The sequence below is a fragment of the Elephas maximus genome, chromosome 10 (assembly GCF_024166365.1).
Source record: "Elephas maximus indicus isolate mEleMax1 chromosome 10, mEleMax1 primary haplotype, whole genome shotgun sequence".
In the NCBI taxonomy this organism is placed as follows: domain Eukaryota; kingdom Metazoa; phylum Chordata; class Mammalia; order Proboscidea; family Elephantidae; genus Elephas; species Elephas maximus.
The window spans coordinates 86,250,234-86,311,181 of record NC_064828.1 but is presented as its reverse complement, the minus strand read 5'-3'; the positions used below and the strand labels follow the sequence as shown (position 1 = coordinate 86,311,181).

At 41.9% G+C, this 60,948-nt stretch overlaps 2 protein-coding genes across 2 annotated transcripts; one reads left to right on the top strand and one right to left on the bottom strand.

The window, feature by feature from the left end:
* Positions 1–6,127: 6,127 nt before the first annotated feature.
* On the top strand, positions 6,128–45,232 carry HEATR4 (HEAT repeat containing 4). The gene is given in 17 exon segments (XM_049899420.1): positions 6,128–7,070; positions 11,258–11,448; positions 12,569–12,709; positions 15,814–16,017; positions 17,366–17,509; positions 22,513–22,692; positions 24,100–24,260; positions 24,907–25,011; positions 27,267–27,385; positions 28,101–28,281; positions 29,093–29,162; positions 29,974–30,163; positions 30,772–30,850; positions 31,387–31,546; positions 33,247–33,305; positions 44,964–45,134; positions 45,137–45,232. Coding segments are annotated over 17 exon segments (3,111 nt in total). The 5' UTR covers positions 6,128–6,186; the 3' UTR covers positions 45,209–45,232.
* Positions 33,424–35,425, bottom strand: RIOX1 (ribosomal oxygenase 1). Its single transcript, XM_049899415.1, has one exon. The coding sequence runs from the start codon at positions 35,381–35,383 to the stop codon at positions 33,425–33,427; it is 1,959 nt and encodes a 652-aa protein (XP_049755372.1). The 5' UTR covers positions 35,384–35,425; the 3' UTR covers position 33,424.
* Positions 45,233–60,948: the final 15,716 nt, after the last annotated feature.

Sequence of the window (60,948 nt, the reverse complement as noted above, 5' to 3'; positions counted from 1 at the left end):
CCTCCAATAGATGGAAAACCTGTTGAGTGATTTATCACATTTACTAACTTAAAAAGTCATACTGGTGAAGAAATTGCAGCTCAAATACTTCGCTATTTATGTGAAGTTTGAAAAACTGACTTCTCTAAGCGCAGAGGCCAGTCCTATGACAATGCTGCCAATATGTCAGGGCATTATAAAGGCATGCAACAGGAAATTTTAGAATGTAATGAATCTGCCATTTTCATGCTATGTTCTGGACATTCACTTAATCTTGTAGGAAGTAGCACAGTAAACAGCTGTCTGGAAACAGGTGGTTTTTTTCCTACTGTTCAGTTACTCTATACATTTTTTGCCACCTCTGCTCATCAATGGGCAGTTCTTAAAACAACGATCGAGTGTTAAAATGTCTTTCTAATACACGTTGGGAAGTGCATATGGTAGTAACCAGTGCAATTTTGGAATCATACACTGAGATTCTAGATGCCTTAGAAAATATTGCTGAAGACAAGCCACAAAAAGGAGATACCAAAAGAGAAGCTGAAAAGATCATCAACAAAATACAAACACTAGAGTATGTATGTTGGTTATGTAGAATAATATATTGCAGCATTTTCATCTGACAAGCTCTCCAAGATTCAGAAGTAAATTTAAAGACATGCACAGATCTCTACTAGTAATTAACAGGGTATTTATAAAACTTGAGAAGATTTTGAAAACACAATAAAACAAATACTGCCAAATGCTGATTATCTAGCAGTTCCCAGTCACAGAAGCATTAGAAAGGAACAAGTAAATGGGAGAAGTGCTCCAGAAATATCATTGAGTGTCAGAGATCAATTTCTCATAATCACATACTAAGCCATCATTGATACACTTAAATCTTGCATGAAAAGAAGGGAGAAAGTGTATGGAGTTCTTTCATACAGAGTGTGAATATTTTAAACAGTGTGAATATACCTGATGAAGAATGCATGAAGGCATCCAAGAAATTAGTGCATGCTTATCCCCATGACTTAAATACATACCTTTACAGAGAAGTTCAACAATTTCATTCTTACATGAGAACTCAGTTTACAGACTCAGGAAAGATGAATTTTACTTATGTAGGCACATATGATTTGGTATGATTCCGTAATAGAAGATAAAATACAATGCGTATTTCCTGATGTTGAAATTGCTTTAAGCATATTCCTAATTTTAATGATCACAAACTGCACAACAGAACACTCGTTTTTGCCCCTCAAGAGAAAAAAACCCTCAGCATATAACAATGATTCAAGATTTGATTCATTATCCTTATTATGTATGGAAGTAGGTATTGTTCAGCTGCTTAATTGTGATAAAATCATTGAAGAATTTTTAAGAGCAAGGAATAAAAAGAAATACTTTTAATTATATGTTAGAGATGAAAGATCAACCTAAAAATATAGTAATTTGTTGTAATCTTTGTTTTCTGATCATTAAGTTTTCTTTTATGACATCTTTTCATCTGTTCATTTATAATTATAGCATTTATTATGAAACAAGCATCAAAACTGAAGTATGAGCTGCTTGAAGCAAAATTGGTGAAAGTAAACTTTTCATTTTGGGAGATCAACAGTATTTTGCATTGATTGTTGAAACAACTAAGTTCACTAACCCATCTTCTTTGTTGTAGAATATGTGGAATATTCTTTTAGTAGAAAATGTGGTATATAGTAAAAGTCTTAGTACCCTACATCCACTAAAAATTTTATAATCCAGTTCCTCTCATTCCACTAAAATGGCATACACCACTTTTGCGTTCAATCGCTCATATTTAAAAAGAAGTTACATCATGGATAGCTAAGACACACACACACACACACATATATAACTCACATATCCTATTCAAATGTGTGCGTAAATGGAGGAGGGGGCACAGCAGATTATCAGTGTTTAGGGTCCCTCACATGACTTAATCTGGTCCTGCTGAAAGACATACAACCATTAAAAATGATATAGCAAAAGAATATATGATGAGGAAATTTTATGAAATTGGAAAAAGCAGGTTATGGAACAGTATATATGTTTTTTTTAAGGATATTAATGCATTAAAAAAAAAAAAAAAAGACTAGTCAAAAACTATCCCAAACTGTTGTTTGTTAGGTTTTGGGATATTATGGGTAATTTTAATTTTCTTCTTTGTCCAGAATTTCTATCAGAAAATCTACATGGTTTTAGTATTTAAAATTTTTAAAAAGTCTCATTATTTTCGGGGCCCTGGTGGTGCAGTGGTTAAGAGCTATGGCTGCAAACCAAAAGGATGGCAGTTCGAATCCACCAACTGTTCCTTGGAAACCCGATGGGGCAGTTCTACTCTGTCCTATTTGGTATGAGTTGGAATCGACCTGATGGCAACAGATTTGATTTTTTGCGTTCATTGTTTTCACCCCAGAGAACATACCCTCCTATCCTTTTGTCCAAGGGTCAGACACAGCTTGAACTCAGGCACTAAAATCAGTGCTAAGGTCAGTCTGCAAGGCCAGCCTTGCCTGGAAATGAGATAATGACCCCGTGAATAGCATGACCCAAAGTCAACTAGACAGAGCTCTGGCCCAGAAATATTCCCTGCTGTCAGGACAAATCAGCTCTTTTCACAAGGAATTCCTGAAGACCCATATTTCTGTAGGCCTGAACTTTAACTATTAGAGATCCAGGACCTGAAGGGTCGGTCCCCTGGTAGAAACAGCGTTGTGGGCTAATAATGTAGCCAGGCTTTGGGGAGCAGGGGTATTGAACTATATGGAGGAAGGAGATTAAGTAGGGTCTGAGGAAATGAAAGGGGACTGGAAAAGGTCTCAAAGACAGACTCCTCCTGCTTTATCATTTGTCCTATCAGCCTAGTAACCTGAAGCATGCCAGAGCTGGGTGTTCATGTATTCCCTGCTTTGCCTCTTTCTCAGCAGGATTTATGAACCCATGTGGGTGAAAAAATGAGCTGTATAGGCCTTACTGGAGATTTATTTTTCAAAAAATGACCTAGAAATCCATTAAACCACCGATCAGCAATTACGATGCAATTTCCCAAATCTCAGTTTACAAAGAAGAAAATTTAATAAATAGCAGAAGATACCCCTGATTAAACCTACAGGTTCTGTGAGTAGTCTCGTGGAATTCTAAAGAGTTGGTTGCTTGGTCACCAATACAAACAGCTTTGGAACCTAAAAAACCAAGGAAGGTTTAAGATGCAGAACCTTGCTTCCCTTTGAGGACTATGTTGTGGAAGGCCATTTTGAGGGTCATTTCAAAACACTGCTGCTTTACCAGCATCTGAAAGGAATTTATTAGTGTCAGCTGAATAAGAGGTTGTCTGAGGTAGTTGGAAAGATTTGAGATAAGGCATCAAAAGGATCATTATTGCTTTCAGGTACGAACCAGTACTGTGACCTTAGTCACATCTCTTCTCTTTGGTCTGGGGTTTTATAATCTGTAAGACAAAGGAGTTGGGACAGGTGATCTTTCTGGCCATACTCTTGAGAGTAATCTCAGGAGACAACTGTATTATCTGTGATTGCATGGCAAAGAATGGAAAATAGAAAATAGAGGGAATAAATGAGGGGAACTTTCTGAGGTGAAAAAGGAGGTGGAGCTAACCAAGCTCCCTTCACACACACCCCTGATACCCTTTGGAGCTGTAGTTTCTCTAAATCTAGTGTATATAAAAACCCCAGGGAGCTTGTTAAATATGCAGATTTCTAGGCCTCACTTGTAGCCTATTGGGTCAACATTATGGGAGTGGGACACAGGAATCTGCATTTTTTATAAGCTCCTCAGGTGATCTTGTAGGAGGTCCCTGAACCAAACTCTAGCAAGCACTGCCCCAGAAGCTGACTGCACCCTCTTGGGCCCCACTTCAAAACTTCAGGATCAGAATATGTAGGTGGGGGTGAGAGTGTATTATTTTTTAAAAACTCTCAGAAGATACCGATGCTAAGGTTTATTGCCTTTAGCCTTTTTCTCCACGGCAGTTTCTTTTGCTTTAATAACAGAAGTGAAAAAGCAAGATATTAGTCCTTTTCAGCCCACCTCAGCCACTTCTGCAGATTAAAAGTAACAGACTAGTGAGTGGGCATGGGGGATGGGAAGGTGAATAGAAGAGTGGAACTAAATTTTAAAGTGGCTCCAACAGTTCTGGCTGAATGAAACTCACTCATGATGATTACAGTTTATTATAGCAAAAAGGATACAAATAAACGCATAGGACGAGGTGTGGGGGTTCCCAACATGGAGCTTCCATGTCCCCAAAATGGGATGTGTTACCCTCCTGCGTGCAGTGAGCTCCTTTACCTGCCAGGAAGCCCCAAAATGTTTTTTGAGAGCAGTATACTCCTGACAGTTCATTTTCAACCAGTGTAGGCAGTGTTCCAGGAAAAAATCACTTGTGACCATCCTCCTACCCTTGCCCTAATTTTTCTAGTCCAACTTTTTAAATACCTAGTGCCCTGGTAGCCTTCATGGTTAAGAATAGATGGAGGAACTAAATTTAGTCTTACGTGCAAAAAATCCTGGAAGGATATCATATTAATCATGTGTGACTTAATTTGAGTGAGGTTTTCAATTCTGACCTGGAAACACCTAGATGGAAGTTGGGCCTTAGCAGGTAGAAACACACCAGAGGTTGGGTTTCATACATGGAAGACAGAGGAATAAACCAAACCCTAAGGAAAGAAGGCAGAAACCCTGGTGGCACAGTGGTTAAGAGCTGTGGCTGCAACTAAAACGTCGGCAGTTTGAATCCATCAGCTGCTCCTTGGAAACCCTATGGGGCGGTTCTGTAGGGTTGCTATGAGTCATAATTGACTTGATGGCAACGGGTTTCATCTTTTTGGAAGGAAAGAAGGTACTATGCTGAGCCTCGAGGGGGAAAGAGAAATGAGGTCTCGCTTTCATCCTTGTGTGTAAGGAGGCCTACCTGCCCCTATGAGTGGTGAGAGAGCAGAGCTTGAGCCAAGGCCCGTGTGGCACAGAGGTTAAGTGCTCCCAAGTTGGACTCTGGTAGCCTGGGTTTGAAGCCTGACTCCTCTACTTACGGGCTATGTGATCTGAGTAACAATTTACCTACCTCTCTGAGCCTCAGCTTCTTCCCACAGGAAATGAAAATCATATCTTCCCTATGTAATGCCTTTAGCATAGTATCTGGCACATAGCAAGTAGTCCATAATTGTCAATTATCACGATGAGGCCAAGGGAGTTCTTCAGAAGGAAAAAAAAAGAAAAGAAAAGAAAAAAAAATAACAAAGCAAAACACTAAATCTAAGCATTTGTTCTCTACAGTGTTTTCCATGCTAGCTAAACCTGGAAACAGCCTGCCCAAGAGTTAAGGAAGAGCCAAGGGGGCTCTTGCCAAAATATTCTGCAGCTGTTAAGCATTTTAACAAGGAAGACTATGTAGCAATGTGGGTGATTTTGAAGGGCAGAAGGGGGTAGAAGTAGTCCTTGTGCAGTCTACTTAGAGAGCCAAATATTAACTATGTGAGGTGTCCTGAAATTAAAAGTTAAAAATAAATTGTATGGAATAGGAATGATTTATAAATTCTGGCCATGCTATTCTAGATTGGCCAAGACTTCTCGGAGCAGGTAGGAATTGAGCTGGGCATGGAAATACGGATAGGATTTGTGTTGGGTATGGAAGAAAGGCTATTTCATGTGGGGGGTACAGGAAGAACTGCCAGTATGTGAAGGGGGAATACTCAGAGAAGAGCTGGGAGACTCATTTGGCTCAAGCAGAGGTTACATGTCAGGACAAGGTCATAAACTGGGGTCATAATCATGGAGAACCCTGAATGCCAGGCTTAACTGCCTGAACTTTATGCTATAAGCCTTTTGAACAGAGAGAAAACAACATTTGAGGAAAAACTACAAATGTGGGATACCATTGAAAACTAGTCATCTCTCATAAGGAGAAAAGTTTCTGAGCTTTGTGGACAAATGTGGGAATTGGAAGCAAAGGTCTGATACAAGGTACAAGGAATATTTAGAATGTTGCACCATCTCTTTCTTTTGTCCTTCTAATGCACATGGCTCCCCTCTCCATCTGCCAAGTTTCCTCTTCCCTCATTGATATGCGCTACCAATTTCTGCTCCCCTAGAGTTCCTGTCATGCCCTTAACAGGTGCCTGATCACACCTCCAGGCCCTGCCTCTGGGCCAGCGGAGCGGAAGGAAGCATTTGCTCGGAAGCAACATGAGCAAATCCCCAAAGGAAAAGACCTTTCTCTCCCACCGTTTCCACCAGCCACTCCCACCACGGCTGAGATGGGGCATGATTTTCTGCTACGTGAAACCCAGAAACAATGACGAGTGTGCCTCAGTCTCCAGTGTGCCTCCAGCCTTCCACTTCAGTCCACAGCACTGTCTGCACCTCAAGAACCAGTATTTGAAAAATGCTGCTGCAAACCTTACCTTCTCTCAGGAGGTGGTGAAGCAGCGAGGGCTGCCTTGCATCCCTTATAACCAGTACAGCTTTGACCACCTCTACGATGTAGACAACATCATCCAGTCTCCCAAGATCAGGAAGGCTCGACCTGAGAAACCTGTCAGCTTCAAGTTCTTGGATTCCTCAGATCCCTCAGCGGAGGTCACCTTCCAGGTTGTGAAGACAGAAAGCTCTGCCAATCTTAAAAAGAAGCTGAAAAAATCAAAGTCAGCAAGCACACTGCTGGAAAAACCTCACCCCCGCATCTTTCGTCACTGCAGGGAATCGTCTCTGGTGGGTCTGCCACCTTCTCCAGATGTGGACCTTGGAGAGAGGGAAGCCTGGCTCCCGCCTCTCGAGAAGGAGGCCAGAGCCTGGGAGGCTCTTGTGCTGGAAAAGCTGAACAAGCGCACAGCGCGGTGGATCATGAACAAGCGTCCTCTAAGGCCTGGGGTATCCCCCAACAAGTGGCAGAGCTTCCTGCATCAGCAGTATGACTGGAGTCACATCCGGGATGAGCTCACCTCCGCCAGTGACCTGGAGCTCCTAGATAAGCTGGAGGCAGAAGAAGTAGCGGAGTTTGAAGACAAAAGTATCATTTTGCCTCAGCAAGAGAAAGAGAAGCCAGAGCTGCTGCTTCCTGTTTACTACAGGTAGACTGGCTCGGGCCTCAGCCCTGCCTTTGAGCTTCCCTGGCTCCCCTTCAAGGACTCCTGGGTGGGCCTGCATTCCTCATTTCATAATGCACTCTCCATCAATCCCACCTGTTCTCCACTGCCACCCTGCTGTCTGAGGAATCGCCTTAAAGTAAGGTTTCTCAACCTTGGCACTACTGACTTTTGGGTTGAATCTTTGTTGTGGGGCTGCCCTACACACATTGTAGGATATTTAGTAGCATCCCAGGCCTCTATCCACTAGATGCCAGTAGTACCCTTCAGCCCGTTATATGTTGCTGAGTTGGTTCTAACTCATTGCAACCCTATGTACAACAGAACAAAACACTGCCCAGTCTTGCACCATTCCCACAATCATTGATACGTTTGAGCCCTTTGTTGCAGCCACTGTGTCAATCCATCTCATTGAGGGTCTTACTCTTTTTTGCTCTTTACCTCTACTTTACCAGCATGATGTTCCTCCCCAGGGACTGGTCCCTCCTGATAACATGTCCAAAGTACACGAGACAGTCTCGACATGCTTGCTTCTACGAAGAATTCTTGTTGTACTTCTTTCAAGACAGATTTGTTCATTCTTCTGGCAGTCCATTGTATATTCAATATTCTTTCCAACACCATAATTCAAAGGCTTCAATTATTCTTCGGTCTTCCTTATTCATTGTCGGGCTTTCACATGCATAGGAGGTGATTGAAAATATCACAGCTTGGGTCAGGTACACTTTAGTCCTCAATGTAACATCTTTGCTTTTTAACACTTGAAAGAGGTCTTTTGCAGCAGATTTGCCCGATGCAATACATTGTTTGATTTCCTGACTGCTGCTTCCATGGACATTGATTGTGGACCCAAGTAAAATGAAAACCTTGACAACTTCACTACTTTCTCCATTTATCAGGATGCTACTTATTGGGCCCGTTGTGGGGATTTTTGTTCTCTTTATGTTGAGGTGTAATCCATACTGAAGGCTGTAGTCTTTGATCTTCATTGGTAAGTGTGTGCTGCAAGTCCTCTTGTGTCATCTGCATTTCACAGGTTGTTAATGAGTCTTTCTCCAATCCAGATGCCTTGTTCTTCTTCATATAGTCCAGTTTCTGGGTTTATTTGCTCAGCATACAAATTGAATAAGTATGGTGAAAGGATACAACCCTGATGCATACCGTTCCTAATTTTAAACCGTGCAGTATTCAGTATTCCCTCACTTTGTTCAAACAACTGCCTCTTTATCTATGTACAGGTTCCACATGAGCACAATTAAGTGTTCTGGAATTCCCATTCTTTGCAATGTTATCCATAATTTGTTATGATGCACACAGTCGAATGCCTTTACATAGTCAATAAAACACAGGTAAACATCTTTCTGGTATTCTCTGCTTTCAGCCAAAATCCATCTGACATCAGCAATGATACCCTTTTTCCATGTCTTCTAATCAGGCTTGAATTTCTGGCAGTTCCCTGTCGATATACTGCTACACCCATTTTCGAATTATATTCAGCATAATTTTACTTGCATGTGATATTAATAATATTGTTCAATAATTTCCCCATTCCGTCAGATCAGCTTTCTTTGGAATGGGCACAAATATGGATCTCTTCCAGTCAGTTGGCCAGGTAGCCAACTGACCAGGTATGCTGAATTTCTTGGCATAGATGAGTGAATGCTTCCAGCGTTGCATCTGTTCGTTTAAACGTTTCAATTGGCATTCCATCAATTCCTGGAGCCTTGTTTTTTGCCAATGCCTTCAGTGCAGCTTGGACTTGCCCTTCAGTATCATTAGTTCTTGATCATATGCTACCTCCTGAAATGGCTGCATGTCAACCAATTCTTTTTGTTACTGTGACTCTGTGTATTCCCTCCATCTTCTTTTGATGCTTCCTGTATCGTTTAATAGTTTCTCGTAGAATCCTTCAATATTGCAATTTGAGGCTTGGATTTTTTCTTCAGCTCTTTCAGCTTCAGACATGCCAAGCATGTTCTTCCCTTTTGGTTTTCTGACTCCAGGTCTTCACACATTTCATTATAATACTTTATTTTGTCTTCTCGAGCTGCCCTTTCAAATCTTTTGTTCAGCTCTTTTACTTCATCATTTCTTCTTTTCACTTTAGCTACTCTACATTCAAGAGGAAGTTTCAGAGTCTCTTCTGATATCCATTTTGGTCTTTTTCTTGTTTTTTAATGACCTTTTGCCTTCTTCATTTACGACATCCTTGATGTCAGTCCACAACTTGTCTGGTCTTTGGTCATTAGTGTTCAGTGAGTCAAATCTATCTTGCAATGGTCTCTAGATTCAGGTGGGATAAGTTACTCCAGGTCATACCTTGGCTTTGATGGACTTCTAATTTTCTTCAGCTTCAACTTAAATTTGCATATGAGCAATTGATGGCCTGTTCTGCAGTCGGCCCCTGGTCTTGTTCTGACTGATGATATTGAGCTTCTCCATCATCTCTTTCCACAGATGCAGTCAATTTGATTCTTGTGTATTCTATCTAGCAAGGTCCATGTGTATAGTTGCTGTTTATGCTGTTGAAAAAAGGTACTTGCAATGAAGAATTTGTAGGTCTTGCAAAATTCTATCATGAGATCTTCAGCATCATTTCATCACCAAGGCCATATCTTCCAGCTACCCATCCTTTGTTTCCAACTTTCGTATTCCAATCACCAGTAATTATCAGTGCATCTTGATTGCATGTTTGGTCAATTTCAGACTGCAGAATTTAGTAAAAATCTTCAGTTTTTTCATCTTTGGCTTTAGTGGTTGGTGTGTAAATTTTAATAATAGTCGTATTAACTGGTCTTCTTTGTAGGCTTATGAATATTATCCTATCACTGACAGCATTGTATTTCAGGATAAATCTTGAATTTTTTTTTTTTTTTTTTACAACAAATGCAATGCTATTCCTCTTCACTTTGTCATTCCCAGCATAGTAGACCATATCATTGTCCAATTCAAAATGGCCAACGTCAGTTCATTTCAGCTCACTAATGCTTATGATGATCAATATTCGAGTGTTCCATTACATTTCTGACAATTTCCAATTTTCCTTGATTCATCCTTCATACATTCCATGTTCCAGTTATTAATGGATGTACGCTGTTTCTTCTTATTTTGAGTTGTGCCACATCAGCAAATGAAAATCCCAAAAACTTTACTCCATCCACATCACTAAAGTGGACTCTACGTCGAGGAGGCAGCTCTTCCCCAGTCATATTTTGAGTGCCTTCCAACCTGAGGGATGCCTCCAGACATTGACAAATGACCTATGGGGGAACAAAAATCGCCCCTAGTTGAGAGCCACTGCCTTAAAGGATCCATTCTCAGTCTTCTCTAGCCAACATAGCTATTCTGCTGATACAGTCACTGCCAGGGACTCCCAGAAATGCATCCATGTTGAGAGTGAGGAAGCAGAGAGACCTAGTGGCTCTGGGATTTGTTAGGTCCTGCCTCACTTTGAATTAGAAACCAGTGTGTCATTGACTCGAAAACCAACCACCAGCAGAGCAGAGAACAAAACAACCTGATAGAATAGGATTGCTTGGCATTTCTCAGAGATCGCTACTTTTTCATTAGAAGCTAGAGCAAAGACCAGAGCTATCATAATGTCCCTGATTCCCAAAAGAAAATTAAAAATAGGTAGAAATCCATTTATTTATTCATTTATTGGACAGTTAAAAATTGTGTTCCTACTGCTTGCCAGGTACTCTGTAAAGTGCTGGCAATACAATGTAAATGTGAAAGACATGGACCTATCCTTTAAGGAGCCTGTCTACTGGTGTGGGCAGACATTAAATAATCATACAAATAATAGATGAAGTGAGATAACATAGGAGTTGGGGTCCCTTCCCCAACTGCATGCAATCCTAAGGGTACCAATGCTAAAAAGGTTTATGCTGAGAGCGTGGCCACTCTATCATGCTGTCTAGTGGCTGCAGAATGAGTGGCTCCATCAGTGGAGAAGGAAGGTGACTGTAGGTGGTCCCTTCTGGCAACTCCATATTCAACTGACACTTTGGGGGCAAGACCAATATCTAAGTATAGGTATTCTTTGGATGTTCATGTGTATATGAGCTGAACTTAAAGAGGGGAAGGAGTGAGCTGCAGATCTCATGGCAACGAGGAGCAGTCCATCTTCTACCCTTCCTCCCTTCTCCCCTTCTCTTACTCCTACCAAGATTGCCTGATTACTTGCCACAAGTGCAGACAGCTGAAATAGTGCCTGGCAACAATAAGACTGCTGAGGCTGTCAGTAGAAAGAGGACCAACTACCAGTCCCAAAACCAGAGCTACTTCCGCCAAGTGAATCCCCGAGCTGGAAAGTTTGCTTACTCCACGGACAACACCTTTGAACAGGAGATTTACTTTGGTAATAGAGTGGGCCCTGTGGTGGGGGTGAGGTGGACACGGAGCAGGGCGGTGGGAGGTAGTTGGGGGATAGACACAGTTGTGGGTTTATGGCTTGTCTCTGGATGCAACCTTGGGTGTGGATGAGGCCCAGGATGACCCAGGTTTTCAGGGTAACATCCCCTGGTTACTAGCACAGGAGTTGGGGAAAAGAGGGCAGTAGTATCTCGTGAAGAAGGAACTATTCTCCCTCTTCTCCTTTCTCTATCCTTCTATTTTACTAAGAAGGCTGGAATTGTAAAGTAGGCAAGATTTGATTTTGGAAATAACTGGCCTCTTCTCTATGTACTCTACTTCTTCTCTGTCCACACTTCTCTATTCTGTCACCTTGAGCTATCCCTCACTGAGGTGATATGTTGTGAAGAAATCATGGGCTTTACTGTCGGGTAGATCTAGGTTTGAATTCCGGCTTAGCCACTTCCCAGTAACCTTCAACAAATAATTCCTTGAAGCCTTACGTACTTGGCAAGTAGCATGTAAAACGATGTTAACACAAATGCACTTGGAGTAATGTGTAAACAAGAAAGCATCTAAAATGCTTCTTGCCCAATGCCTGGCACACAGAAGGGGCTCGATAAATGTCTACTACCTTCCCCTCCCATCTTGCTATCCTTTAGAGTCTAGGTTTCCAGGACATCTTATGTAGGTCTGCATGTTTCTTCTTTCCTGATCTCATCTTGCTCTTAAACTGCTGTCAGCAGAAAGTCTTTTAAAAGTGTTTTAACAGAATTATTCAGACCAAGGTATTAATGACTGATTTAGAGATTAATTAGGTACTCTTCCTTTAGTATCTATTTTTTCACAGTGGACAATCCTATAAGTTAAATAGGTTCTGCCTTACTGATAGAAAACATCAGCATCCTTGGTTCTCAGGTATCTCTGAGCATTCTCTATGAGGCCACCAGCTGTGACATTCCTAAGCAACAATCACCTAGCAAGGATGTGTCCACAACATGGTAGTCATGGGTCCCTGGGACTCACATAGGGCAAAAAGGAATTGTGTCTGATCATGGTGACTAGAAACCCAGAAAGAGGGGCAGGAGGGAGGCGCTGGGGGACTCATTATTTTTGTCTGTTCACAGACAATGTCCAGATCATCCAGAAGGCTGGAGCAAAGGGAGACCAAATTTTCCTGGAAAACCTCAATCAGTACAACAAGCAGCTGCGTAAGGTCTTCCCTGAAACTCCAGAAAAGTGGAGCTCCCAGTCAATTCCTGAAGCATGTAAGCAGGAAGCTGGTAATGGGGGGGTAATGATGGAAGTGTGGCTATTTAAGGCCCCTAGGTCATGGGCTAGGGCACCACCAGCTTCTAGGGGAGTCTCTTTCTACTAATTAAAAGTCATCTCATAAAATTATAAAACACAACTGCAACTAGGAAGAGCTTCAATGGAGTACCTGTTCAGCTGAAATCAAATCTAACTTAGGTGTAACCAAGTGGTTTAGGGCTAATAATTACCAATGAGGAAGGTTCCACATCAAATTCTTCTAGAGCAAGTATGTAAAACCCCTGACCCAGCCCCACACATTCTGTCCTTTTCCCTTGGGCTGCCTCTACCTTCTTACTCCACACTAAGCCCATACCTGCCTCAGGTCCTAAGGCTTTCCTCTGTTGTAAGTCTCTATTTCACAAGTACATCATTTATCATACTCTAAGACAGATGCAGAGGTGACCAAGAATGTGCTTATCAAACAAAATGTATCCATCCTCCAAGAGACTATGTCTCTGTTTTCTACAACTCTTCTCTTTGTAGTGCCATTATTCAGATGGGCTCCCTAGTATGTAGAAACTAACAGTAGTAGTGACACATTTTTTTCTTCACCAGCCCCCAACCTCTGTCTCTAGTGCTGCCTGGTTAGGCAACAGCCACTAGGGTAGAAGGGGTGCTAATGATGGCAGCTATGGGCAACTTCCCCCAAACTCACACACTCTCCACCTTTGTTGAGGACCACCACTATGATGCAGTGGAGAAAACACCCAGACAGGCCTCAGGTCAGGTCTTGGCAAGTCACCTTCTGGGGCTTCAGCTATTTCATTAAAATGGAGACACTAATCATTTCTACAGCAAGGCAATTTTGTGATACTTGTATGAGGTGACGTTGTGAATATGTTTTTTAAACCATTATGTACAGTAAAAACTCTAGGCATTATCATTAGTATACTACCTTCCTCCACAAACCAATTCCATTCTTCATGTTTTTGCCTCTGAGAATAGGCAAATCCATAGAGAAAGAAAGTAAACTGGTGGTTGCCAAGGGCTGGGGAAAGGGGCAAATGGGTACATGGTTTCTTTTTGGGGTGATGAAAATGTTCTAAAATTAGATGATGATGATAGTTGCATAACTCTGTGAATATACTAAAAACCAGGACACTGCACACTTTAAAAGGATGAATTTTAGAGTATGTGAATTATACCTCAATAAAGCTCTTATTTTAAAAAAGTCCTCAGAGGGTCCTGCTGCTTTCCCAGAAGTTTTCATCCCCTACCTCACTTGCTTCATAGGCATTTTTTTCCCCACAGGTACTGGACACCTCCCCTCAGATATAGAACATTTAATAAATGATGCTATACGAGTTGTCACATCAAACTTTTTAAAACAGCATTTGAGATTGAGCTGGGGGAAGTCAGTATAGTAATATACACACACCTTCTGATAACCATTTTATTAATCATCTCAGGAAACGGAGTTAGGTATGAAACGACCTGGAAAAAGTAGGAAAATTCCTGGGGTTAGATGTGGTAGATTTTTTTTCCCCTCCATTTTGTTAAATTGAAAAACTTGAATGATTTCTTTAAAATTATGAAAATCATCAAGACAAGAGTATGCCCAGAAGTTCACTATAGTTCCTACATACCAAACACAGGTTGTATGCTATGAGTTATAAACACAAGGACCCCATTTGTTTCTGCCTTCAAATTGTACTGTGCCTTTTGTCCCAGAGAAAATGAAAAGGTTCTTTGTGTACTGCCTTTGGCTGACTTTTGATGTGAAAGTTAACTAGAGGATGTGTTTCTACCTGCATACTAGTAGAGCTCAAAGGACTAGAAGTAAAGTAGATAGTGGTAATAATACTTGTTTATTCCCATAGAGGTTAAGTACCAGACATTCAAGACGGTCTTGCCACAATCTATTTTTACTCCTTCAGAAGGGGGATAGAGAGGGAGTGGGGTTAATTCAGCTGTGTCTCTGTTCCCTGGGATGGGTTTCAAGCAGGCTGAGAGAAGAGAAGTGAGGGAATGTGATGTGACAAATTGTCTACTTGCAGGGTGGGAGCATATGTCTGGAGCTGGGTCCACAGTCCAGGCTGCATCCATCCTGTACTGCAAAGGAAGGAAGCCTCAACACTCTGCTGAGTGCCCCAGCATGACCAAGCTGGGCGAGGGGCATTTGGAGGAGATGGCTATATGACATCTGAGATGAACTACCCTGGAGTCTCACAGGACTCTGTACATTAGAAGTAGCCTATGTATTGCCCTCTTTGCTCAAAGAAAAAAAAAGATTCACAGCAAATCTGAAGGTGTTAGAATTGGAATGAAATCTTGGAAGAAACAGAAATGGTTAATAGTGATGGATCAGAACATGAGACTGATAGGCAAGGTAGCAAATAACGAATTTAGTAAGTCTGGAAATGTTTTTCTCTCTGTCTTCCCTTCTCCTTCTCTACACAGCTTCTTTTCTGAGAATGAGGCTTTCTGAATTTGTTTGATATCATGGAGTCCAGAAAACATAACTATAACTATTTTTATTTAACAACTATACACAACTATGTTTACATAATAATTCTGTCTTTTTCTGTTCTCAAATTTCTGTTATTTGTCATAACTTGGAAAATCTTTAAAATTTAGCAGCTTGTAGTACCATTCCTCCCTCAAAATTAAAAATATTAAAAAGAAAACTTAGTAAATCAGGAATTAAAAGCCAACTACACTCCATTGTAAATTGCAATATATCAAATACTGAATTTTTATGAGCAAACTTTGTTACACATAAACATATTTATGCTCTTAAAGATTTATTAAGCTTATAAAAAGGTTTGTACATATTTTGGTTTCTCTCTCTGGTCTCCCCCCATCACCATGGCTGTATCATTTTTTAACATCTCTCTCCCACCATCATGACTTTGTTATTTCTGTAGTCTGGACTCTTCATAACTCCTTATTAGAATTATACTCAATTCCCTATATAATCATGGGAAAACTTGCTCTAGAGAGGTTTGTTTTTTCTTGGTGTTAGTCACGTACAGGACAACGATGCTAGTTGGGAAGCCTATGTGGCAGGGCCTAGGGCACCGGGGCGAGAAGACCTCACATTGCCATGTTGACACAGCTTGTAGGCCCATGAAAGGAGGTATACGCTGGGCTGCTTTGCCCATCCCGCCCAAGGATCTGTTGCTGCAAGCGGGTGAGAAGGACACGTACACTAAGTCCAGGAGACAGCGGAAGCAGGCAAAGTCACCGAAGGAGGATGTGACCTGGGAACTAGTGGTCCTGCGGAGGATGCTACAGGAATGGAGGACTGCCTGGTCTCTGAGTGAGTGAAGGGAGGTCCTGAGACATCGGTATGTATTTAAGAGGGGGTGGTCTCACCTTGTACTAGAGTATCTCTATCTTTTTAAATCCATCCCTGTCTTCTGAGATGTAAAGATCTGGTTGCCTCACCAAAGCTAGACTAGTCAAGAGCCTTGCACACAAGGGGTGTCAGATGAATGCCAGTTTACATATATCTGGGTGCTTTCTGCAAGGGTAGGCAGAAAGGCCAGGAGAGGGAAATCATATTCCCATTTTACTTCAGTAATTTGTGGAAACTCATTACACTAAGAACTAGGCAGGGATCCTATCTTGCTCATCTCTGGAACTTTATGCCCAATAAATGATGCACAAAGGGAAGGATGAAATAATGCTGCCCAAGCAATGAAAATGTAGTGATCAAAAGAAACTGTAGCTGACTGTGGTAAAAACAACCCCTCTCTAATTCATTTGCAAAGCTGAGATTATCATATGTCTACTCTGACTTCAGAGATACGGGAGTAGAAGGCAGAGATATGGGACTCTCTAGGGCAAAGTAGGGGCCCAGCAAGAACTGTTGAAAGCTACGGTATTTGAGGACTTGAGGGCTGCTGGCTTTCGAAACATGAGAGACTAGTACAGGAAAAAGACGGGTGATCCATTAAGTAAAAAGGATCACATAAATGAAAAATGGTTGAAAAAGAGATTCTCCATTAAGCGTACTATAGTAGGGAGCATCCAGAGATAATAGGAGCATTGAAATCAAAGTCTGAAACCTGCAAAGAGAACAGGCGGTAACCAAAATGACCAGGACCTTGAAAGGCAGGTGGAAGAGGCCTCAAAGGCGAGGAAACCTAATGATCATCACAATAATCGACCTGTACTGAGGCCTCATTTTCTGCCAAGCATCTTGCTAAACACTTTGTCTAGTTAATACATTTAGTCCTCAAAATAATTTAATATGGTAGGTTCTAGTATTATTCCCATTTTACAAATGAGAAATCTCAGGCTCAGAGAGGTTAAGTAGTTTATCTGAGGTCACACAGCTAATAACCAGGATTCCAAACCAGCTATGTTAAACACTATGTTTTACTGCCCCTTTGATTTTCCAGATGGCAACAATCAAGAATTTAAGCAAAGAGAATAGAAGATAAGATAGAATTGGAGGAAGTTTTGTTTGGGAACTGAGAGGGTACATGGATCATCAGAGAAATAACTTCCCCAAGGACCCCATCTCTAGGGCTCTTTATTCTTCTGGGCTAATGTTTTGCTAGAATTGTCCTCGGGGAAATGTGACTTCTTGTCACCTGCCTGTGGTACAGTATCTAATTCTAACCAGGTGGTTCTCTTCCATTTCCCTCACTGTGGCATAGTCATCAAGTGGCACCATGAGACAGTGGAGGGCCTGCAACGGAACCTGACAGACATGCATGATGACATCCGGATCCAAGCCATCATCACGTGTGCCACGGCAGCTTTGGAGCGGCCCCGGATGGCTACCAGCCAGGGGGACTCAGGTGAGAGCCAGGACTAGAATGCTTATAAGCAACTCACAGAGCCACAGAACATTTGATTTGGTGGGGACTTTGGAGCTCATCTAAACAAATGTGGATATCAAGACCCAAAGACTGGCCTGAATTTATACAACTTATCAGCAGTAGAGGAGTCCCTGGGTAGTACAAAAAGGTTAACATGTTTGGCTGCAAACCAAAAGGTTGGAGGTTCAAGTCCACCCAAAGGTGCCTCAGAAGAAAGGCCTGGAGATCTACTTGTGAAAAAGTAGCCATTGAAAACCCGATAGAACACATTCCACTCTGATACACATGGGGTTGCCATGAGTTGCGGTTGACTTGATGGCAACTGGTTCTGTTTTTGGTTTGTCAGCAACAGAGATGATATATAGATGATAAACAGAGATGATTAAAATTCCTGACTTCTAGTCCAATGCCTTTTGTACACCTCACTGCCTTCTGTTTGCTCAGTGGCTTGCGGAGAAGTTTACATTTCCCCACTTTGAGAGATACCATTCATAATAGTAAAAAACTACACTTTAAAAAATACTTTCCCTCCAACTCCGTTTTAGCTCTGCTCATGACAGCACATCTCTAACTTAGTATGGCCCAAACTGAATTCATTACTGTCCCCATAGACCCCATCTCTATTAACTGCCCCAGTTTCTGAGCCAGGACCCTGGAAGTCATTCTGGACAACTCCTTCTTCTTCCCACAGCCAGTTAATCATTAAATGCCACTGTCTCAATATGCATTGTTACGAGGTCCTTAACACAGGGGGGCTTCCTGGATTGGCAAAAATATCCATGCATGGGAGAGGGTGGTATATCCGTGGGAACAGCGGAAGCCTCATGCTGGGACCTCTTGCAGACTTTGCCTGACATGTCTCTTCACTTGTAAACTTTCTGGTAATAAATGGATGACTGTAAGTATTAAAAAAAAAAAAATTTCCATTGTTTTCTCCCTCCTAAATCTCTCATTTTTTCTCCTAAACTATGAAAGAAATATGTAACTGTTAATGTTAGTAAATATATATGTATTCTCCCAACCTCTTTCCCAGCTCCCTACCCCACCTCCAGGTAGCCAGTATTTACAGTTTGGCATATATCCTTCTACATCTTTCCCATATGCCAACATATAAAAGCATCTTTTCTATTAATTACAAAAATGAGTGTTGAATATGATCAGGCACTTTGTGGTTTCCTCATTTATTTATGGATATGAGGAATTCTGTTGTTAAGTTCTTAGAATAAATCCGACCAGATCACGGTATGTTATCCTTTTATAACTCCACTCAGCTTGATTTGTTAATTCTTTAGAATTTTTTTTATCTACACTCATAAGTGAGATTAGTATATACTTTTGTTTTTATTTATACTATTTTCATTAAGTTTTAGTTTTTCCTAGCTTTGTAAAATTAATTGAGGGGTTCTCCATTTTTCCCAAATAGTCTGTAGTCTTTTGAAGAGGAAAAATCAATAGCTTTTCTCTTTACTAGCAATAAGCAGTTAAAAAGAAATAGGTAAAATTTCTCATCTACAAGAGCCATAAAATTGTAATTTACAGAGGAACTAGTTAATAAGACACAGGACCCAGATGATAAAAACTGTAAAATGCTACTGCAAGGATGTAAAATGTGACTGCCTCTTATTTCTCAAATGCCCTCTCGAATATTAACTTTTATTAGATTACTTTTATTTATCACTCTGTATAAGGAGCCCTGATGGCACAGTGGTTAAGCACTCGGCTGCTAACCAAAATGTGGGTGGTTTCAACCCACCAGCCACTCTGTGGGACAGAGATGGGGCAGTCTGCTTCTGCAGAGGTTACAGCCTTGCCATTTGACAAAATCCAATACCGATTCCTCGTAAAAACTCTCAATGAAATACATATAGAAGGGAAATACCTCAACATAATGAAGGACATCTATACAAAACCAATAACCAACATCATTTGTAAAGGAGAGAGGCTGAAAGCATTCCCGTTGAGAACGAGAACAAGACAAGGATGCCCTTTATCACCACTCCTATTTAACATTGTGCTGGAGGTCCTAGCTAGAGCAATAAGGCAAGAAAAAGAAATAAAGGGCATCCAAATTGGTAAAGAGGAAGTAAAACTGTCCCTATCTGCAGATGATATGAATCTACACACAGAAAACCCGAAAGACTCCAAGAGAAAACTACTGAAACTAATAGAAAGATTCAGCAGAGTAGAAGAATACAAAATAAACATACAAAAATTAGTTGGATTCTTGTACACCAATAAAGAGAATGATGAAAAGTAAATCAGGAAAACAATACCATTTATAATAGCTGCTAAAAAAAAAAAAAATACTTAGGAATAAGTCTAACCAGGGATGTAAAAGACCTACCTATACAAAGAAACTACAAAACACTACTGCAAGAAACTAAAAGAGATCTACATAAATGGAAAAACATACCATGCTCATGGATAGGTAGACTCAACATAATGAAAATGACAATTCTACCCAAAGCAATCTACAAATACAATGCAACCCTGATCCAAATACCAACAACATTCTTTAAAGAGATGGAAAAATTAATCATTAACTTTATATGAAAAGGGAAGAGGCCCCAGATAAATAAAGCACTACTGAATAAGAGGAATAACGTAGGAGGACTTGTGCTACCTGACCTCAGAACCTACTATAAAGCTATGGTAGTTCAAACAGCCTGGTAATGGTACAATGACAGATACATTGACCAATGGAACAGAATTGAGAACCCAGATGTAAATTCATTCACTGATGGTCACCCAAAGTCCATCAAATGGGGAAAAAAACAGTCTTTTTAACAAATGGTGCTGGCAAAACTGGATGTCCATCTACAAAAACATGAAACAGGACCCATACCCCACACTATACACAAAAACTAATTCAACATGGATCAAAGACCTAAAAATAAAACCAAAAACTATAAAATCATAGAAGAAAAAATAGGATCAATGCTAGAAGCCCTAATACACAGCATAAAGAGGATACAAACCACAACTAACAATACACAAACTCTAGAAGATAAGCTAGATAACTGAGATCTTCTAAAAATTAAACACTTAAGCTCATCAAAAGACTTCACCAAAAGAGTAAAAAGAGAACCTACAGACTGAGGAAAAATTTTTGGCTATTACAAATCAGACGAAGCTCTAATCTCTAAAATCTACAGGAAAATCCAACACTTCTACAACAAAAAGACAAAAAATCCAATTAAAAAATGGGCAAAGGAAATGAACAGACACTTCACCAAAGGAGACACTCAAGCAGTGATCAGACACATGAGGAAATGCTGGAGATCACTAGCCATTAGAGAAATGCAAATCAAAACCACGATGAGATACCATCTCACCCCCAGCATTACTGGCAGGATTAAAAAAAAAAAAAAATGTTGGAGAGGCTGTGGGGAGACTGGAACTCTTATGCACTGCTGATGGGAATGCAAAATGGTAAAACTAGTTTGGAAAACAATATGCCACTTCCTTAAAAAGCTAGAAATAGAAATACCATATGATCCCGCAATCCCGCTCCTAGGAATATACCCTAGAGAAATAAGAGCTGTCACATGAATAGACATATGCACACCTGCGTTTATTGCAGCATTGTTCACAATATCAAAAAGATGGAAACAATCTCGATGCCCATCAACAGATGAATAGATAAACAAACTATGGTACATACACACAATGGAGTACTATGCAACCATAAAGAACAACGATGAATCTCTGAAACATCTCACAATATGGATGAATCTGGAGGCCATTATGCTGAGTGAAATAAGTCAATCACAAAAGGTTAAATATTGTATGAGATACTACTATAAACATTCATGAAAAGGTTTACACACAAAAAGAAACAACCTTTGATGGTTACAAGGGAGCGGAGCGGTGGGGATGGAAAATCACTAAATTTGACAATAGATAAGTGGTAACAGTGGTGAAGGGTAAGACAGTACACGATACTGGGGAAGCCAGCATAACTTGTACAAGGCAAGGTCATGGAAGCACCATAGACACATCCAAACTCCCTGAGGGACCGGATTACTGGGATGGGGGCTGTGGGGACCATGGTCTCAGGGGACATCTAGCTCAACTGGTATAACATAGTTTATATTAAAAAAAAATGTTCTATATTCTCCTTTGGTGAGTAGCATCTGGGGTCTTAAAAGCCTGTGAGCAGCCATCTAAGATACTCCACTGGTCTCACCCCTTCAGGAGCAAGGGAGATGAAAACTAAAAACACAAGAGAAAGATTAGCCCAAAGGAGTAATGGACTACAACTACCACAGCCTCCACCAGTCTAAGTCCAGTACAACTAGATGGTGCCTGGCTACCACCACTGACTGCTCTGACAGGGATCACAATAGAGGGTCCTGGACAGAGCTGGAGAAAAATGTAGAATAAAATTCTAACTCACCAAAGAGGACCAGACTTACTGGCCTGACAGAGCCTGGAGAAACTCCGAGAGTATGGCCCCTGGATACCCTTTAATGAAGTCATTACTGAGGTTCACTCTTCAGCCAAAGATTAGACAGGCCCATAAAACAAAATGAGACTAAAGGGGCACACCGCTCAGGGGCAAGGACTAGCAAGAAGAAAGGGACAGGAAAGCTGGGAACAGGGAACCCAAGGTCGAGAAGAGAGAGTGTTCATATGTCATAGGGTTGTTAACCAATGTCTTAAAACATTATGTGTACTAACTGTTTAATGAGAAACTAGTCTGTTCTGTAAACCTTCATCTAAAGTACAATTAAAAAAAAAAAAAGATTACAGCCTTGGAACCCCTATGGGGTAGCTGTACCTTGCCTAATATGGCTTGTCCTGAACCCTAAAATCCTGTCCATTGCAGGGGCTCAGCTAACTCTAGTTACATTTAAGTAGCAGTAAGCACCTGCAACTGAGACCAAAGTTCGCCACCATGTGGCACTAGAAAGGAAGGTGTGTTTAACAGAAAAGCAAAAGGGCCAGTACCCTCTTACCTGGCCCTCTTCTGATCACAGATGTGGAGACTGTGAATGACCCACCTATCCAGGACTTGCCAGAGGTGCTACAGCCCGCGCTGAAGGCTGCTCTTTGTGACAAGAATGCCAATGTACAGATGGCGGCAGCGGTATGCCAATATGCCATACAGTCACATAATACCCTTGCCCGGGACATCATGCAGACTGCCCTTTTGAAGGGTGAGTAGCTCCCTGTTATTTCTGACCTAGGAATAGAAGGTAAAGAATTACCTAACCATCAGCTTTTCCCAATCCTTGCCTTTCCATTATCATGCTCTGTGATGTATGCTATATTATCGGAGGTTTGGGTTTATGAATAGTAGAACACTCAGAAATTAGTTCTTCTAGATATTTTTACAAAAAGAGGTGGACTGCCACCAAGTGGTACGTGGGCTATGACGTCAAGGATAAAATAGCTAAGCTTTTCATAGATACATTTGAGTAGAAACCACACCTATTTTCATGCCACCTAATTTTTAAAAATATTTAATATTTTTGATGTGTAATGGTTATAAAATTTTAATATTTTCAATATATGTTATTAAATTGACTTTCAAAAAACAGGTATCAATTTATACTCTCACCAGCAGTACATGAAAATGGCCTTTTCCTGCACCCTCTCTCACGGGTTATTTTTGTCTTTTTTGTTGTTATTCTTGAGGATATACACAGCAAAACATACACTAATTCAACAGTTTCTACATGTACAATTTAGTGACACCGATTACATTCTTCCAGTTTTGCAACCATTCTCACTCTCCTTTTCTGAGTTGTTCCTTCCCTATTAACATAAACTCATTGCCCCCTAAGGTTTCTATCTAATCTTTCGAATTGCTATTGCCAATTTGATTCCCCATATAGATGGTTCTTAAAAAAGCATAATGCTCAAGGCAGACCTTTTTTACTAGTTAAGCTAAACTATTGTTTGGTGTTAAGGCTTCAGGGGATATTTTTGGTTTAAGGTTTAAAGATCTCAGGGCAATAGTTTCAAAGGCCACCTTTTATTTTAACTTGAAAAGATGATGTAACAGTATTAATGAATACTTTGCGAAAATTTAAAAATCAGTATCTGAACACATCATGCTTCCCACTTTTGCACATTAACCTCTAGGCATGGTTCACCTGCACTGTTGGAGTCAGTCAAGAAGGCTGTTAGATGACAGGCCCACAGTACCTCCTCTGGAAAGTGGTCATTCCTTGTCTTGATGTGGGGAATAACTGGGTTACTGGTTCGGCCTTCTCCAGACACTCAACAGCTTAATTCACCTGCCTTAGGAACCTCACCCCACCTTCTCAGCCTCCGGGAGGAAACACATCTGCAGACGAGAAGTGCCTTACTGTTGTTACCTAACAGGAGTGTTTTAGGATTTGACTCTTCAGGTTGAGATTTTTCAGTTTATATTTAAAACCTTGATTGGACTCATTTAAATATGGTTTAAATAGCAGACTGGCTTTCTAGAATGAGTGGGACACAGGGGAGAAAGCTATTAGGCAGGTAGCAGCCTTGGGTACCAATCCGAAGGCTGTTTTCTCTGGGGGACAACAGATCACCATTCTGGACTCTTCCTCCCCATCCTACTGTGGCAGGTAATATTGTGGACAGCTGGGCTGCAGCGCAGTGCTTGGCTCTGGAAGGTGATGCCACTTACCCCGTAATTAAGAGGATCCTCAATCAACTGTTTAACAAGAAGGACGAGGACACTGAGGACCAATCCTGTATTCTCCTGAGCCATCTCAGCGGGAAGACAGTATGTGTCCATTAGAGCGTCAGAAAAAAAAACCAAGGTTTGAGGGACAAGTGGGCCTCTGGGGCCAGTGTATGTAAGCAATCCAAAATGCAGGTGGTCAGGTAGGGTGATCTCAAACATAGAAAGTGGACTAAGCATGGGTACACCTGGGCACAGAGATATATACAAAAAGTGCCAATACAGCCAAGAGAAAGGCAAGAAGAGCAGACTGAAGATGGTTCCTAACTGTGTATGCAATGAGTCATGACAGAGAATTTGCTTCTCCTAGTTTACCATGGAAAACTGTACATACCTATAAGTGTGTTTAGTTACTTTCAGTAGAAATATGAAACTCACAAAGATTGAGGCATACACAAATCATTTTAAGGATAAATACAATTAAAGTCAAGGAGAGAAGGCCCTAGTTTTCTGTTCAGATTATTAAATCTGTATTTTGTTCCCAGATTTATGATCCCAGAGTCAGTAGGCTAAGATGGAAAAGTACCCCATGTCTTGTAAACCCACTCTTTGCTTTGCTAGGGATGGGCAGCTCATGTACTTGTGACATTAATTATGCTGGATACCATGTTATGATGTAACCCCTCCAAGATTTTCATTACCTCTAAAAGTGACTGTGAATACCCGTACATACCTTCCATCTCCTCAGACCCTGATACACACCATGCTTGCTGTGGAGCTGAACAGCCGTCAATGGAAGGACCGGATTGTTGCCTGCCGGGCTCTGTCCCGGATCAGTGGAAATGTCAGTTTGGTAAATCTTCTCTTTCTGCACTTCGAGGACAGGAAGCTTAAGCAAGGCTGGGCTTGGGGCCCTTCTACTTTTTGTTGCTACCTACCATCCCATTCTTACCAAAAGAATCTCCATCTCCACATTGCTACCCCAGACCACTAATCCAAAATTGTCTTCAAATGCTGACATGTCTTTCTGTGACTTAAGCCAGTGTAGTTCTCAGTGTGGTGGCAGTCCACAAACTGACCCACAATGAAATAAGTATAAACATAGAGAGCAAAAGTTTAGAAACTTTTATAGTAATTTGACATTGTCTCAACACCAATATATTTTATAAAAGATTCCATCAACAACATATTTTTTCCCCCAAAATACTGATAAGCACTGACTTAAACTACTCAACAACCCACCTTTGTTAGTGTCTACGGTGACTCTCCCAGAATGTTCAGCACACACATGAAGAAGGTATAAAACACAGTCCCTACTTTCAAAAAACTGACAGTGTAATTGGAGCAACAAGGGTAACACAAGCGAATGCTTTAAGAACAAGCAATAAATGTAAGACACTCGCAAAATTTTTCAGAGAAAGAAAGAAGATATTAGTGTGGGCTGAACTCATCAGTTAAAGTTTTGTGAAGGAGTGTGGGACAGGTGAACGAGACTTGAACAAAAAAGGGAATATAAGGCAAGGGAAACTATGACTATCACTTAGGCTTTCACCTGACCTCCTTTTTGCCATTATTTCCAAACCATCTTCAGATGCCCAAATGAGATTCTTCTTCCACTCTTTTTCTTGTAACATTGGGTAACTCCCAAATGGCCCAGAACACTGCCATTCCCATGAGAAGTGAATACCTTCCACTCTTTAGCACTCACCTTTTTTTAAATAATTTATTTTATTTTCAGCCCTCACCTTTTGAGGTAGGAAGCACAAATTCTGGCCATTCAGTGTAATCACATAAAGATATTTTAGAGTGAGTTAATTCTGTCTCAAGTGCTGTAGTACCCTGCTACTAAAGTCCTGGACTGGTAGTACAGGCATCACATGGGAGCTTGTTAGAAATGCAGACTCACCTCAGGGCAACTCAATCAGAATCTGTGTTTTAACAATATAATTTTAACAATATCTGATGCATTTGCATGTTCGCCTCCTCAGCACTTGTCACTAAGGATTGCCAACTGAAAGTAAAAAGGTATGCAGAGCTCACAGGGGACAAGGTAAAGACATGAAGGCTTCATGTCAGACTGCTGGAATTAAGAAAGGCAGTATGTCCATCAGTTCTTTCACTCACTCAGTAAGCAAGCAGTTTCTGACCACATCCTACATACTAGACTAGCACTAGGGATGCGAAGATGAATAAAATGTCTTCTCTGTCTTCAAGGATCTCATGGTAAATGTTACAAATAGCCACGACAGCAGTAGCTATGTCACTCTGGTGATTTCCTGTGCTCATGGAGGGCAGATAGGACTTCACGGAGAAGATGCTATTTGAGCTAAATCCTAAAGGGAGAGTTGGAAAACAACAGGTACCAGGTAGGGTGAGGAGCTCTGGTGGCACAGTGGTTAAAGCACTTGGCTGTTAACTGAAAGGTTTGCAGTTTGAACCCACCAGCCACTCCATAGGAGAAAGATGTGGCAATCTGCTTCTGTAAAGATTTACAGCCTTGGAAACCCTATTGGGCAGTTCTACTCTGTCCTATAGGGTTGCTATGAATTGGAATTGACTCGATGGCAATGTGTGGTTGGGTTACCAGGTAGAGTGGAGAAGAGATATTTCAGGCAAGGAGAATAGCTTGGACACAATTACAAAAATACTGAGTACAACCATAGCAATCTTTGTTTCCTCTCCCATAAGAGAAATAGACTTTTAATACATAAGATGACCAACCATCCTGGTCTGCCTGGGACTAAGAGGTTTCCTGGGACACGGAACTTTCAGTACAAAAACGGGACAGTCTCAAGCAAACTGGGGCAAGTTGGTCACGCTATTAATATACCACTTAAATTTTTTAAGTCTCTCAGGTACAAATTAAATTGGTCCCAACACAATAGTTTATTGCATGAACTTTGGAAACAGACCTCCAGTACTCACCAGGTTAACCTTGGGCAAGTTAAGCTGAACCTCCATCTTATCATCTGTAAATCGTTACATCTGCCTCATTACACTGGGAGGATTAAGTGAACTGAGATACCACGGGTAAAAAACACTTAGCACAGTCTCAGTTATAAAATTAATGTTCAATAAATGGTAGCTAACAATTATCACTACTTGTAGGATATGAAGCATAAGCTGATTGAACTGATGTGGAGCGACTGGAATAAGAAAGTGAGACAAGCAGCTGCCCTAGCTCTGGGGCAAATGAGCCTTGGGAAAGAGGTACATGACAAGATCAGGTAAGACCACGTCTCAACATGCAGACAGAAACTTCCCTAAGAAGTGTTCAAGGCGCCTGGGATCCAGCCAGCCAGCATTTTTTGAGATTTTCTGCATGCTCAGCATAGTACTATGTCCCACTGCAGGATTATTTTTACAGAGCGAAAAAGTTAACAGCCCCTACAGAAACTATCAAAGTGGCTAGGGAAAGAAGTATTAACTGAGTACCCCACTAGGTGTTAGGCATTGTTTGAGGGAGTTCAAAAGTATGACATGATTCTAATTACACAGGCAAGATATACAAATACCTATTTTTAAGAAATTATATTAAAAATCAGAAAAAATGGCATATACCATAACTGCTACTGCAGAAAAATGGAATGCTCACTCTGGGCTAGAGGAGGAAGGTCAAGGTTCATGGTGGATGGATAAGACTGCATAGACATAGAAAAGGAGCCATTCCAGGCTGGTTGCCAGATGCAGGAATGAACAGGGCACACATGAGGGCAATGGAGAAGAGACCCTGACTGTGCCAAGGGGTACATGTTGAAACCTTCCTTTATTCATTCAGTCAACACAGCATTCGCTAGGTAATAGGGATGAAGGTAAATAAGATACTTGAGGTTGCTTAACCTAATGGGTATAAGGCTGACTAGGAAGAGGTGCGACTGGATAATGGACAGAGGGAGGGCAGATACAGAGAGGGAAAATAAAAAATCATCTTGTGTCTCATAGAGTAAAGCTGGGTCAAGGAAACTCACAGGAGCGTGTGGAAGCCCTCTCCCTGATTGGTGGGCTCAAGCTCATGACTCCCAAGCTTCTCCCAAACTTCCTCAACTGCTTCAATGATGACTTTGTGGCAGTGCGGCGGGAAGCCTGTTTGGCAGCTGGAGCACTACAGATCCGTGACAAGATGGTAAGTCAAGGAGTCATGTTTCCATCTTACCTGATGGACCTGATCTTCCCTTTGTTACGCGTAATACACTTACCATTCTGTGGGGATACTGAATGAGAGAGATCAAACCAGGATGATGAAGTGGTATATACAGGCCACATCAGTCAATTGGGACCACATTTAATTACCACTCAGCTCAGACTTCATTCTAGGGTATATCCATGTTTACCTAATTCTGTTCTCACCTCAGTTAACTAGCTTCTCATTACCTGGTTGTTGATGGGCTTTAGGACCAATCCCAGTGAATGGCGTTATAACATAAACCCAAAACCCACACCAAACCAGCTGCCATCAAGTCCATTCTGACTCATGGCGATCCCTTGTGCTGCAGAGTAGAACTGCAGCTCCATAGGGTTTTCGTGGCTGTGAACTTTTGGAAACAGACCCCCAGGGCCTTCTTCCACGGTACTTCTGGGTAGTTTGAACTACCAACCCTTCAGTTAGTAGTTGAGCACTTAACCATTTGTGCCACTCAGGTACTTTTGGGTTATAACATAACCCCTAGTTATTACTGGGAACCCTGATTGAGACGTCCAAAAGAAGCATGTATGCCACAGATGTGGGCTGAGACAAATCAATCTAGAGACCAGATAAATCAGTGATTACACAATGTGTACAGGCTGGCACGTTGGGCTCCAGCTCATCTGTCACTAGAATTGTTGGAAGGTCATTTTTCAGTTATAGCGCATATTAGAGACAAGTTTGGTCCCTGGCTCTGGCTCACTTTTGTTCTGGTCCTCCCTACTCAACACTTGACTTTTATCCATCCCAGGTGCTTGAATGCCTCCTCAATCTGATGCAGAGAGATCCTTACTGGAAAATCAAGGCCTTTGCCATTCGAGGTATTACAGTAGTGGTCCCGTTCCTCAACCTCAAATACGTTCCAATATGCTAATATAGATGATCCCCAGAAACTCTCTAGGAAGGGGGTAGGGTGTGGGGCGGGGATGATCTTAGCTTCTGATTAGTTCCTTGTACGAGAAGGGAAGGAGTTTCTTTTTAGTTAAGGATCCTGAGTCTAGGTCTATATCAAACTTGTAAAGGCAAAGGGATGGCAAGACAGTTACTGCCAACAGAATTAGGATTAAGTTCCAAGTAAGTACCCACTGTTGGATACAGCTTACTTCCCTTGGAGGTTTCAATCTTAGGACTCTATAAAAGTCAGACCAGATGCAAGTGTGACATAGATCTAAACCTTTGCCCTCTCATTTCTCCAGAATTTCTTTTTAGGAATTGTTGACATTGCTTCTCTCTTTGATAGTCCCTAGCAGAACCAGCCCTAAGTAAACCTGTGAAGTAATTGTGCCTCCCTTCCATATCACCCTTCCTTGACTAGGCTGGCATTCTGAGTTTTCTGTCCCATATCTCATTCCTAGATAAAAATGTAAATTAGTCTATGCTCACGTGCTATTGGACAAGCTGAGATGGAACACTCCCTCCTAGGTATCCTTTGGAGATAATGCTCACCTCCAACCTACCCCTAAAATTCTAATGGTGATTAACTGCCATCCAGAAAGGAGGATATTATTTGTAATACTCAATTCACCATGTGGTTGACTACACCATTTATTTACTAATAAGGCCACTTCTAGATGCTAGGATACAGCCAAGTCTTAAGTGACAGAGGACCATGCTTCCCTTCAATCCCTACAGCTTTGGGACAGATTGGCCTAGTGAGTCCCCAGCTGACAGATCTCCTGCTTTGGGCTATCCACTACGAAGAATCACCTGGTGTACGACTAGAAGCTTGCCGTAGCATACTAGCCCTTAAACTTCAGGGTGACCAGGTCAGGGACACCTTCCTAGACGTGCTGCTCCTGGAGAATCATGATGCTGTCCTAAAGTAAGTGCTGAAGCTCTGGTTCCTGCCACGGCCTCTTCTACTGCTGATTCTCCTGTCCCTGTTCACAGACTATGTCCCTGCCTTTCCAGACTGCCTGATGACAAAAGCACAGGCTCACCCATGTTATTCACCTACTTACCAACTACTGTGTAATTCAACCACCTGTCCTCTGCCCAGTGGTTTGAAGTTATCCTTTTATTCAACTAACATTTATTAAGTGCCTACCATGACAAGCCCTCCCTGTCAAAGACCAGGGTTTGAATCCCAACTGTGGCATGCACTTACTATGTGGGCCGGGGCAAGTTACTTAACCTCTCTGAGCCCATTTCTTCATGTATCAAGTGCAGACTATAGTCTACCTTATCGAGTTGTGGTGATGATTAATGAGTTATGTTCAGCAAATGGCACCTAATTAGTACCTTCAAATATATCATCTCAAAACTGCACAACATCCTTATAAGCTAAGCTTCATACTATTTTTGTAGATAAAGCTCAGCAAAACTGCACAGTTAGGATTAGAACTGAAGATTCTTGCCTATATGTCCCATTCCCATGCTTTTTTTTAAAGCTATGGAAGAACAATCTAAGAAGTCCTTCTTATCTTTCAGGGAAATTTACCAGGCAATGAAGATGCTCAATTTAGAAAATGAAGGAAACCAAGAAATGCTTCAGGAGATCAAGAACAGGGTAGATAAGTGCAAGCTGTGTTTTCAAGGGAAAATTCAGGACTTTCAAGAGTTCCTCAGACCCTTTTTTTCCCCTAAGCATATATATATACCCTTTCCTCCACTATAAAATAGCCTCTATCACCCCGGACACAGATATCATATCATTTCAAGATAGAAAACATCTGTGCAAGGTCAGGTTATAAAATCCTATTAGCAAAACAAAAATCCCGTTGGTCCTATTACGTAGCCGTCAAAATCAAGGTTATTGTATTTCTGAGATACTGTTTCCCTCCGTCCCCCTTTTCTGTCCTCCATGCCCTAAAGCCAAGTTCTTCATTCTTTTCTGCAGGCAGGCATACAGAAGGAATGGGGGATTGGGGCTGGTCCCTAGGTTTTTTTCCTTTAACTTTCCTTAATTTTTAATCTGGGTGTTTTCAAGCATTTATGTACCACCTAATACTTATAAGCATGATGCAATCAGTGGCTTTATTAGTGTTTTTGATGATTTGCAGCCTAGTGCAGGTGTTTTTTTTAACATCATTTGTTCTGATCTAGATTCAAATGCTAAGCCAAAAGGATTTGCTAACGCAGAAAATATTCAAAATCGAGGTTGTCATAGGAAAAGTGAAGGAGGAAGCAAAACGTGTTTATTCACCACCCAAAGAGGGACAAACACCACTGAAAGTCAGTACTCTTCTCCAAGAAACTTTTCAGGGTAGGTTTCCTAGGGATGAGTCCTATGCTTTGAGTTCTTTAGTAAGCCTTTCCCCGTATCTGGATGTTTGAGCACTCGGTGCCAAGCCCAATAAGACTGAAATAATCAGGAGAGGCTATTTTCTTTCTTTCTTGGCCACCACCCTCTTCGTCCTTCTGTTACTTTCCTGACCTTAAGTTTTTATTCATTTGCTATTTTATACCTTTAAAAAAATGTGGTAGCTCTATCTGACCTGATTTGAAAGTTAGTTCAAAAAAGACCATATTAGAAAACTTGAGTCTTTTAAAAACAATACCAAAAAAACTATGTATATGCTTGATTAAGCATCAAAAAAGTCCAAAAAGCTTAACCTTTAATAGTGGTTATCTCTGGAAAGTGGGGCTGAAGGGGGAGTTATCATTTTTGCTTTTATGCATGTCTATGCCCCGGAGAAGCACATCATGCTTGGTAAAGTAGAGCATCAGTGAAAAAGAGTAAGACCCTCAATGAGACTGACACGGTGGCTGCAGCAACAGGCTCAAACACAGCAACCACTGTGAGAATGGTGCAGAATCAGGCAGCGTTTCATTCTGTTGTACACAGGGTCACTCTGAGTCAGAAACAACTCGATGGCACCTAAAAACAACAAGCTTTTATAAATTAAAAAAAAAAAAAAAAAGACTGTAAGTTTCCAACCCTATGTAATTGAACCTACCAGATACAGTGATAGAATCTTAAGAGTTCCAAATACAACCTAAATGAGAGGTGGGTGGAGAAATCAAGCTGTTCCAAAATATACTTACAAAATCTGTGTGACCAGGTGTGGCAGCAGCAGCCTCAGGTCATTCAGCCAGCTACCTACCAGCCACCACCCCAAACCCTGGTCTTCAGGCTCCGAGTCCAGTGCTCAGTCTGGTACAGGTTCTTTTCCACCAACCATGAGAATATTCACTTGCCAGATTTGGGGAGGTTTCTTCCAACTGCCAGAAAAAAATGAGAGTGGAAAGTGACTTGAACATCAGCCTTCCCTCATGGTCAGCTTGCTACAAATTGAGGCCTACGACAGCAAAATAAGTGACGTGCGGCCCCTTTGGGAGCAATGCCAGCCACTGATGCAAGCAAGCACTAAACAGAAACAGAAAATACTCATGAAGCTGACCTGGCTAGTGGGTAAATTTTCTAATAGGATTGTCCTGTTTGGGGTTCAAGTAGCATTATTAAAAATGAATAAATTACCCCCAAAGTTAAAGAATTGGCCCCAATGAGTTTCTCTTCTTTAAAAATATTTGATGTGCTCCTTTTACATCCCACAACCACCCCAATTTGCTTTCCACTTTAGCCATTAGAGATTTTCCCTCTCTTCCTCCCTTTCCCACATTCCTTCAAACTATCCCACATAATGATCTAGCCTTAGAAAAGGGAAACATTCTTTGGCACTTTAATAACTTTTCTAATGTTCGTACAAACTCACAATAACAAACAGGATACTGACCCCAACCCTCCCCCCAAACTGATGAAAGAAAACTCAAATGAAGGATGCAAATTCCAAATAAAAACTTCTAATGTCTCAAGCAGAGTGACCCAGCAAGTGTTACACAGTACACTGAAGCCTGAGGGTGATGATGAGGTTGGTGCTCTGAAGTGCTCAGGGATTAAGGTTACTTCTGTGGATACAGCTCCTTTTTTTCACCTCCAACTTCTGTTCTTACTTTTGTACCTAGATGAGGTGGTTATTCCCAGAAGACCGTCTGAGGTTTGTGACATTGAAGCAGTCATAAAGGTAAATGTGAGCACACATTTCAATGAAGGTTATCAAGGTAAGAACGTAAGTTTTTAGAAGAAAGGTGGTGGTCGTAGGGGAAAACCACTATTGTCTTGTTTCCAGCAATCAACAAGAAGCTAGTTTAGGGTTAGAGGCATCTTGGTGATCAGTAGCCCCTTGTCATATAACATGGTTGCCAAGGAAAGCTGGTCCTCCACACTGTCACAGGGCAGGTCCCCCACTCTCACAAACTCTGGGTAGGAGCGGAGCAAGAGTTCCATGGCATCAGCTTGCTGGGGGTATATCTCCAAGTACTTGGGCTCTTCCAGATGATAAACACGGGAGTTTTCCACTGTGTAATACAGAAACAAATGGCCTCCTTCACCCACGAGCCGAGCTATCCCATCCTGAAGCATGTGGACTTCTGTTTCTGTAGTCAACTGGGCCCCAACGTTTACAGGCTGTCCAGCTTCCCAGCGAATTGGCAGCCCGTAAACACTCAGTGCCCTCTCCCTATCAGTCAACACAGGGGGCAGAGAATCGTGGATGAAGTCTTTGGCTCTTTGGTCAGCCACGGCATCGACAGGGGCAAAGTGTCCCAGGCGGGCTACCAAGACGCGCACCTTCTCCATGAAAGCGGTTCTTCGCGGATCCTTAGAATCGGAATGCTGTGCCCCCATGTAATCCATGAAGTCTCGAGGTAGACCCCTTCGAAACTCCACATTTTCTTCCATTGCAGCCTGCACCGCCAGAGGTAGTACGGCCTCCAGGAAGTCGCCCCAGGTATTGCGCTGGTACGTGGACAAGGTGAGGTGCAGAGAGTGCACCCCATCCTGGCATTGGGCTTGGTGAACGAAGCCCCGAGGAAAATACAGTAAATCCCCAGGTTCCAGCACAGTCTGCAGCACCGGCTCACCCAGGTCCTCCTGGCTGAAGTTGGGGCTGGATGTCAAGGCCAGCTCCTCGGTCGGGACACGGGGTCGGTAGACACGCCAGAGTTTCCTACCTTCCAGCTGCAGCACGAAAGCCTCGATATCGTCGTAGTGGGGGGCAAAGCCCTGTGAGTTGGGGGGCGTGAGGTAAATGTTGGAGCCTGCCATGCTTCCAAACTGTTCCTGGAGCACAGCCAAAAACTGCCACACGGTGGTGGAGAAAGCCTGCGGACAGAGGAGGCGCAGAGAGCAGCCGGCCTGGTACAGGGACCACGCGGCGGCGGGCAGAGCACGGCCCGGCGGGTTCAGGGTCTCGCGCCGCCCGTTGACGTAGCGCGCGGCGTCCAGGTGCTGGCCGAACTGCACATCCTCCTTGCGCAGTATAGCATCCAGGTCCGCGGTAGAGAAAAGACCCTGGTAGTAGGCGTGGTCCTGCCGCCGCACCAGCACCGCCTCCCGCTCCCATAGGCGCCGGTAGAAATGCTCTGGCGGCATGGGTGTGATGAGCCATTCGAAGAGGCGCGCAGCCCGCCGGCGGCTGTTGGGGATGCGGTTCAGCTCGGCCAGGACGCGCTGCAGCGGGGAGCCCCAGGGCAGCTCCCCACCGGTGCTATCCCCCTGCGGCCCCGACAGTGTCGCAGGGGCCACTGACGGTGGGACGGCCAAGTGCGGGGCAGCGCACAGCAGGGCCGAGGTCTCCACCACGCGGGCGGGCACCGAAGCCGGCACCAAGCGCGCCGGCGGGGTCTGCGCCTCCACCAGGCAGGCCGGCGGGGTCTGCGCCTCCACCAGAGCGCGGGGAGCCTGCAGGGAGCGGGCCGCGGGCGGGGCCTCCAGCGGCGCCGCCAGCAGCTCTGCAGACCCGAGGTGGCCGTACGACTCTCGCCGGGCCGCATCCGGAACGGCCACCGCCGCCCCATCAGACAGCGGGTCACCGGGATCGTCGACCGCCGACTCCACCCGCGAGTCCTCCGAGTCCTCGCTCGGCAGCGTCTGGGCCCTCATCGCGGCCATGCGGGACGCAACACTTCTCCGCAGCTGCCTTCGGATCTTCCTGGGCCTCAAGGGCAGGGTCAGGACCGACCCGCTGTGTGGCTGCGGCTGGCGCCGGCGCCGCAGCCGCCCTCGCCTCAGCAGCCCTGCACTAGCCCGGGGCCCATCCATGATCCAGACACTCCCGGGAACCGAGCCGGAACAAGCCAGAAAGGGGTTCACGCACGCAGCGGCTGCGGTGCACCCTGGGAAGGGGGCGCGGCCTCCAGCCACGTCTCGGCTGGCCACTCCCACCAGTCTTCTATCAGAACCTACCGGCTCCTCTTTTCAGCAAACGCAAACCTTACTTTCGTTTATTAGCGGCAATCACGGCAACCTTCATTTAAATTCATGACTTTACACTGGAGAGGCAGAATCCTTGGCAGATTAACAAGGATTCGTACAAAGAGGGCAGTTTAAAAATCAAGTTGCTCGGGACACCAAGAGAAAGTTGGCTACTTAATTTTTTCCTTCTAGTCCCTGAATACTGTTACAGATTCCTCAGAACGTCCTAATTTTGGAACGGCATGAAAAATTGTACTTCAACAAATTTGGTGAAAACTTAGAGGAAATGGACAAATTTCTAGAAATACCCTAGCTACTTAAACTGACACAAACTGAGGTAGAAAATTTGAACAGACCCATAACAAGAAAAAATTGAAGGGGTCATAAAAAAAAAAAACCCTCAGCAACAACAACAAAAAGCCCTAGCCCAGAAGGCAGAGTTGACACCAATTCTACTCAAACTATTCCAGAACATAGAAAGGAAGGAATACTCCTGAATTCATTCTATGAAGCCAGCAAACTCTGACATCAAAGCCAGGCAAAGATATCACTACTATTCACAGATGATATGATCCTATACGTAGAAAATCCTAACGATTCCACAAGAAAGCTACTGGAACTATTAGGGAGATTCAGCAAATTGGCAGGATACAAGATCAACATACAAAAATCAGTTGGATTCCTCTACATCAACAAAGAAAACTTTGAAAAGGAAATCAGGAAAACAGTACCGTTTACAATGGCCCCCCAAAAGATAAAATACTAAGGAATAAATCTAAGTAGGGATGTAAAAGACATAAAAAGAAAACTGTAGAACACTACTGCAAGAAACCAAAAGAAATCTACATAAATGGAAAACATACCATGCTCTTGGATAGGGAAACAACATAGTGAAAACGTCAATACTACCTGGAGTGATGTATAGATATAATGCAATTCCGATCCAAATCCCAAAAGCATTCTTCATTGAGATGGAAAAACTAATTACTAGCTTTATATGGAAGGGAAAGAGGCCTCGAATAAGTAAAGCATTATCAAAGTAGAAGAACAAAGTAGGAGACCTCACACTACCTGATCTCAGAAACTACAACTATGGTAGTCAAAACAGCCTGGTACTGGTACAACAACAGATACATAACCCATTGGGACAGAATGGAGAACTCAGATATAAATCCATCCACCTATGGGCAGCTGGTCTTGGACAAAAGACCAAAGTCTATTAAATGAGGAAAAGACAGTCTCTTCAACAAATGGTACTGGCGAAACTCGATATCTATCTGTAGAAAAATGAAACAGGACCCATACCTCACACCATACACAAAAAATGAACTCAAAATGGATCAAAGACCTAAATATAAAACCTAAAATGATAAAGACCATGGAGAAAAAAATAGGGACAACACTAGGGGCCCTAATTATGGCAAAAATAGAATACCAAACATAAGTAAAAATGCACACACAGCAAAAGATGAATTAGATAAATGGGACCTCCTAAAAATTAAACGGAAACCCTGGTGGCATAATGGTTAAAAGTTCACCTGCTAAACAAAAGGTCGGCAGTTAGAATCCACAGCGCGCTCCTTGGAAACCCTGTGGAGCAGTTCTACTCTGTCCTATAGGGCTGCTATGAGTCAGAATTGACTTGACGGCAATGGGAAAAATTAAACACTTATGCTTGACAAGACTTCTCCAAAAAAGTAAAAAGAGAACCTATAGATTGGGAAAAGTACACAACAATGATCTAATCTCTAGAATTTATAGAAAACGTCAACACCTCAGCAACAAAAAAGACAAACAATCCGATTTAAAAATGGGCAAAGGATATGAACTGACATTTCACCAAAGAAGACATCCAGGCTGCTAACAAACATATGAAGAAATCCTCGTAATCAGTAGCAATTAGAAAGATGCAAAACAAAACTACGATGAGATACCATCTCACCCCAACATTACTGACACTAATCAAGAAAACAGAAAATAACAAATGTTGGTGAGGTTGTGGGGAGATTGGAATTCCTATACACTGCTGGTGGGAATGTAAAATGGTACCACCACTGCGGAAGATGGTTTGGGGCTTCCTCAAAAAAGCTAAATATAGAAATACCATGTGATCCAGCAATTGCACTCCTAGGCACACACCCTAAAGAAATAAGAGCCATGACACGAATAGACATTTGCACACCCATATCCATTGCAGCGTTATTCCCAACAGCAAAAAGGTAGAAACAACCTAAGTGTCCATCAACAGATGAATGGATTAAAAAACTGTGGTACATAAACACAATGATAAAGAATATTGATGGATCTGTGAAACATCTCACAACATGGATGAATTTGGAGGACATTATGCTGAGTGCAATAAGCCAATCACAAAAGGACAAATATTGTATGAGACCACCATTATAAAGTAACAACAAAAGGTTTACACAGAGAAAAAAATATTCTTGAATGGTTACCAGGGATGGGAGGGGGAGGAAGAAAAAATTACCAAATAGATCGTAGACAATATGTAATGTGGGAGAAAGCAGCACAACATGACCAAGGCAAGAGAGAACATTGAGAGGAATGCGGGAATAAAGGGCAACTGCGGTAACTAGAATAGATAATCCTGCAACAATAGTATTAACAAACAATAATTTACAAATGGATACATAGATATAGATAGATATGTCCAGAGGTGTGGGAGGGTGTAATGGAGCACAACCACTGGCAGACACAGGTTTGGTGGTGGATATTTCTTTAAATATATGACTGTAGGTGCTCCTCATATATTAACATAGACAATAGAGCGCACAAGTGGCACAGTTAGGGAAACCTTTTAGACATAACACCTCACAGGATGAAGTTCCCACGCTTGAAGGCAAAGGACCATAGACTCTGGCAACATCTACATCGATTGGCACGACGTATTTCATAAAGACCATGTTCTACAACCTACTTTGGGGAGTAGCGTCTGGGGTCTTAAAAGCTCATGAGTGACTATCTGAGTTACAACTATTGGTCTCTTCCCTTCCTGAGCAAAGGAGAGTGAAAAAAACCAAAGATCCAAGGGAGCAACACTGAGACCAGAACTAGAGGATGCCCGGCTACCACTACTGACTGCTCTGACTGGGATCACAACAGAAGGGTCCCCACAGAGCGAGAGAAAAATGTAGAACAAGAAATCAAATTCACAAAAAAGACTGCTTACCGGTCTGACAAAAACTGGAGGAACCCCCGAAACTATGGCCCTAAAACCTGGAACTGAAGCCATTTCTGGAGACCACCTTCCTGCCAAACAACAGACAAGCCCATAAAATAAACAATTGCATTTGAGAGGAACATTCTTCTTCAAACAATCAATTACACAAGATAAAAAGGGCAAGATATACCCAAACGCAAAGATGAGAAGGCAGAAAGGGGTAGAAAATCAGGACAAAAGGAAACTCAAGGTGAAAATGGGGAGAGTGCTGACACATTGTGGGGAATGAAGCCAAGGCCATGAAACACTTTATATACAAACTATGAAATGGGAATATAATTTGCTCTGTAAACTTTCACCTAATGCACAATTAAAAACAAAAAGTTATGAACTTCTCTGCTTGGATTATTGATATCTGCCCTTCATTAGCTGTAACTCTCTCAGGAATCTTTAATCTCTTCCTCCTCTGAATCTTAAACTGACCTCTTAAATATGGGCCTCTCATTTAATAGGCAATGTGGTAGGCATAAGAGTGTAATTGTTGAGGACAACACGGTCACTATCTTTCTGTAACTATTGTGGCTTCGCACATAAAAATTACTCATCTTCATTTGGATCATTTAAGATAAATTCCCAGGAGTGGAATTCCCAGATCAAATGGCAAGATAATTTTCATGGTTGTTAATAGGTTTTACTAAATTGCCCTCCAAAAGAATCTATAACAGTGCAAGCAATTACAAGTCTATTAGGCGACATGGACTCTAGGACTTTCGTGATTCCATTTGATCTTTCAATGCTCCCTCTTTCTCAGTCCTACTCCCATCCAGACACTTGCCAAGGGTTTTAGATTTTACTCCTGCCCATATCTCACATCCATCCTTTGTTTCTATTTCTTACGTGGTCTATTATAGTGGTTCTCAATCGGGCAATTTAGCTCCCCAAGAGACATTTGGCAAAGAGACTTCATTGCGCCTGGTGGTGCAGTGGTTAAGAGCTACAGCTGCTCACCAAAAGGTCAGCAGTTCAAATCCACCAGCAGCTTCTTGGAAACCCCATGGGGCAGTTCTACTCTGTCCTATAGGGTCACTATGAGTCAGAATCGACTCGACAGCAACTTTTTTTTTTTAATGCCAATTTATACTATAGGTAAAAATCAAGGTAGATAGATATAAAATTAATTTTATCAAGTTGTGTTCCCAAATCTGTCATCACCCTACTCAAAACTCATCCATTCGCTAATGGGAGTGGAACAACTAGAACAGAAACAATGAGAATGCTGACAGAACGTGAAGAACGTAACCGATGTCACTGAACAATACATGCAGAAATTGTTGAATGGGAACCTGTTTTGCTGTGTACAATTCCATCAAAAATACAATAAAATATTATTTAAAAAAACTCATCTGTGTGCTCCACTGCCCCGTCTAAGCTCCTCAGCCACGTACTGAAAACATGTAATGTTAGAGCCTTAACAGCCACAACTTCCCTGAAGTCTACTTCTACAAGCTAGGCTATTTGCTGTTCCTTGCCTATGTTCTTCTCCATATCTTTCACTCATGCTATTCCCTTTAAATGCTATCTCCCCAATCAGCTTTTGTCAAAACTCTAATTAAGCCCATTTCACATTCCATCTCTTCCCTAAAGGCTCTAAAGATCTTCCCGATCCCAAGAGAACTTTGACCCTTTCACACAAGTTTAGCACATTCTGCCTTGTATCAGTGATTTATGTTCTTGTCATATGCCTTCCATTAAACTGTAAACTCCTTCAAGGAAAGGACTTCCTTATGCATTTTTTTAAATTCTCTCTTGCAGTTAGCACACTGCTTTTCACACAGGAAGTGTAGAGAAAATGTTCATAGGAAGCAGACCAACCAGAATTGAGTCCCTATTGCTCATTAGCTGTAGCATTAGCTCGGGCAAGTTACTCTCTCAGGCCTCAGTTATCTCATCTGTAAAATGCGGATAATAATTAAGCCTACTTATTCATAGGGTTGTTGTGAGGATAAAATAATGCATGTAAGACATTTAGCCATGGAACAGAGTAAACCAAAAACCAAACCTGTTGCTGTCGAGTCGACTGCAACTCATAGTGACCCTACAGGACAGAGTAGAACTGCCCCATAGAGTTTCCAAAGAGTGCCTGGTGGATTCGAACTGCCGACTTTTTGGTTAGCAACTGTAGTGCATAACCACTGTGCCACCAGGGTTTCCTGGAACAGAGTAGACACTTAAAAAATGGTGGCTGTAGTAATAATAATTTATTATGGAGCAAAATCCTGTGTGATGGCTTGCATGCCACTGTCCTAGTTGGGAGGAATGGGGGAGGGATAGTGCACAGAAGTTCTTGAATTGGGCAGGTGATAGCCGGAAATGCAGGTTTAAGATCATTTTTGCACGTGCCCTCTGGAGGGTTAAGTAAATCAGAGGGACCCATACCAGACAAGGCCAAGGTTATGCTGGTTGTACTCTGCACCAATGTGCCTGGCCAAGGACCATAGTTGGGGCTAAAACTAACCAGTGTTATCCCCTCAAGCCCTGGGCCCTGGTGTAGGGCCAACATGGCTGGAGGCAGGGGCAGCAGGAGCAGGAGCCTTCTTCCTAACTGACACAAAACCCATGAGTGCTGGCCAGGCCCTGATATGAGATCCCCTGGGGAAATGTTGAAGAAGAAGAAATTTGTCACTGGGAGCTTTAATTGCCTTTTCAAAGAGAGTGGTTTTCAGTAGACGGTAGACATACCCTGCCATGCTGCTGTGAGCTGGGGATGAGCTGTGCATCTCTGCCTGCAAAGTCGAGGGAATGCCGTGCACAGTAGGTTGTAGGACAGCTGTAGGTTTGTTCTTTTCACATCCGGTACAAATATTTCCTCCTCCCAGTCTTTCCGGTGACCTCATCCTTTCCTTTTTTTCAACATATTTTGTGATTTCCTCAAATAAAAAGGCCTGTTGCTATCTCTGTCCTCTAGTTTCCCTTGTGACTGGGAGGCACCTTTTAGAGCCTGACTTTATCACTTTTCCTGTGGCTCTATTCATTTCTCATTACAAAAGCAGCTATGAATAACCATTTTTAGATATATATAACTAAATGACATGGAATAATGTTCTTAATATATTATTAAACCAAAACAAACAAATGAAACTCGTTGCTGTCTAATCGATTCCAACTCAGAGCGACCCTATAGGACAGAGTAGAACTGCCGCATAGGGTTTCCAAGAAGCAGCTGGTGGATTAGAACTGCCAACCTTTTGGTTAGCAGCCAAATGCTTAACCACGGCACCACTAGGGCCCCAATATATTATTGGGTGGTCAAAAAAGCAGACCAAAAAATATTACAGTAACCCATTTGGAGGATATGTGTGTGTGTGTTGGTGTGTTTGTGTGTGTTTATCTATGTATGGGTGGATATTATGCATCCATACATCTACTGGAAAAAAGTCAGAGAGTCTTTATCTCTGGATGGTGGAATTCCAGGTGATGCTTATTTTCTTCTTTTTGCTTATTTGTATGTTCTAACTTTATACATGGAATATATATCGCTGTGCAATTAAAAAATATAGTGTTTTTTAAAACAATAAACTTCACTTTTCCTAACGAACTTGTCTCATTTTTCCTGACCTTTAATCATTGCTTGCCTTGCTTATCTGTTATTTTGAATCAATATAAATTCCCTTAAAAAAAAAAATCGAACTTGACATTCAGATTATAGATGTTAACAATTGTTCTTCACAGAAGTTGCCATAGAAAAGAGGTTGAAAAGAACAATTCCAGGTTCACATCTACATGGGATAATTTAAGGCCTATCTGGAAAGTGTCCCAAATTATCTCCCCTGCTAAATCTCACCATTAGATGGTTATTCCTTCCAATTAATCATTGCCTTTTTCACTCATTTTTTATTTAAAACTTACTGATAGAGGTGACATACTGCATCATAAGTTTCTTTAAGCAACTTTCCTTTATGAAGGAAAGATAATACAAAAAGTGATTGGAAGGGGGATGGGAGAAAAAGAAATAAGAGAAAAATTCTAGGGCAGCGATTCTCAACTAGGGGTGATTTTGTCCAGAGACAATTCTGGTTGTCACCACAATGGGGGGTGATACTGGCATCTAGTGGGAGGAGGCCAGGGATGCTGGTAAACATTCTACAATGCACAGTACAGCCCCCCAACACAAATGTCAAAAGTCTATACCAGGTTGAGAAATGCTGGAATAGACTTTTGGTTGACATTTCATCAATATCAAAATTTGAATATCTTTGACTTAATATGCTTTCTTCTTCTAGGAATCTATCCTGTAAAAAGATTCACCCATGTGTACAAAAAAAAAATATATATATATATATATACATGGATATATGTGGATGTTCATTGCTTATAATTTCAAAATAAAAAATTACTTAAATGCCTATTAATAATCAGTTGTTAAAAAAGTGACAATGGAAAGATGCCCAAAATATACGGTAAATTGAAAAAAATCAAATTACAGAACAGTATGTATGTTGTCCCATTTAAAAAAAAAAAAACCACAACCCATATGTATTTATACTGTATATAGTTTTTCTAAAACCATGTATGCTTGTGTGTGTGTGTGTTTGTGTCTATACAGTTGAGAATCTGGAAGGAGATTCAAATTAAATATCTATAAAGGTACAAAAAACTGATGACAGGGTTGCCTCTGGGGAGTGGGGTAATTGGCAAGAGAAGAGCTTCATTTTACTCATATTTTACTTTATACATTTCTGTATTATTTTGCTTAAGGCCTTAAAGACATAGGCCCTGGCTTTGGTTAAGAGCTTGGCTGCTAACCAAAGGTCGGCAGTTTGAATCCACCGGCTGTTCCTTGGAAACCCTATGGGGCAGTTCTACTCTGTGCTATAGGGTCACAATGAGTTGGAATCGACTCGACAGCAGTGGGTTTGGTTTTTGGTTTGGTTTTGGTAAAAGTGAGAGAGATTACAGTCTAATTTTGAGAGTAATGGTGCTTATTAATTTGTAAGATTATTGTACCAAATTGCATCACTCCCAGCACCCCACCAAGAACAGATCCAGATTTTGTGGGTCCTTATACAAGTAGACTGTCCCATCTTTCTCTCCCAAAATGTGTGAGTGTATAGTTTTTGATCACTTCTTTATGTTAAAGGATTTCATAATATATTCTATCCAAAACCCATTGCCATTGAGTCTATTCTGACTCATAGCGACACTATAGGGCAGAATAGAACTGCCCATTAGGGTTTCCAAGGCTGTAAATCTTTATGGAAGCCGGGTGTCACATCTTTCTCCTGAGGAGCAGCTGGTGAGTTCAAACTGCAGACATTTCAGTTAGTGGCCCAGCACTTAACCACTGCACCACCAGGGCTCCTTTCATATTCTATACACAGAATATGAACAGGTAGTTGTTAGCAGGATATGTGCACAGAGCTTGAATATACAGTCTGGAGTGTTCACGGGTATATGTGTGAGGTCCTCAGAGTATGGGATGGAGCTGGGTTGGGGAAGAGAAGGAGGGTGGACTGCAGGCCAGCTGTCCTTGTGCCACCATGTTCTGGTTCAGAATTTCAGAGTCTGAGAATTCCAAATTCAAACCCAGTCTTCTTGTCAATGTAGGTGATAGAATGTATTTTACTCAACAGTTAGCTTGATTTATAATATTTAAATATTTAGATATATGCTAAGTGGGCTTCCACTTGTACTTTTACCCCAGGCTGGGAATATACTTGGGGATGAGGAGGTAATACAGGTAATGCAGACATTAGGCATTAGAACTATCCAGGCTTATGGGGATTCTTTAACCTAGGGATAAGCTTGACCCTGGCCATCACCACATTGATTTACAGAATTGAAGGAGGAGAGTGCTGTGTCCCCAAGGCTGTTCACCCTGAGTGAATCCACCTCTTCAGCACATCCAAGGAATAAGGCCCTTTAGTCATAGCTATAAGAATTTCCCATAGTTGTTGTTGCTTCTGCATAATAATAAAGATATAGAAAACACAGGCTAACCCCTAAGGTCACCATACAGATGCCCAAGCCTTCTCGAGTGGGCAATTCAGTCCTGTTCTCCAAATTAGGATTTTGTCTAGGGTCAAGGGAGGCACGTCTTGAACTCTTAGATTCTATTTTCTTATCTAGTACAGTAGTTCATAGAGCTGTTCTGACAAACCATGGCCCAGGAGTCTTTCTTTTTTGGGTCTGTCGCTCACATGACACCACGTTTGGCATATGCACTCATGTGTCGATATTTCTCTGCAGCCTGTGAGGCCTCGCACACCAAATCCCTGGTCACAGAGTTCTGTCGTGGTCCTGAAAACAAGAGGCAGAGATCACCCACCAATTGTCAAAGATCTACGCACCATCCGGGAAAAAAGACTTGCAATGGGGCCATTTGGATTTCCAGACAGCTCTGCTCTCTAGCTGGGTAAATCTTCTCAGAGAGAACTCTTTTTTTTCACAATGTCATATCCTCCCTCCCTGGAAAAAAAACTGCTCGTTTCTAGGTTGAGCCCTTCTCTTGCTCCAAGGTCCAGGCAACAGTGTACCTGGCCACTTTCTGTCTCCTTAATTAATATTATACAGTCTCTGTGATCACTATATTTATAAAGAAAAGGCTATTTAATAGTAGACCTGATTTCCTTTATGCGCTGTTTACACAAAGGGTTAAAGAAAACTGATTTGTTACAATCACATTAAACTGAAGAAAAAAAAATAAAACTCTTTGCTGGCCAGTTGATCAGTCGGAGTTGCATAGCGACCCTACAGGACAGAGTAGAACTGCCCCATAGGGCTTCCAAGGAGCACGTGTTGGGTTAGAACTGCCAACCTTTTGGTTAGCAGCTGTAGCTCTTAACCACTATGCCACCAGGATTTCCACAATTGCGTTAGATGATAGGATATATTTTTCCATACCCCGGAAAGGTCATATACTAAATATGAGCTGGGGCTTTAAATTTTACTAGAGTAAAAAGACCCAGCATTTTTTTTTTCCTTCAATTTTGATTTTAAAAATATATGTATATAATACATTTTCTATTTTAACCAGTCTAAATGCACAATTCAGTGACATTAACTACATTTACAATGCAGTGCAACCATCACCACTATCTATTTCCAAAATTTTTTTCATCATCCCAAAGAAAAACTCTGTATTCGTTAAGTGGTAACTCCCAATCTCCTCTCCCCTGCAACGCCTAGTAACCTTTCATCTATTTTCTGACCCTATGAATTTGCCTATTCTGGATAGTTTCATATAAATGGAATTATACAATATTTGTTCTTTTGTGTTAGATGCAGCCTCTTTTGCAAGCTACACAAAGAGCCCCCTGAAGCCCAAACTAGACTCCCATGTGTCTAGGAAAGAAACAGCTCAGACGATGTTTTTGTTTAAAACACAAGTCTAGTCTTGTTCTAGAGCCGGTTCTTTAACTACAGGGCAAAGTAGAAGCCATGTCACCAGACTATTACAAAAAAAAAAAAAAAAAAACCCAAGCCAGACGAATCCTTTTCCCCTCTGTACTGTGTGGGTGGGTGTGAACACTTTCAGATCCCTGGGAAGCATCTCCGCGGTTTTACATGGTCGCTTAGCAATGCTCACGAGCCTCAATATACTTGATGCTTAAAAGATATTGGCATCATGCAACAGCTGCAAACTGCATCTGTATTATAAGACAGGATTCTGTAATAAAAGTACGTGATACCCCAAAAATTGCCATGGAAAATAAGGAACCCAGAATACAAAGTGGTGTGAATCCAGATTTTTTTCTTTCCTAAATATTGATTGCTGTTTACGTCCTAAAAAGCTTTGGGACATTCAACGGTGAAAATAAGGACAGTGTGGATCTCTCTCCTTTTTCGTCCCTTAATTACATTCTCTCTTCAGGTGGCACTGTTATTAGAAATATAAAATGCAATATTTTTCCTATGAACTCCTAGCACCTATGAAACATGGGGGGAAAAAAATCTTGGAAGTTATAAAGTCAACTGTGTAACAGAAAACCTTCCCTTTCCCTGACTCATGTAACCCCTGCAAGTAGTTATAAGTGAAATACTAATCCAACAAGAACCACCATATATACTAAAGTTGTTTTCCTATCTAGGGAACTTGAGGATTCTGGAATCTGGCTACCACGAGGCGTTCGAGACAATGAATTATTCTATACAAGTACTTGCTCGGCCCCTCGATCTTTGAATTTGTCATTTAATAGTGAAAGGACTTTATTGTGCCCTCTGCATTGCTGGCAAGAACAAGAGTTGAACTGAACTCTTCATCCAGCAGTCAGCAAGGCTATACAGAGGGTCTATTAGGCCGGCAGCATTGTGGGAAACGTGGCAGCAGCCGCAGAAGAAGAAACGGCCCTTGTCCTCGAGGAGTTTACAAGGGGTTTTATAAGGCACACACACAAGAACTTCTCGTAGACAATATGCCAAACCTAGAGAAAATCCTGTGGCACATAGCAGATGTGCTGTAGGAGTCCAAGGGCAGTAAAGCAGGGTGGGTGCTGGAGTAGTCATGGAGGCACAAGAATTTGTGTTGGATCTCAGAGACTGTACACGACTTAGATGGGCAGAGGGGAGGCGGGAGGACCTTCCAGGTGAGAGAAGAAAAGGCTGGGGGAAGGAATGAGTTTCTTTTTCCTCACAAAGAATGTCTCCATTATCTCATTTTGTGACTCCTTTCATCTTTCTTCTGCTACAGACATTCCTTACTCTATCGGTTGATTAGACAAGTGACTGAGTTCTATCCTGCCATCAAAGGAATCGTCTGCTGGCCCAGCATGTGGGAGAAAAACACGCTGCTGACCTTCTCGTGGTCAGAATCTGGAGAAATTTTCTGGTTTTTTACCAAGATTTATTTCTACTTTTTTGTACTTTAGATGAAGGTTTATAGAACAAACTAGTTTCTCATCAGTTAGTACATGCATTGTTCTGTGACATTGGTTAACAACCCCATGATGTGTCAACACTCTCACTTCTCCATCCTGGGTTCCCTATTACCAGCTTTCCTGTTTCCTCCTGCCTTCCAGTCCCTGTTCCAGGGCTGGTGCGCCCCTTTAGTCTTGTTTTGTTCCACGGGCCTCTTCAATCTTTGGCTGAAGGGTGAACCTCAGGAGTGACCTCATTACTGAGCTGAAGGGGTGTCCGGGGGCCGTACTCTCAGGGTTTCTGCAGTCTCTGTCAGGCCAACAAGTCTGGTCTTTGTTTTTGAGTTAGAAGTTTGTTCTACATTTTTCTCCAGCTCTGTCCGGGACCCTCTACTGTGATCCCTGTCAGAGCAGCCAGTGGTGGTAGCTGGGCACCATCTAGTTGTACTAGACTCAGTCTGGTGGAGGCCGTGACAGATGTGGTCATTAGTCCTTTGGACTAATCTTTCCCTTGTATCTTTAGTGTTCTTCACTCTTATTTGCTCCTGAAGGGGTGAGACCAGTGGAGTATCCTAGATGGCCACTCGCAGGCTTTTAAGACCCCAGACACTACTCACCAAAGTAGATGCTGAACATATTCTTTATGAACTATGTTATGCCAATTGAGCTAGATGTTCCCTGAGATCATGGTCCCCACAGCCCCCAGCCCAGCAATTCAGTCCCTCAGGGAATTTGGATATGTCTATGGCACTACCATGACCTTGCCTTGTACAGGTTGTGCTGGCTTTCCCAGTACTGTGTACTGTCTCACCCTTCACCAAAGTTTCCACTTATCTATTTTCTATTAAGTGTTCCATCCCCACTCCTCCCCTCCCTCATAACCATCAAAGATTGTTTCTTTTTTTATGTAAGCCTTTTCATGAGTTTTTACAGTAGTGGTCTTATACAATATTTGTCCTTTTGTGATTGACTTATTTCACTCAGCACAAGGCCCTCCGGATTCATCCATGTAAGGAGATGCTTCACAGATTCATCGTTGTTCTTTGTCATTGTGTAATACTCTATTGTGTGTACGTACCGCAATTTGTATATCCGTTCATCTGTTGATGGGCATCTAGGTTGTTTCTGTCTTTTTGCTATTGTGAACAATGCTGCAATGAACAAGGGTGTGCATGTCTATTAAAAGAATGTGTACTTTGCAGCTTATCGGTGGAGTGTTCTATATATGTCTATGAGGTCAAGTTGGCTGACTGTGCTCTTTAGCTCTTCTGTATCTTTGTTGAGTTTCTTTTTAGATGTTCTGTCCATTACCGAGGGTGGTGTGTTGAAGTCTCCTACTATTGTAGAACTGTCAATTTCTCTTTTCAGTGCTGTTAGAGTTTGTTTTATGTATTTTGGATCCCTGTCATTGGGTGCGTAGGTGTTTATTATGGCTAAGTCTTCGTGATAGGTTGTCCCTTTAATCATTATATAGTGCCCTTCTTTGTCTTTTATGATGGATCATGCTTTAAAGTCTATTTTTATCTGAATATTAATATTGCCACTCCTGCTTTTTTCAGTAGTTATTTGCTTGATGTATTTTTTTCCATCCTTTGATTTTTAATAAATTTACGTCTTTGTTTCTAAGGTGTCTCTTGTAGATAGCATATTGATGGATCCTGTTTTTTTTTTTTTTTTTTATCCATTCTGTCATTCTGTGTCTCTTTATGGGTGCATTTAAGCTATTTACATTCAGCGTAATTATTGATAGATGTGAGTTTATTGCTGACATTTTGTAGTGCTTTTTTTGTGTGTTGTTAACATTTTCTTTGTTCTCCTTACTCTTCTGTGCTGAGTCCCTTTTGTTTGTGGCTTTCTTTTTCATTTCTTTTGTTTTTATTGAGACTTTGTTTTTCTTCTTTATTTTGATGAGTAGGTTTATTAATTTTCTTTGTGCTTACCTTGAAATTTACCCTTATCTTCCTAGGTTTGAACCACTCTATTATCACTTGGTATCGCCTTGCCTTCCTTTCCATTAGAAGGTTCTATACCTATACTGCTTCTTCCCTTTTTTATTGTTCTGACGTTGTTGTCATTTACAGATTAACCTCTCTGGTTCCCTGTGCAATTCTTTTGGTTTTGGATAGTCCTTGAGAGTTTATTTCCTACATTGATACATGGCTGGTACAATCTTTCATCCTAGATTCAGGCTGTGGTCTGATGTTGTTTGTTCTCAGACTGAAGGACTTCCTTTAATAATCCTTGTATGTTTGGTTTGTTTCTTACATATTCCCTATTTATCTGAAAATGCCCGAATTTCATCATATTTGAACAAAAGTTTTGCAGGATATATTCGTGGTTGGCAATTTTTTTCTTTCAAGGTTTTATATATGTCTTCCCATTGCCTTCTTGCCTTAGTCTTATTGTTTTCCTTCTGTATGTGACTTTGCTTTTCTCGAGCTGCTCCCAGGATTTTTTCTTTGTCTTTGGTTTTAGCAAGTGTGTTTATGATATGCCTTGGTGTTTTTCTTTTGGGGTCTATCCTATATGGGGTTCGTTGAACTTCTTGGATGGTCAGTTTTCCATCATTCATGATATTAGGGAAGTTTTCTGTCAGCAATTCTTCAATGATCCTCTCTGCATTTTCCATTTTTTCTCCCTGTTCTGGAACTCTGATCACTTGCAAATTTTTGCTTTTGATTGTATCCCACATAATTTTCGGCGTTTCCTCATTTTTCTTCATTCCTTTTTCTGATTTTTCCTCAGAGTTGTATCCAAGTGTTTGTCTTCAATTTCACTGATCCTGTCTCCCATCATTTCAAACCTCCTCCTCAGTCCTTCTATGACACTGTCCATTTCTGAAATCTTGTTGTTTATCTTTTGAATTTTTAATTGTTGTTTTTGTATGATTTCTAGTTGTGAATTTATTTTGGCATTTTGTTCCTGTATTATTTTCCTGAATTCTTCCATTTTTTGTCTGTATTTTCTGTAAATGTCTACTTTTTCCTCATTTTTGTCTGCTTTTTGCTTCAGCCCTTGGATAGCTCTGAATATTAGAGATTTGAATTCCCTGTCAGGTAGTTCTAGTGCCTTTTCTTCTACTGGAAAGTCATCTAGTGTTTTATTTTGGACACCTACTGGAACCATCCTGCCCTATATTTATATATATATATATATATGTATTTTTTTTTTTTTAATATGTTTTGATATTGTCTGCTGCCTTTGGGACAATCAGTAGTTATTTTTTTCATTTCTTGATTGTAGATATGTTTGTTTCATCCTTTTTTTTTGCTTTATTTGGTTATGTCTGAGCAGGTGGGCTGTGTGTTCTTTGTTGTTTACTCATCTATAATCACAATACTTTTCACCTCCTTGTCCAATGGGCTGGGCCAGTCACTCAGCTATGGTGCAGCAGGGCAGGTCCAGCTGAAGGAGAGGGGCTGGGATGGGTTGTTTGTGGCCCGTGAGCCAGGAATCAGTGCTGGGCCATGCCTGTGCTGCTTGGCCATGCCTGTGCTGCTTGGAGGTGTGATGTTCAGTGCATGGCACAGGTAGGCAGGAAAGAGGGGGGAGGTTGTGATGTATGGAGCTAATATTGTCATGGGAAAGAGGAGAGAGAAACAGGACCCCCCCCCCCAAAAAAAAACCCCAAAAAACGAAGGGAAAAAAAAGACTGCAAAGGGAGCATGCCATTGGAGTAGAGAGATGAGAAACCGAGAAATGGAGAAAAGCAAAAAGGAAAAAAAAAAAATGGGGAAAAAAAAAACAACTAGATAAAAATTTGGAAGAGAAGAAAAGCTCTCAGGGGTCCCACCAGTGTGGACACAAAGACTGGGGAAGTCTCCCAGGCTGCGCGGTATAGCCTGTTTAGAGGGGGTATAGATGTCACACAGCACCAGGTATTCAGGAGACAGGAAAAGAAAGTAGGTATAGACAGACAAGAACTGAGAAATGGACAAAACAGACAGAAAGGGAAAAAGAGAGAAGGAAAAAAAGAAAGAAAGAAAAAGAAATGCCCCCAGGGATCCCACCTATGAGGCTGTGCAGATTGGGGGAGTGGCTCCTAAGCAGTGTAGTGCAGTCTGGCTAGAAGGGGCTCCCAAGTGTGAAAAGAGAAAGAAAACAAAGAAACAAAACAAAACAGAACAAAAGAAAAGAAAACAAAATAAAACAAGCAAAAAACCAAAAAACCCAGGGATCCCACCAGCATGGTGTCACAGGCTGGGGGAGCAGTTCCCCAGTTGAGCACGGCTTCGCAGCCTTTCAAGAAGAAGCAAAGATGGCGCACAGAGCTAGGTGTTCAAGAGAAAGGAGGGAGAGTTGGTAGGAGGCACAGAAGAAACCAAAAGTGATGGAAAAAAGCAGCGCCTGCTCAGGGACCCCACCAGTGTGGGTGGGGCGAATCCAGGGCACTGGGGCTGTCGGGAAGCAGAGGAGGCCGAAGAGGGAGGGGAAGAAGGGTGGGGGTTAGGAAAGGGCATATCACTCCTTACCAGGCACTCTGCCTCCTGCTGGAATTTCATGAAGCTGCTTTCCTGTACTCCCTGTCCTCCAATCTGTAATGTGGGCGGAGTGAATCCAAGCAGGACGGATGCCGCACTTCCTTACCAGCGGCGGCACTGCCACCAGCCAGGAAGCTCGGAGGTAGAGCAGCGGGGAGAGGTTGGGGGTGGGAAAGCGTGTATTGCTGGTTACAGGGCACTCTGTCTCCTGCTGGAAGCTCCATGAAGCTGCTTTCCTGTGCTCCCTGTCAGCTGATCTCCAACAGGATCCAAGATGGTGAATCCATGCTGCATCAGCTGATCAGGAGCCTCTGCACTCTCTCTCCTCCCTCTCTGTCCTCTGTCAGCTTCTTACCCTATTCAGTGTTTGGCTGAGTTCTTTATCTCTTCATTTGAGACTTCAAGTTCCAGGAATGAAGTTTGTCTCTGTTTTACTCAGTTTTTCGGGTCTTTGCTGTGGAGGGACTGCATGGTGCTTCGGTCTACGGTCCATGTTGGCAGGAAGAGATTTATGTACCTATTTATTCTTTTACGCATTCCATCTAAGTTAGCGTCTCTTAGTGAACCATGTCAAGAATCATCTCCCTGACCAGACCAGCAGCAAAGTGGGGGTTGTGTGGATCAGAGAGAATTACCTTTGGTAGATGGGTGAATTGTCTGGTATGTGAATTATATGTCAATAAAGATTTTTTTTTTTAAGTCTATATTGAAAGCCTTTCATGGCTATGCAAGGTCTTCCCAAGTTAGATACTGGGCAGTATAGCATAGTGGACAGAACACGTGTTTGGGAGTCAAACACATCTGAGTCCAAATACTGTGAGACCTTATGCAAATTACTTTGCCTCTCAGGTTCCTTTTCTTTATTGTAACACAAGACAATAATTTTTACTTCACAGGGCTGTTTTGAAAAGCATTAATTCACAAAATATTTATTGAACATCTGTTTTGTTCCAGGTACTATTCTAAGCTCCGGGGACACAGCAGTGACCAGGACAGTCATGACTCTGTGTTATATATGGTGCCAGAAATCTAGATTTTTATGTGAAATCATCCCAATGTTAACTGTTGGCCATTAATTTAAAAATATATATATAAAAAAAACTCTAAGTTAATACCATGTTAAATACGTTTGTGGGCCAAATTGGGCTGACAGTTTGTGACCCCTGATGTAAGCTTTTTTCGGATGGCAAGTTTCTAGAATATTGCCCACTTGGCTAAACCTTGGCACCCTCAACCTGCTTCCATATGCTCCCCAGCACCACCACCAACAAAAAAATTCCCAATAAAATTCAGGGAAATTATCCTACCAAGGAATTGAGCCAGGCAGTGGCCGGGTTCCCATCCATCTCACGTAAGAATCTGCTGCCTTCCTCACTGACCCAGTGAGGCCCCGTTCATTTTCCATGCCTGGACTGAGTCAGCAGTTCTGCAGGATGAATTTGGAACAGGCTTGTGCTGTTCATGCCTTTCAAGATCATCTGTCCTCTGAGGACCTCTGTGGGAGGCCAACCTAGGACAGCCTCAGACTTTAGGATCTGGACCCTTTGATTTTCCTTTACCTCCCAATATCAATCACCTAAACTTTTTGGCCAAACCTGTACATATGCAGTGGCAGTATAGCTAACTCTTTTCTGGAACTCGGTAATGGATGGCTATTACATTTAACCTACCATTCATTATTGCGTCCCAGAAAAGAGCTCAATAGCAATGGGTTTTGTTTTTGGTTAATGCACCCATCGTCTCAAAAAGAAAAACATTTTTTAAATTTAATTTGTAGCTCTTAACATTCAGAGTCAAACAACTTACTGATTTATCTGTCAACAGAGCGGTAGAGTATAAAGATCTGGAAAAAGAAAGTTTAGAAAGGGGGTTCAGGAGGTCAATGCTTTCATTTGACCACACTACCCCTTTGACCCCAAACTGTTGTTTGGAGCACTTTAGCTCAGAGGGCAGAGGAATTCTCTGATGCCCCTGAGTTTGAGACTCCCACAAAGAGAAGCTAAGTGGAGCACAGCTGACCTACAAAAGCCTCTGCAAAGACAATGTGGTGTAGTGGAAAGATGGCTGACTCAAGTTCAAATTACTCCTCTTCTACTAATAACTGTGTGACTTTGTGCAAATTGCTTTATCCTTCTGAGTATCATTTGTAAAATGGGAAGAACAATAATTACCTCGTGGGCCTACTGCAGTGCTTCTCCAACCCTGGTTGCCTATTAAAATCTCTTTTTAAAAAATGTCTGAGCCATACTTCCTGCAAATTAAATCATTATCTCTAGGGGTAAGGCCCAGTCATCAGTAGATTTTCAAAGCTTCACAGGTCATTCTAAAGTGTAGCCAGGGTTGAGAATCACTGGTGAGGATTAAATAATGTTACACAGGTAAAGCAGATACTCAGTTCTTTTTCTGGTTATCCCCCAATTAAGTTTTCAAACCAGCAATTGACTATACTTTTGATATGTGTTACAAGATTGTTCCACTAGGTGTCAGTTTGACCATATAAGCTAGTTCCTGGGAGCATCTGCTAGCTTTTCTCAGAGTAACAACCAGGTTATACCACCAAGACCTTTTATTGCCATATGCCAGGCACAGTGTTAAGGGCTTTTAAAACACATACCAAACACACATATATAATTGTGTAACAAATAGGAAAGGTAGTTGTTGTCCCAATCATGAGGAAGCTAAGGGTCAGAAAAATTCTGTGACTTGTGCAAGGATACACAGCAAGTGGTGGAACTGAGATTCAAGTTTCAAGTTCCCTTCAATCATTCAAAAACTCTGAACACTTACTATGCATAAGGTACTGTACCTGGTATTGGGGATCTATAAGGCACAGTTCTCATTCAAGAAGTAGTTCATTTTTATCCTTCATTTGTAGGTACGTTGGAAGAGAAAAGGTGAGCTTCCCCTTTTACAGTTGTTCTTGGACTCAAGTTAACTATGACTTCTGAAGAGCTCAAGGGCTGTGTTCCTACAAGGGTAGGAATACCTCTGGATAGAGTTTCTTAAGATGGCTGGCTGTTCCACTGTCCTCAGCCACTATAATACAATAACAAAATATTTTTGGAGAGCCTGTTAGATACCTAGGAGGCTAGAGACAGCATCTTGTCTGTTTTACTACTGTCCTATTTACTTATTTATATCCTGAGCAGCAAACAATTGGCATAGAGTGTGTACCTAGTTTTTAATCAATCAATATTTGCTGGATAAATGAATGAATGCTTAGTACTCTGTTAAACATTGTGTAAAAAGACCAGTGAGAATCTTAGGGAACTCTGAGCTTCTGTTAATTCGGGAACAGTAAATGGTGATGGCTGAACAACACAATGAACATAATTAATGTCACTGAACTAGACATGGGAAGACTGTAGAAATGACAAATGTTCTGTTACATGTACTTTTACCACACACACACACACACACACACGCACAAAAGAGCAGTGAGAGAAATGTTTAAGGAAGGTTGCACCTTAGTCTGGGAAGAAAACCTGAACAATTCCTTCTAAAGGTAGTATCTTGTTCTAAGAACCCCATCTGATTCAGCCCTGAAGTTACTCCTCAAGGTAGAAAAGTCTCTCAGATACTGGAGAAAGTTCTGAATAAGCCAGGGACCAGAGGATTATTATATTGCTTGAACTGATCTGTAGATCCAGAGTCTCATGGCTGTTCTGGAGCTTACTCCCATGTCAGAGGGATACCAGCCTGATCTGTCTCTGAGTTGTCATTCACCAACCAAGCAGTCTGACAATTAGGACCGTAGGAACTACCAGGCTGGATCAGAGCTATGGTGCATCCAATAGCCTCTTACATTGGAGCAAAGCTATTCAAGTAGTGGTCCTCAAACCTGAATCATAATCACCTGGGGGGAGCTTTGCAAAAATAAAATACAGATCCCTGGGCACTACTCTGACCCACTGAACTGGACTCCCTGGAACTAGAAGGACCTGGGATTCTGATGCAGGACCAGGGTTAAAAAATGGCTGGTTCAAGATCCACCTAGTTTCACTTATATGGCTCAGCAATTCGTAAATTTGCTCTGATCCTTTCTGTATTTTTATTATATTCTGTTCCTAGATAATGGATTCTATGCATTTATTACATACAGTTTGAAGTAGTATTCCTTTTTGTTATTCCTAAATTTAACTCTACTGGAATTTTGTAAGTGACATTGAAATCCTAGGATTTGGGGTTTTGATAGATGAGTCCATGTTGATCTTACTCAAGCCATTTGTGATTCTATAGCTTAGCTCAGTTCACCCCCAGAGTATGCCTAGCAGTCTCATGGCCATTCTTGAGATTTTTCTTGTTTTTATGAGCAGCTCTGGCTTTATCAAGTGATCCATTCAGCATCAGCTAGAAAACCTTTATGTACCTTGTGCTATTGTAGAAAAATAATATCTATTCTTGTCATGATTGTGACCTGGGACAGCTGATGGTTAGGCCATTCAGGACAGGTTAGCACCTGTTGTGGGCTTGGATTAAAGTCCTGTTATGAGTCTAATCAGTGCTACGGCTGCTAACCAAAGGGTCGGCAGTTCGAATCCACCAGGCGCTCCTTGGAAACTCTATGGGGCAGTTCTACTCTGTCCAATGGGGTTGCTATGAGTCGAAATCAACTCGACGGCACTGGGTTTATGAGTCTAATGAGCCTACTAGTTTTGGAGAGGCAAGGATGGGAAATATTGTTTCACTCAAGAGCTCAGTGACAAATTTATTCCTTTGGAATGACAATCCAAATGGTTTGTGGAACAGAAACTAGAGGAGGGAATGAAGTGGGGGAATTTATGGTAAAGTATACAAGAGGATAAAAGTATACAAGAGAATGAAGGCACAGTGTTTAAGAGCTATGGCTGCTAACCAAAAGGTCGTCAGTTCGAATCCATCAGCCATTCCTTTGAAACCCTATGGGGCAGTTCCATTCTGTCCTATACAGTTGCTGAGCTGGAAATCGACTTGATGGCAATGGTTTTATACAAGAGGGTGAATAGAGAAAGAGAATACTGGGATCATATACCTCCAAACAGAAAAAAAAGCGGAGGGGGAGGGTCTGGTTTAACCTTATCAGGTTTCTCTTTGAAAAGAGGCTAAGTGATTGGAGATGGAGAGCCACAGTTGGGCTAATCAGTCTCCAGGTATCCTTTGGTGAGTCAAAGTTTTTAAGTAACCTTATCTACATATAGAAGAGAGAGAGAGAGGAGGAGGAAAAGTGTTATCAGGTTATAGCTGGTATATTTCCCTAGGCAAGTTAGGCCTGGCCAGGATCAGTATACACAGAAAACTTGCTTGGTTGGCAATTTTGTATCTCCAGTGGTGAGATTTCTGGCTGTATCCCTTTGGAACCTCACCACTGACCCTGTTCTCATGTGAGGTTATTAGAAAACAGATCTCCAGGGGCTAATCTACCCAAGGTGAAAATGCTGTGGCCTCTGATTCTAATACAGGAGCTCACAGAAGATGCCCTGGTTCCTAGATGATCAACATTGAAAGTAATGATAGCTTTTCCTGGCAATTCCTTTCATTCAGAGATTTCAAAACATCTCAAAAACACATGCCCATCCTATAGGTGGCAGATTAAGTCATATCTCTGACATTCATCTTTTGCTTGGTGTTCTTCCATAAAATGATGCCTGAGCAGGAAATAGAGTGTAGGCCTCCTGATTCAAGGTCTCACTCTGAATGCCCATTATCTCTCTTTGCTCCTCAGTCTTGAAGTAGTTTGTTGTCCTCCCACAGGGTGTAGATCTTTGAAGGGCCCTGTGTATCAGATCTGCTGGTTTCTTTGCTGTCATCACCTCCCACTGACTGCATATCGGGTTCCCTGGTGTCCTGGCAACTGGGCTGTGCTTTGGCTGTCCTGGGTGTGAGAATAATTGAAAGATCTCTTGGGATTCTTCACCTCTTCATCTCAATTCGTTCCCTCCCACCCTCACCCATTGCAAAGCCATCAAGGAACTGTGTCTTCTGACTATCTTCCGCTTTTTTGATCCATCCCCACCTCCCTTCAGCAGAAAAAGAGGAAACCACACACCAAGAGATTGTGAGGGAGGGAGGAATGGGAAGGAAAAGGCTTTTTCTTTCTCTCAGGTTGCCCTCTTGTTCCTAGGGAGGGAATTGAGGCCATGAACCTTTGTCCTAGTGGGAGGAGGACAAGATTAGCAGAGTGGGTCTTTGCTTCCATCATCCACCCTGAGGGAGTTGACTTATTTTTGTTGGAGGAGGGGTAACTCAGCACAGACCCTTGATGAGAAAATTGTCTCAGAGCCTAAAGCGGAAGTAGCAGAGGGCTACCGTTTTGCCTGGTGCCTTAATTTAGTTTTCACACCTGAAAGCCTTCACTGCGTCAGAGGAAACTGAGTTCTCCCTTTTCCCAGGGCAGCAATTCTGACAGAATTTCCCCAAATGAATGACAGAGGCAGGCAGCAGGATTCCAAATCAGAGTAAAGGGATGGCCCTGCACACACTGGTGGAGAACTTTATTTAGTCATACTCCACCATTGTGTTTTTACCTACTAATTACCATAACCACTAGTGATCGTTATATGATAATTAGCACATGCCCTTTTTATACTCCCAGAGCACCACCCCCAAATAAATGATTGTGGGGGGTGGTGGGCAAGGCTGCTCCTAGAGACAGTTCCTGACTCATTCATTCATTCACTAAATATTTAGTGAAATACTGTGGGCCAGGACTTGTGCTAGGTAGCTTTGAGCAGCATGGATGTGGTGCCTTGTGTCACAATTTTGATGCCCTGCAGAATGGCCAGGCACTAAGCAAGTTTACACATGGGATGTGTGGATCCAATGAGGAAGTGCAGTGGTACCCAACCTAATGTTGTTGGGAGAAGGGATGTCAAGAGGCCCTTGTAGTAGAGACTTTAAAGGTGAGATCTGTAGAACAACTAAGAGCTAGTCATTGAAATTCCCTAAAACATAAATTTAAACCCACACCTTCCTCTTCATATTAACCCTCTAAAATAACTACCAGGCTATGCCAGATACAGTGACTGCAATTCTGCTTCTATAAAATGTGGTGTTACTTTGGAAAAGTGTAATTATTGTATCTCACTAAAGAGAGTATTTCAGGGAGGAAGATGGCACCAGGGAAATAGGTATGAAGATCAAGTTCTTCTGTTATTTCCACAACCAGGTCCAGTTCTCCATGACTTTGGGATGGTTCAGGGTCTGTGATGGGAAATATGTTTGTCTGCCTGCACTTGAGCTGTGGCAATATCCTTCTTATCAGCTACCGCACTGACAAAGACACTGATGTCCTTTTGCAGGAAACTAACAGGAAAGGAAAGAAAGCCTACCACTAAATACACTTCCTGAGGGTAAAATGAAATGGCTACTGCTCAGGCTACTGTAGGAAAAGGCTTAATAAATAAATACACCATCCCCATTGTGTAGCCCGGCTTCCTAGGGGCAAGTCCTCATCTCCTCACTCCTTCTTTCCCTTCTAAAATCAGCCAACCTACAGAGGGGTGGACATAGATCTTCTCTGGCTATTGAGAAATATTGAGACTTACAGGCCTCCTGTGTCTCAAACACAGAGGAAAAGGAGTTGTAAGGAGAGAAAGACGAGGGTCACAAAAAGAGGAACTTGATGTTGACAGGCACCTTCCCTTTAGCCTCACTGAAATCTCACAGCAACTTCTGCTTCTAGCCTTTGTGTACACAAATTTGGTACTGTCTGGGAACATATCAGAGAGGAGAAGGGGACAGGACTAGTGGATCTCAGAAAATCAGTGGGCTTGTTTAAATCACAGCTGCACTGGTGACTTGATTTGGATGCAAGGCATAAACTGTCTTCATCTGTGAATATTTACTGAGCTCTAACCTACTGGAAGAGATCCATATTTATGCCTATTCCCAAGAAAGGTGATCCAACCAAATGTGGAAATTATTGAACAATATCATTAATATCACACGCAAGTAAAATTTTGCTGAAGATCATTCAAAAGTGGCTGCAGCAATGTATAGACAGGAAACTTCCAGAAATCCAAGCTAGATTCTGAAGAGGATGTGGAAAGAGGGATATTATTGCTGATGTCAGGTGGGTCCTGACTGAAAGCAGAGAATATCAGAGAGATGTTCACCTCTGTTTTATTGACTATGCCAAGGCATTCAATTGTGTGGATCATAACAAATTATGGATAACGTTGCAAAGAATTGGAATCCCAGAACACTTAATTGTGCTCATGAGTAAACTGTACATAGATCAAGAAGTGGTCGTTCGAACAGAGCAAGGGCATACTGCGTGGTTTAAAGTCAGGGTAGGTGTGCATCACGGTTGTATCTTTTCACCATACCTATGGTCTGTCTGATTCAATCTGTATGCTAAGCAAATAATCCAAGAAGCTGGACTATATGAAGAACAGGGTATCAGGATTGGAGGAAGACTCATTAACAACTTCTGTTACACAGGTGACACATCAACCTTGCTTGCTGAAAGTGAAGAGGACTTGAAGCAGTTACTGATGAAGATCAAAGACCACAGCCTTCAGCATGGATTACACCTCAACATAAAGAAAACAAAAATCCTCACAATGGGACCAATAAGGAACATCATGATAAATGGAGAGAAGATTGAAGTTGCCAAGGATTTCATTTTACTTGGATCCACAATCAACATCCATGGAAGCAGCAATTAAGAAATCAAAAGATACATTTCGCTGGGCAAATCTGCTGCAAAAGACCTCCTTAAAGTGTTGAAAAGCAAAGATGTCACCTTGAAGACTAAGGTGCGCCTGACCCAAGCCATGGTGTTTTCATTCACCTCATATGCATGCAAAAGCTGGACAATGAATAAGGAAGACTGAAGAAGAATTGACGCCTTTGAATTGTGGTGTTGGCAAAGAATATTGCATATTCCACGGGCTGCTGAAAGAATGAGCAGATCTG

Bases quoted from the DNA above. Each gene is read 5' to 3' on its own strand.
- RIOX1 (XM_049899415.1), bottom strand. From the start codon at position 35,383: ATGGATGGGCCCCGGGCTAGTGCAGGGCTGCTGAGGCGAGGGCGGCTG.